The following is a 72,089-nucleotide window of genomic DNA, read 5'->3' on the forward strand; positions in this document are numbered from 1 at the left end:
AGGAGCCCCTCCAAACCTGGTGAAGAGATCTGAGGAAATAAATTGGAAAAGTTGAAAGTAGCTTTGTGTGTGTTGTCGCCTGTGTGCACAGGAACTTACAAAGATGTGATGGTGAGGAGGCGTTCCTAATCTTTCAATGTAAAGTTAAGAAGGGAAATCATTTCCCCCTATAAACATACAATGCGTTACTCCAGGAAATGAAAGTTCATCTTAAACGAGCCAAAGGTTTAAGCCAGTGATACAATTCACTCACCCCCTCGTTCTTTCTTCAACCCATATTCATGGAGCCCTGGTGGGTACCAGGTGCTGTGCTCTTAGAGTCCCCACCTCCCATCATTGGTACGTATTGAACAGTAAACATTCTTTTCGTTGATCTCGGTTTTTAAAATATTCTATTGGTCAGGGCTCTTTGATACACTTTTCTTGATGACCACCTCCCGCCCCCCCACCTCTCAAGACCTTCAGTATCAGGGTGAAGAGTCCAGCAGAATTTTCCCAGTTTTGGAGAAGTTCTGCATGTACTTCATAACCTCAGGAAATACTTTCTTAATCAGTCAAGATGGAGAATCCCAGCTGCTTGGTTGGACTTAGTTGGACTGCTTCATAACAACATTTGTATCCAAATATCCTCTTCAGTAAAATATATCAGACTTTTGATTTATTCTCTTTTCTATCTTTTATTCATCCATGTACTCATGTTTGTAAGTCCAACTGATTCTTGGCTGGCTTTCTACCAATAATAAAAGAAAAAAAACCAACAACCAGAAAGTCCTTAAATTTTTTTTTTTTTTTAGCATTCCTTTAACTCTACCAAGTGATTTATGAATTTCATCTGTCTTACCATCCTTTAGGACAACATTTTTCTCACAGACTTTTGTTTTTGGCCAAAATAAAGGGTTCCGTGGTCAGCTGGCATGGGAAAGACTACATTCTTATGCGTACTTACTCTGTGCCCCCCATACCCTACCCCCAAAGTAGGTTAGTGATTCATAATTCACAGTGGCATTTTGAAAGATTCTGAGATGTACTGCATAAAGAATCTAATAGATTAACTTTGACCTATTCACCCCCCCCCCCCCCATAAACACCTATCATCATCCCATGAGCTAATGTTGGATACGACACCTCTGTGACCTTTTGGTTTAGGAGTTTCCTTATTCTCTTTTGGTCAGTCTTTGTGTTTGTAGATGTACTTCTCTTTTCGTCTTTGCTTATTTATTTCATTGCTAGTTAGACTTGCTGGGTCTTTTTTCCTTTTGCATTCTCAATATTAATTGGAAAATTTTGTACTTGAACTTTCTGTAACACATCTTTGAAACGATTCCTCTCCTCTTTCTGTCATCTGGTCTCTGAGTGATTGTCTTTTTGTTTTCATGTTTCTTTAGAGTGTTAGCCCTGGATTGGGTCAGATAACTTATGGGGAGTACTTACAATGAGCTTTAGGTCATATACTTGTGAATATTTGTTTTTTCCATTTATGCTTTTCCCATACTTATTTTTTTGATAGGCTTCTGTGACCCAAGTTGAAATTATATAATAATTTACTTTGAACAACAGAATACTTTTTGTTATCTTTCTGTATTCTATATTGAAATGGTTATTTTCATACTTTTAACGAGAATGCTACTTTGGTACTACTGGTGGTTATAATGGTTTCAGCTGTTTTTTTAATTTACTTAATAGTTGATGTAAGATTTTTAAGCTTCATTGCTTGTGATAGGGAATCAGCAACTAAAATAGTATGTTAACATTTATATTTTCCAGTGAAACTACTCAGAAATTCACTTTTCCTTCACAGAATTTGTAACAGAACTTCATATTGCCTTTCAGTGCTTACTGCATACAAGCTATGCTCTTGTTTCTGCTTGCAGGCTCTTGCCAGATGTCATTTTCTCAGTGACACCCATTCCTACCACTGCATTTGAAGTTGCAGACCTCCTTCCCCACACTACCTGTTCCCCTCTCTACTTCATTTTTGTCTTTTGTGTTGATCAACATGTAACAAACTATGCATTTTATTTATTCATTGTGTTTGTTCTCCTTTAATACAAGGTGAACTCCCTGAGGGCAAGTGTTTTCATCTGTTTGGTCACTGCTTTACCTCTACTGTCTAGAACAGTGTGACACATTATGGGTGCAGAGTAAGTTTTTTATTTAAGTACAGTTGATTTACAATGTTAATTTCTGCTGTACAGCAAAGTGACTCAGTTACATATATATGCATTCTTTGTCATACTTTTCCATTATGGTTTATCACAGGATATTGAATTTAGTTCCCTGTGCTGTACAGTAGGACCTTGTCGTTTATCCATCCTATATATAATAGTTTGCATCTGCTAACCCCAAACTCTCAATCCATCTGTCCCCCAATGAATTCTTGATTAAAAAAAAAAGTTAATCTCAGGAGATGTAGAAAATGCATTCCATAACATTCAGTATCTATTCATGATACAAAATGAACAGACTATCATTAGAAGGTATAAATATTCAGCAGATGTGATATTTAATGGTGAAACATTGAAAACATTCTTTTTTAATATTGGAAACAAGATAAGACACCTTTCACCAACAAGATAAGATAATCCTTCTTTGCAGCATTATATAGGAAGTCTTACACAGGAAGAAAAAGAAGGGTTCTTAGCATTGGAGAAGAAGAAACTGCTATCACTAGTCATTGAGGATATCTTGTCCCTGTAGAAAAGCCAAAGGAATCTACAGATGAAGTATTCGAATGAATAAAAGTGGTTAGCAAGTATACTGCAAACAAAATCAAAATACAAAATCAGTTGCATTTCTGTACTCTGCTACAACTATTTAGAAAAGGCAATGAGATACCATTTATAATATTATCACAATTATAAAGTACCTAGGAATAACTCTAGCAAAAATAGGCAACAACTATATGGAGAACATTATAGAACAAAGACACTTAAGAAAAACTAAAGGAATGGAGAAATAAATCTTATTTCAATAGAAAATTTCAATCTACAGAAGATGTGATTCTCCCCAAATTGTTTTAGAGATTTTATGAAACTAAAATGAATTTCCTTCACCTCCCTCCCCCACATAGAACATGCGAGCTGATTCTGAACAGCAAATGGAAGAGTGAATTGGGGATTTTTGACCTACTAGATATTAAGACTCGCTATTATAAAACTCTACCAATTAAGACAGCATGGTACTGAGCAGAAATAAAAATAGATGATTGGAAGAGATTAGAGAAGCCAGGAGCACAGCCGTACATTTATGGTAAAGAGGACTATATAAATATATATGTATATGTTTTGGGGTCAACCTTTAAGTTCTCTTAGCAAATTATAATTATACATTGCAGTGTTATCAACTAGTCACCATGCTATACATTAGAACCTCAGAACTTATTCATCTTATAGCTTAAAGTCTGTAGACTTTATTTTTTTAGAGCAGTGTTATGTTCACAACAAAATTGTGTGAAAGGTACAGGGATTTCCCATGTACCCCCTGTTCCCACATATGTATAGCCTCCACCATGATCAACTACTCACCAGAGAAGTATATTTGTTACAATTGATGAATCTACATTTACACTTCATTAGCACCCAAAGTCCATAGTTTACATTAGGATTCACGCTTGGTGTTGTATGTTCTATGGGTTTTGACTAATGACATTATCCACCTAAATTATGGTATCACTTAGTTGGAATCAAAGAGTATGTAGCCTTTCTGATTGGCTTCTTTCACTTAGTAATAAGCACTTAAAGTTCTTGCATATCTTTTCATGGGTTGATGGCTTCTTTCTTTTCAGTGCTGAATAATATTCCATTATCTGGATGCACCAGTTTGTTTACCCATTCATCTACCAAAGGGTATCTTGGTGGCTTCCAAGTTTTGGCAATTATGAATAAAGCTGCTATGAAACATCTGTGTCCAGGTTTTTTATGTGGACATAATTTTTCAACTCCTTTGTGTAAATACCAAGGAGTCCGATTGCTGGATCGTATAGTAAGAGTATGTTTAGTTTTGTAAGACACTGCCAAACTGTCTTCCAGAATGGCTGTACTATTTTGCATTCCCACCAGCAATGAATGAGCGTTCCTATTACTTCACATTCTTGCAAGTATTTGGGGCTGTCAGTGTTTGGATTTTCATTTTTCTAATAGGTAGGAGCATTGTCTTTAATTGGCGGGGGTGGGGGGGGAACAAAGGAAGTAACTCAGATATTCATTAATATCAATAGAATGATGTTGATTAAGCATGGTCAGTCCCTGGAACTAGTGTCCTCCCGGACTGGGGAGTGCAGCGCGGGGCGGGGACTCGCAGAGACGGGGACAGCGCATCAACCCCAGCGGGAGGCGCGCAGGTCTCGGGGTGCAGGGCGGGCGGCGCGATGCGGAAGGCGGGCCGGCGCCGCGCTCCTCTCCGCCCCAGCGAGCGAAACGGTCACTTGCAGTGGAGGGGCTGACCCCCCGCTGGCGGGCCTGGGAGGGGCGCCGCGCCCTTGGTTCGGGGTTGCCCGAGGCTAGGCGCGAGGCGAGTGCCTGCGCAGCGCGGAGCGCGGTGCGAGCCGCGGCCTGGACCGCCGCGGGTGGGGAAGGGCGGGGAGGAGCCTGGGAGTGCGCCGGCCGCCGCAGGGGGCGGGGCGGGGCGGAGCCGCGGCGCGCGCGCCCGTCGGAGGGGGAGGGGCAGGGCAGCCACTGGTCGCGCACACGGCGGCCGCGGCGAGCGTGGGGCGAGCGTGGACCGCGGCGCGGCGGTGCGACTCCTTCCCCGGCCCTCCTCCCCGCCCCAGGCGAGGGCACCGTGTGGCGGCAGCGGGGCCAGCGAGGCCGGAGGAGGCGGCCGTGCCCGGGCATGGTGGTCTGGGGCTACGCGGAAGGTGAGCGACCCCCGGGCCCGCGGCGGGGGTGGGGGCGGGGTGGGACCGGCCTCGCGTCGCTGGGCTGCGGCCCGAGCGCGGGCGGCCTGAGGCGGGGCGGGGGCGGCGCGCCGGCCCGGCCCCCGCGGCCCTTGGTCTCACGGCCTGGGCGGCCCGCTTGGAAAAAAAAAAAAAAAAAAAGAATCATCTTAAAAATTGAGAGTTGCATATATAATAAAAAGGCATGAAACTGTACACAAGCATCGTCCGAAAACCAGTTTGCTGGTTTTGATGCTGTAGTGTAGTTAGGTAAGATGTAACCATTGCAGGAAACTGGATGAAGCATGCATAGGACTTCGCTGTACTATTTTTGCAACTTCTTTTTTACCTCTGATTTTTTCAAAATGAAAAAGGAAGTCAACAATTTTAGAGCTGTTTTCTTGCAGATGAAATACTGTCCCGCCATGAAAGCAATGAATTACTGATAAAAACCGAGGGCTGCATCTCAAAAACATCATATTGAATAAAAAAAAATTAGCATAAAAAGATATAGTATAAAGGTCAGAACATACAACCTAAACAATATATTATTTAGAGATACAGCTATGAGAAAATTAACAAGAAAAGCAAGTGAGTGATAAGACACAAACTTGAAGATAATGTTTATCTCAAAGGACTAACGGAGGGTATGTGACCAAGAAAAGGGATTCAGGGTCCTCAAAGGTGATTGTAATGTTCTTTTCCTTAAATTTTTATTAATCACTATTTTATAACAACTCTTAAGTCTTAAAAATGTATAAACCTGATCTTTAGTGTTTAATAATCACCTTTATTGAAAAGAGTAAAATTAAGTGAAAGGTGAATAAAATTCAGCAACATTAAACATGTTTGATAGAGCATACAATTATAAGAGCGTCTAAGAGAAGATTGGGTTCTAGTTTAAATTCTGGTCTGACTGTAATTTGGGGTTAGTAGGTTTTGGTCAGTGGTTTTTGAAGGGCGGTCCCTGGGCCAGCAGCATTAGTACCACTTGGATATTTGTTAGAAACGTAAATTCTCAGACCTTACCCCAGACCTACCCTGTTGGGGAAGAGCCCAGCACTGTCTATTTTAACACAAACCCCCCAGGAGATTCTGATGTGCACAGACTTTTGAGAGTCACCAGGAAGTTCAACTTTCTCACCCATAAAATTAGAAGCTAAAACTAGATCAGTGTTTCCCAAAGTGTGGTATATGTAGTACTGATCATGTGCAAGATGTTTTTAAGTGATAGACACATCACCATTTAAAATTTTATTTATTGTGATGTTTGTTAGACTAGTACAGATAGCTAACCAAACCCATAAGTTCACTGATGTTGTGTCATACATTGTTAAGTTAAAAAAAAAAAAAAAAGAAAGGAAAGGAAAGGAATCAACTTAATGTAAATATAAATAATAAGGCAAAAGAGTAAGGTATGTATAGCAGAAAGTAACACAACATTGTAAATCGATTATACTCCAATAAAAATTTAAAAAGTAAGGTGGTGTGAGAAGATCACAAAATTCCTGGGGTTAGTTCTTAGATATTAAAGTTTCAGTAGTCCTGAAAAGGATCAATCTTGAAAATATTTTCCATTCTAAAATTCTGAGCCTTCATATGCTTGCTTTTCTTACAGATCTGCCTCCTTAATTTTGCTTTTTAAAATTCAAGCTAATACGTTAAAAATTTAGTCCACACAGCTTGTGTTGGGAGAGGAATGGCCTGTTAATGTGCTTTTGTATTGGGGGATACTTATCTGAGATTCAAAATTTAACCATAGCTAATGGAAAGTGTGGATAATTCACATGTGAATCATTAAAGTTAAATATATTAAGGAGAAATCTGTTTTGAAAACATGATTTAATTTTAGAAGTACTTTCTTCCTTTCACTACTTGTAGTATTTATAGTGGAATAGGCAGATGGTTTTATGTAAGGAAATGAAATGAGGTTTGTGGACAGTAAGAAACATATTTTGATAATTAGGGATTTAGACTTTGAAAGGTCTATACAAGTTATAAACAGCTACAACATGACTGGCCTTTTGTTAAAAAGTAAATTTATTTATTTATTTATTTTTGGCTGCGTTGGGTCTTTGTTGCTGTGTGTGGGCTTTCTCTAGTTGCGGCGAGCGGGGACTACTCTTCATTGCGGTGCGTGGGCTCTAGGCGCGCGGGCTTCAGTAGTTGTGGCACATGGGCTCAGTAGTTGTGGCTCGTGGGCTTAGTTGCTCCGCAGCATGTGAGATCTTCCTGGACCAGGGCTCGAACCCGTGTCCCCTGCATTGGCAAGTGGATTCTATACCACTGCGCCACCAGGAAAGCCCGTGACTGGCCTTTTTAACTGGCATTTTAAATAGCTTTTTTGAGATGTAGTTCACATACAGTTCACCCACTTAAAGTGTACAATTCAGAGGTTGTGTATAGCCAGAGAGTTGTGCAGCCATCACCGTGCACAATTCTAGAGCATTTCATTACCCCAGAAAGCAACCCTATATCCATTAGCAATTATTCTCCATTCCCTCTACACTCTCAACCCTAGGCAACCACTTATCTACGTCTTATTTCTATGGATTTGCCTATTCTGGGCATTTCATATAAATAGAATTTATATTTCATATAAACATAATGATATGTAGCCTCTTGTGACTGGCTTCCTTAATATAATATTTTCAAGGTTCATCCATATTGTAGCATGTATCAGTACTTTATTCCTTCTTATTGCTGAATGATATTCTGTTCTATTGATATTATATGTCACTTGATGGACATTTGGGTTGTTTGCACTTCTTGTCTTTTATGAATAATGTTGCATGTATGAACATTCATGTACAAGTGTTTGTGTGAAAGTATGTTTTAATTTCTGTTTTATACCTCGGAGTGGGATTTCTGGGTCAGATGATGACTGTGTTTAACATTGTAAGGAACTGACTGGATCTAAAATGCATTCTCATTCGAAGCAAAATTACAAGTTTGCTGAAAACTTAAATACATTTCTGTTCTAATTTATAATAAGGTACCAATCTTGTTTGTCAATGGTTTTATTACAAAATATATCTCTAAAATGATATTTGGCAAAAATCATCATTAAAATACATGTTTTGGAAAACAGCAGCTTACAAACTGCTATTCTACATCACAATTTATCATCATTTATCAAAATTGTCACATCTTCTGTGACATGGTTCTTTCTCTGCATATTTTATCGCTGCCTGTGTCGTTTAGCATTTAGGGGGAAAAAATGTCATGGAATCTGCTTCCTGAGCTGATGATTGAATTCAGATTGTTTTGGTTGACTTTTACAAATAAATTATATGTTAAGAAACTGATGGTAGTTTTTTTCTAAAATTCTCGTTTCAGCAATAATAAAAAACATACTTCTAAAATAAAAACATAACATTTTGGAGTCTAGCTGCATCTGACACTTGATATTTTGCTGTGCTGCCCTATTAATATTTTGAAGTTATTAGAAGAGATACTTTTTTGTGTAATGAGAATTTATGTTCAGTAAATTGTTAATATTTGACTTTGTCTTACTTTCTTCTAATGCTTTCCTAAAGGCTTATGTACTAAATTACCTACCTTTAGATTTCTTTTTAGAAAAGGTGTTCAAGATATTTCTTTTTCATACCTACTTGTGAAATGAGGTTTTTAGCACCTCCTTGTTATAAAGGAATATTTCTGAAAAAAATAAGATAAACAACTAAATGCAGTGAATAACTGAAGTAATAGAGAAGTGATAGTATAGAAAAAAGATGCTCCTCAGGGAAGGGAAAGAAAAAATACCAGGTGGACTTGAATGGATAAGATTTATTTAAAGCCTTTCATTGCTGCATGAAGGATAAACAAAAAGAGTAGTAAGGCAGCATGAGGCATTCAGTGTCCTTGTAAAGAAGACAGGAAATATCCTTAATCTCTGAATCTATAGCTATATGATTCTACACATAGATCACCTAAAATCATCCTTTGTTTTATTTCTAGTAGGGATAAGCTATTCTATGCACAATATTGTAATGGATGTTTGTAGTGAAGACTTGAAGCATTTGGATCATTTGGGAAGTAGACTCAGACAGGGTTTAGTGTGTAGAATACTTGTAAGCATGTGCCCTTGGGAAAAACATAGTGGGAGGGAGGCAGAGGCGTCAGGATTGGGCAGAAGCTTACGTCAAAGTGTCTCCTTGGCCAGCCTTCCAAGAGAGGTTTGTTGATAGCTTGGATGTGGGGTATGACAGAAAGAGGTGTCAGGATGATTTCAAGGATTTCAGCCTAACTAGAAGGACGAAGTTGTCATCAACTTCATCCTTTGAAAGGAGGTTTGGTGGAGAAGATCTGGAGTTAGTTGGGCCTGTTAAACGTTCGACATCTGTAAAACATCTATTGGCAGAGGATGAGTTGGTGATTCCATATGTGAAACTGGAGCCCAGGAAAGAGGTCTGCAGTATATATAAATATGGGGGTGGTCAGCATAGGATAGGTGCTAATTAGACCAGGAGACTAGCTGAGACCACCAAGTGAGCATGTGTAGACTGACTTGAGGATGAGACAGGGCTGAGTCCTTCCTGGGACACTTCAGCGCTTAGAAATTGGGGCAAATAGGGGAAACCAGCGGAGGAGACTGGGATGGAGTCCCAGGACCCAGCACACTGCTTAACAGCAGTGGGTAGTAGATGTTTATTTAGTGGACAAATGTCCAAAGGGGAGGGAAAATAACATAGGACAATGATGAATTTTATTTCTCCAGGTAGAATAAATTAAAAGGTGAAAAATAGGATCAACTGTTATCTGTCTCATCGGTGAATGGGTGGGGAGTGAGTCATGGAAATTAGAATAAAAATAGATGTGTTCTTTTCTATAAAAATATATGTGTATACATATAAAATAGGAACCGTTCCTTTTAATAAACTGAAGTTTGTTTTTTTTTTAATTTATTTATTTATTTTTAGCTGTGTTGGGTCTTCGTTTCTGTGCGAGGGCTTTCTCTAGTTCCGGAGAGCGGGGGCCACTCTTCATCGCGGTGCACGGGGTTCTCACTATCGAGGCCTCTCTTTGTTGCGGAGCACAGGCTCCAGACGCGCAGGCTCAGTAGTTGTGGCTCACGGGCCCAGTTGCTCTGCGGCATGTGGGATCTTCCCAGACCAGGGCTCGAACCCGTGTCCCCTGCATTGGCAGGCAGACTCTCAACCACTGCGCCACCAGGGAAGCCCTAAACTGAAGTATTTTTAATGCAGTTACTTTCTTTTAATCTTTATGGTACCTATTGTGCTTGTGTGGCTAATTCTTGGAGAAACTGTATAAAAATATCCCTTGTGTATAGAGATGAATCCAGTTCTTCAGATTGATTATTTCTATTGTTTGTGAATATGCTTTAAAGTAGCAAATTAAGTAGTTGAAACTCATTTGAGAAATTATCCTATATTTGTATCTCTAGTCTTTGTACTAAATTACAGAAGAATTTCATTTATATATTTGCTTCCATATATTTGATAATTTACAGTAGAATTGTCAGTGTTCTTCATGGTTAAAATTGGTACTAAAGGTGATTAGGAAATTGTGTTGAGCATGTATCTTGCTAAACTATAGAAGACAGACATTTTCTTCAAGGATTTTATATTCTAGGTGAAAAAGTTAAAACATTTATGGAAAGGTACAGAAACAGTTTTCTTGGGAAAATATACAGTTATGTCATTGAAACTCTGAGTCCTGTCTTACACTGAGTGGGACATTTATTAAAGAATAGACTGAAAGTAGAAATATCTGTAAACTTTAATTTTGACAGAATGAAAGAAGAATACAGAAATCAAGCTCACAAACTCAGCTGCCTTGATGTGGATGAAGCTTCTGTGAACAGACAGCTACTGTCCTTGAATAATAGTTCACATATCTTTTAAAGTGAATTAAGCTTTGGTTGTATTGGACCTGACCTGTCGGTGAGGAGGAGATGGCTGAGTCCAGGGAGGCGTGTGAGCTTTCTCAAGACAGACTAGAGTCGCTGGTGACTGAGACAAGTAGTGAAACGTTATTTCAAGGGTTGAAATGTGAATAGGAACCAGTGATTTAACAATGCTCATCTCTAACGTTAAGCCTTTTCTTGAGCCAGAAACCTTGGTTTTTTATGAGAGTTTGAGATTCCCTGAAGATACAACCTAGGTTGGACAGTTACTCAGATCTATTACATATTTAAACTCAGGAAAGTTATGTGAACTGTGTTACTGCTTCTTGTTTTTGTGAATTTTTGATCCAGGCTTTCAGAAAGACCTGAGCTGAACTCTAGGACAAAGCTTGTGGTGACCACCTTTGCTGTTTCAAGCCACTGTCCTCTGTGTTTCTTTCTGTTATTCAGGAATTTTGTTGTCAAAGCTCCTCTATTACTGACTTGTGTGTGTGTGTGTGTGTGTGTGTGTGTGTGTGTGTGTGTGTAGGGGGTATCCTTCATTTGTAAATTCTGTAATCTTTAGACCCTGGATGGAGATGGTAAATACAGAAGTCTTAAAATAGAATTGGTCCCAAACTATTTTGAGAGAAAACACAAAGCATATTAAAATTTACATTTTCAATTAAAGCATAGGGAAACCATTCACAAAAAGGGTGCAGAAGTTGATGCTGTTGTTTATTGTGTTATATGCTGGTTATAGACCTTCATTTTACGGTTATTTCTCTGAAATGCAGTAAAAAAACCCAAAAAACAAAAAACAATGCCTAGCACCATAGCAGCCCCTATGAAATGAGGCATATGCTGTTTCCAAGACTCACAGCATGTTTTTCTGATGCTGTGTTTGCCCATAAACAGGTTTATGGTAGGTGCTGGCTGAGGCAGGGGCGGTTTTCCTATGGAAATCCTCTCTTGAACATACTGGTTTCTGATTCCCTTTGAGGAAGGATGAAGCTCCTTTTTGCTTCCTTAGCAAATTTGATACTTCAAGTATTAATAACATAGCCAGTGGTTGATATGTATCTGGATGACTTACAGGTCATCATGATGGCTGCTCTGTCATAAGTTGCTGTGGTTTCAGAGTACGTTAGAACTCTACGCAGCGTTTTGAGGTGGGAGGGAGCTGAGGTGTAATGAAAGAGAAATTCCCTGCACAGCAGTGGTGATGCCTTAATGATAAAATCATCTTGCTTGGTCTCAAAATCACTGGGTCTACCAGCAACAGCATTAGATGTGAAGTCTGACCTGGGCTTACATTTTGATTTTGCCATTGAAAGCGTTATGACTTTGCCCTCAACACTTCTGCGAGTCTAGAGGAATGTTAATTACTAAATTAAAACAAATTTATGAGATCCTTTTGATGGAGTAGAGTGTAATATCTGCTGAGTGCCCCAATAGACATTCAGCCCTTTAGAGGAGAAGACTTATAAGTGGTAAAGAGTAGGCTGCTTTTGGAGAAGGAAGCGTGAGGTGAGATGGCAAATTTGGGAATACGTTTTCTAAGGAAGGCCTTGGAGGATCCCATCATTCTGTAAAGCTGAATTTGAGATACAGCAGTGTCAGTTTTGGGGATAGGAGGTCTCGGGGGCATTTATGATTGGGAGTGTGTGAAAATACTGATTCAGAGCCACGAGACCCTGTGACATTGGCTGCATCTAACCCAGGTCTTTCTCATTTAGGGCCCCAGACTAGGGAAGCTACACTTACCTTCTGAAAGATAGTAAAAAAGATGATCTTGCTGCTCTTAAAGTGAAAGAATCCAAATTTTGGTGAAGAAATGTTTTAGGGACAGGATGGCCCCCGTGGTTTTAATATCACTCTTGACTGTTTATTTCGCTTCTTATTTGGGGAAAAGTATATGGAAGTTTAGGTTGGGAAAATTACTTGGAAGAGTTTCTTAAGAATAACCTCATTAGATAGTTTGTGTGTAGATGTGAGAATAAAGTTTTCTTAGAAACAAATGATTTTTTTTATAGTTCAAATATTTTATTTTCCTTAAAGATAGGAGTAGATTTTATAGTTTGAGACTCTTGCTATTATTTAAGCAATAACCAATAAATGTGAGTAACTAGCAGTTATTTAGGAAGAATGATATAATGATGAACTATTGGAAAATATAAAAACTATAGATAGCATTGTGGAATTGGAAGGGACTTATCACCTGATTTTATAGCCAGTTTATCTCATTATTCAGCCTCCTCACTGTAAAATGGTAAAAATATTAGTTGATCCAGAGTTATTTTAAGGAATAAAAGAGAATTTATTCATTCAACAATTATTTATTAAGTGCTTACTAGGTGCTGAGGCACATGCAGGTTCAGAGGATGTGTCTGTGTATTAGAAAGAAGAAAATCCTGGCCTTCGTGGATTTTACCGACTAAGAGGCAAGAGGCTTTACCCAGTGATGACAAACGTGATGAGGGCTTCCAGTGTGCTCCCTGCAATGGTGTTTTAGACTGAACACAGTGCCTGATAGTTGCGGTAGAAGAAGACTAGCACCAGTGTGTCTTGGATGCAAAGTACACCCATTATCTCATTTAAATCTCACACCAGTTCTATAAACTAGGTCTAGTTTCCCCCCTTTTACAGCTGAGCAATGTTGTGTTCTTTTAGGTCTGTGATCAAATCATGGTTATTAAATAAATTAATGAGTAAACTTAGACCTAAAGTGTGGCCCAAGGTCTTCAGCCGGATAGTGGCAGAGCTGGCACTAGAACTGGTTTTGACTCAAGCTCAGGGCTCCTTTCATTGTCCCACATTGCCCCTCAGAGCGTGCATGGGCAAATAATCGTATGTACCATGGTAGATAGGAAGAGTGCACCGTTTCAGAGATCCCATACTTGCCAATATGAAAATCATTTCAAATAATAACAGTGAAATCAGGGCTGCTAGCATCCTCAGTTTTAATTCCCATCGCTAGTTATATTCAGTTATCCAGTGAGATGGACTTTGAGCTGTGGATTTAGTGTATTAAGTAATAGGATCCAACTCTAAGTTTTCTCTGGCAAGCTATTGGCTGTGAAGTAAATTCAAGGCTATTCATCCAAAACGTAAGGTGTCCTGAAGTAGATGTATATGTCATCTTGTCTAATGGGTGGGTTGTGTGAGAGATTTTTCTTTCCAAATTGAGTCATTGGAGACCATTGCTCCTATTACTGCCTTTGAAATCCTGCAGCTGGTGAACCTTTGGTAGTTGAGATTTCTTTCTCAAAAAACAAAAACCAAAAACATGTATTATAAGTATTTGTAGTCTAGTTGTGTGTGGGTTACGTGTCTTAATTAGTAAAGTTCTAGTGAATGTCTTGGGATTTTATAAAAACTTCAGTAATAACTAAAAATGGACATTTCTGATCCTTTCTCGTGACCCCATAATCAAATCCAAGTCAGTTTCTCCTCTCTGCCTTCTATCCTCCAACTCTGAACCATCTTGAAAATACTTGTTTTTTCTAAACATTGTTAGTTAGGGAGTTACTTGGAGTGAGAGAGTCTCTTTCCTTTGGCTTCCTTTGGGTCAGCAAAGCAGAGGAGTTAGTTTTGGAGGGTTCTCCTTCTAGGCATCATCAGTTTTAGTCCTTGGCAACGTCTCTAGTCCCAAAGAAATGATGTGGGACTCCCCACGTCTTCCAGAATTTTTAGAAGGCATGTGATGTATTAACAGTACCTGTGTCTCTTCTGTAATTCATTTGGGCTCTGCAAAATGCCAAAGTGTATCTAATAGAGCAGTACAAGACATGTGCCTATTTTCTTAAAAGTCAACCTTAATTTCGTATCACTCCAGTCTGCCGCTGGTCTACCCAATAATTAGGATTTTAAGGCTTATGAATAGTTAGGGGCGCTCCTAGTCCAGAAAAGAGATGCAACTGAAAATATGACAGATATTGGCACTACCACTGCAGTGCTTTGGGTTTAAATATTCATCAGACAAAACTAAACTCTATGAAATGAATGCCAGGATAGACCAGTCTCATCCTGATTTCCTGTCTGGAGTCTATTGCTATAAAAGGTGTATATGTTTATAATTCCTGCCCCTAATATTCCCTTGCTTCTGTAAAGCAGTGTTTCTTTCCCAAGCACTTAAATATGTTTGATTTTACCCTTGCACCTGTCTTTTAAGGCAGACAAACTCAAGTTGACACACAGTTTTTCTCATGACAAGGACCAGTTGTGATTTATGGCCATTTACAGGATGTCAGTGATGTGGAGAGGGTACATTTTGAGCGAACAAGGCTATATATGTATATCCTTTCACTTGGCAATAAAGAACATGGTAAAAAGCTGTTTTCTTCTCAGTGAAGAGCCCTTAGACTAACTTCCTATAATGTTCACCTAATGTGTTACTATGTTCAAGTCACCTGAACAAATATTTCTTGAGTGCCTGCCTCCTGCAAGGTATTCCACTGGCTGAAGTGAAAGTTTCTGTGAGAAGCCTGATGTCTAGAATTTGGAAGTAAAAAAATGCAGTGTTAGTGTGGGTCTTTACTGCTTTAGTTGAAAAGAAAGTGTTATGAGGTAACCTGTCTTTTCCTTTATGAATTTGGCTTGTTTAGCAAGAAACATATTAACCAAAGATGAAAGGTAGATTCAGAAACATTTATTCACTTTTAATATGAGTGTAAACTTTTATTTTCACCAGAAATTCCTAAACACCTTGATTATAATAAAGTACAACCCTGATTTTGGCTTTTAGGGCCAAGAATAAAAGATTTGTAGACTTACTGAAGAGTAGATTCTATGAAAGCACAGACTCCTGATAAACGCTGAGTGCCCTGTAGTCCTCTAGATCAGCGGTCCCTAACCTTTTTGGCACCAGGGACCAGTTTCGTGGAAGACAGTTTTTCCACGGACGGGGGGTTGGGGGTATGGTTCAGGTGGTAATGTGAGTGATGGGAAGCGGCAGATGAAGCTTCGCTCGCTCCCCGCCACTCACCTCTTGGTGTGCGGCCAGGTTCCTGGGGGGTTGGGGACCCCTGCTCTAAATAGCTGTCCTAAAAGTGGAAGAACCAGTCTTTTTGTTGGTGAGGACCCAGTGGCCTCCATCATTGTAACTACTGTGATATAACCTGTAGTGTGTGATTGATAAATAATTGAATACTGTCGACAGGGGTATTTGTTGCTTATTTTGTACATTTGCAAGCAGTTCTTTCTTCCTCATGATACTCCTTGCATTAATAGTTGACCGAAATGACATGATGAGTCAATAAGACTGCTTTCCCTGTGACCAGAGTTGTCAGGACAAGTCAAGGTCTAATCAGACATTTTCATTTCATTAAGTTGGACTTTTTCCAGAGCCTTTTGGAAGCCAGCATAGCACTTGTTCTTGCAGGTCACTGGCCCAGACACAGTCACATGATTACACCTCCATGCGAGAATGTCTGGGAAATGTTGTTTTATAGTCTCGTTTCGGAATAAAAATCAGGGTTCTGACATTAAGAAAAAGGCTACTGCTGAGCTACACCAATTCTTTTCCCTACCTCCGATTTCTTCCTGATACTTAGATGGAAGATCTGGCTGTATTCCTTTTCTTGAACTCTGTGTGGCATACTTGGGTACTTCATGTCCTAGTCTTTCAACCTGAGAGGAGGATCCTTCAAGTTTTTGCAGCTTTCAGCTCCATGAGCTCAGTAGGAGTATCCTTGAAGCAAAATAAGAACAGGGTGTTGCATGCTCTTTTTTTTTTTTTAAATTTCAGATTTTAATGATCAATTTTAGTTATCTATGCAAAGTGATTCATGCAGATCATAAAATTCTTAGAGGAAAAGGAACCCTGGGACAGAAGACATGGGTCCACTGAGGGCGGTAGTCATGGTTTGCAAATAAAAATTGTGACTGCAGCCAGAAGAAGGAACAGTGGGTGCTGAGAAAGGAAATGACAGATAACCATTCCTAGAGGGTTTATTTGGCTTCTTAGAAATAAGTAAATGAAAAGTTCCCTCTAGTTTGCTGCTTTGAGTCTTCCCTTTGAACACATCATCTAGACAAAGTTGACATAGATGGTTCTTTTAATTTAAAATCTCTGTAGTCTTCAAACAAGGAGGCCCCATGCAGGCAGTCTCATAGATGGTTGTACATGAATTACCCGTCTGTCTTCAAAAAAGGGAGTTTGTGATTTCCTTCTAAGAAAAGGATTTGCAGGATGTGGTGGGAATGAGGTGAGTGAGGCCTTCAACTTCCATGCAGTTGTAGACACTTTGGAGGCAACTTGAACTCTTTGGATCATACTCTAATCCCTGATACCTAAGGATGGCGATCCTCATTTCAGCATCTGGGTGGTATTCATGAAAGACTTCTGGTTGAATAAGTTAGGAAGGATGCCCATATGAATAAACCTTATTATATGCCCCAGTTTCTGGGCAGCCTGCAGTACCGAGTTCTGACCTGGGATTAGGATGCCTTGTGCGGAGCTAGTGCCACTGCAGCTCTTAAGTCTCATCCAAGATGGTTATTTTCCATGTGCTTCTGAGTAGCTGTTTCTTTGGCTTTCTAATAGCATGGGTACCCAGCATAATCACAGACTCCTAGATATGGAAGTATCGGAGTGATAATGTAGTCTAATTTCGAGAGAAGTGAAATGAAAGAGGCCAAGTGACTTGCTTCAAGGTATCTGGTAGAAAAACTGGTGTTAGAACCTTGGTTCCGTGTTCTCAGTCCAGTGCTGTCTTGCAGTGCACTGGATTTCTCAGAGAAAATGAGACTAAATGCGGTGTTTTTCTGTGTCCTCCTTTGCTCCTGGTACTTAACAGACCTGGAATCTACTCATGTATGTGTCAGGTTTTAGATCACCAATAGGCTCACTGATTATGGAAATAATTGGGGAGATGTGGTATGTGTGAAAGTTTCAGGTAAGCGAGGCAAGGGGTTATTGTGGTGGATTGGGAGATGTTTGCCAGTTCAAATCACATTTCTGCAGTGCGTGATGGGACTTGGGGCTCTTCTTTCTGTAGCTTATTAACAGATAAGCTGTTTTGCTGCTGGAGCTGCTGAATCTACAATAGCATGAATCAGCAAGAAGGAGGTGTAATTAGTCACGTGGACTTAGGCCTTTCCCATTACCAAGGCTTGATATATTCACATCTTCCACTTTTTTTTTTCTTTCTGGTTTTACTGAGATATAATTGACATACAGCACTGTAAAAGTTTAAGGTATATAGCGTAGTGCTTTGACTTACATATATCATGAAATGATTATCACAGTAAGTTTAGTGACCATTCATCATCTCATATAGGTACAAAATTAAAGTAGAAAAAAAGTGTTTTTTTTCACATCTTCTGTTTTTTCCTCTTTGTAGAGGCTCATCACATGGAATGATAGCATGTTTAGTCTTCTGTGTTACACTTGGTTTAGCCCACGTAATTACATGTAATGTAAAATTACATACAGCGCAAATCAGTCAAGAGGCTATCTTTCCTTCCTCCATCTCTGAGACATGGGTGACCACAGGAGGCCACTCTGTTGACATTTCTTGCTGTTGTCGTGGCCCTGTTGCCAATCAGTCTAAAAAAATATTTTTCTGTGGATTTGTTGTCAAGTTATTTACCTGAAAAGTTTTCTAAACGTATGTAATTCAAACTTGATTCTTTGTTTAATGCCAGTGTAATTTTTATTGACTAGAAAAAAAATTATATGAATTCTAGATTTTCCCGGGAAATCTATAACATGCAGATCTGAAGTTCATATGGGCCCTCTGTCTCCTCGTGAGCCCTAGGTAAGGTACAGTGAGGATGGAGAGGTGGATAAAGGAAGGAGTGAGTGATGCTTCATTGAGGAAGGTGAGCAAGGTGGCCAGATAGGTTTGTTTCATGACAAAGAGTGTGATTTAAGCACTTACTTTCTTTTGAAAACATCTCTTTTCACCATCTCCCTATCCTGATATCACAGGAGGAAGGAAAAAACCAAACAAACCTGTTGCCTCATTTCCTAAAGCAGTGATTCTCAAACTTGAATGGACATGCAAATCACCTTGCATTTTCCAAGACTGCCGACTCTGATTTAATAGTGGTGGGGCAGTGGTTCTCAAAGTGTGTTCCTCAGAGCAGCAGCTCTGGTTCCGCCAGCCGTGTTAGAACTATAAATTCATGGACCTCGCCTGACCTGCTGAATTAAAATCTCAGAGGATCGGCCTCAGAAACTGTTTTTACACATTCACCAGGTGATTCTTGTGTACCTTGAACATTTGAGAATTGCTGCCATTGAAGCTATTCTCTTGGGATTTTCCCAGGCCTCTGGTATTTGCTACTCTGTGATTGGGCCTTGGTATTATTCCCTTGATATTTAGCAATTGAAACTTTTGGGCAGAGATGTTACTTGAGGCTCCTGACTGGATGTTGGTGTCCAGCAAGTTAACTGGCTCTATTAAAGTATGTTTCTTAGTCCTTCACCACTCTCTCTGTTATAACCCTGATACTTTGTAAAGCAAAGATGCCACTTCATGGGATCATGAACATCAGTACCATGGCTAGACACCATACATAACATGGCGATTGGGTAATACCTTAAAAGGTAGACTGAAAAAGAAACCGACGAAATAAAACACCCCAGAAGAAAATGCTCTTGTAGATTTTCAGGGGTTTTACATCTTAATATCAACTGAGTCCCAATTCACAGATAGTTTCAATCATATTAATAGCCAGTGGGCTTTGTTACCTAGATTCTATGCCTGCCTGGTTCAGATGGGTGCAAACATGCTTAGCAGTGCCTTTACCAGTGTTGCCATTACTGGTGAAGGAAGAATATTTTATAATAGGGATTGGATTCTCTCAGAAGTCAGTTTTCTTAAGGTATTTGCAAAGGATGAATGTTACCTCCTACAGTGTTTCAAGAGCTCTAACTTTAATTTTCTGAAAGTTTTATTGATTTCCTCCAAAGGCTATAGCTGGAGAAATACGCACTGTATGTTATTATTTGTCAGATTGTTTACAGGGTCTCCAATATAGGTGGGCTGAGGCTGTGTTTGTGCTTTTCCTCTGGGAGGTTTTTCATCTTAGAGAAAGGATCCATGTGTTTTGTGAATCTCTATAAAGCAATGAGAGGAGTTCAAAATTTATTAGAGTACTCGACAGGTGCTCCAAAGAGGGATATTTGGGCACAAGGTCTAGATGCTCATGTATTATGTTCTTTGAAAACAGCTTAAATATAAGTACATATAAGAACCCTAGTTAAGATTTAAGGGTAATGCTATAAGATCTCTCATAAAGGAGTCACAAAAAGTGCTGCAAGTTTGTAACCTTTCCAGAAGCAATACAGTGTATGTTCACCCCTCATTTGCAACTTGAAGAAATTTACCCAGTTTATGCGGACAATTGAAAAGAAGCAGATGCTTATTCCTAAGCTAGAGTTTTGAAGGCCAACAATTAAAATAAACATGTCTCTGCCAAAACTTGAACTAAATTAAAATATTTAGCATATAAATTAAAGCTTACTTAAAACTAAATTTATCAAGGAAATACATTTGTTTTGCATTACTGGTTTCAATTATTGTGAAAAGGCTTCCATTTTTATGGAACACTGAAGATTTTTTAAAGTTTCAAACAACTTATTAGACAATTGCACCACTGAAAATGAGTTACGAGTGTCTGGCTTAAATGTATGAACTATTAGCACATCGTTGATGAGCTTAGAGAGAGATGTTAAAGCAGCCATTATCCTCCTGCAGGTTCATGTTCCTATTCCCAGGGGACTGTAAGAAACTGGTTTGTAGACTGCAAACAGATAAAGCTATGGGCTGAGGATATACGTAGCATCTCTTCTCTCCTATTCGTTTGTTCTTTCTCTTGGGAAACTGAAATTTGGGACATTGCTGATGAATTGCTGTCAGGCTTGGGTACTCTTAGTTTATTGCCATAGAAGAAGAGAGAGATTACTTCCTTGTTTGCAGTACCTATCTGCTCTAGTCCTGTCTGTACAGTGTTTCCTAATTAATATTTCCTAAACACCTACCTCATAACTTTTTTTCATTTACTAAATATTTATTTAGTTCTTATTTTCCCAGCTTTCTTGAGGTATAATTGACAAATAAAATTGTATATATTTAAAGTGTACAAACTGATTTGATACACCTAGACATTGGGAAATACTGGTCCTGATGAAGTTAATTAACATTTTCATCACCTCACATAGTTCCCCTCTACCCCCATACCCTTGTTTTTGTTTTTGTTTTTTTTGGTGGTGAGAATGCTTAAAGTCTATTTCAGCAAATTTCAAGTATACAAGACAGTATTATTAACTACTGTAAACATGTTGTCCATTGGATTCTCAGAACTTATTCATATTCTTCTTAAAACTGAAAGTTTGTACGTTTGACCAACGTTTTCCTGTTTCCCTCATCTCCCAGACCCTGGCAAGGACCCTTCTATTCTGTTTCTATTAGTTCAATTTTTTTTTTTTTTAAGATTGCACATGTAAGTGATACCATGTAGCATTTGTCTTTCCCAGTCTGACTTTTTCCATTTAACATAATGCCCTCCGAGTTCATTCATGTTGTCACAAATGACAGGATTTCCTTCTTTTTTATAGCTAAATAATATTCCATTGAATATATATACCACATATTCTTTCTTCATTCATTGATGGACACAGGTTTCCTTATCTTGGCTCTTGTCATAATGCTGCAATGAACATGGGAATGCAGGTATCTCTTTGGGATACTGATTTCATTTCCTTTGGATATGTATCCAGAAGTGGGATTGCCGGATCATTCGGTAGTTCTATGTTTAACTTTTTGAGTAACCGCCGTACTGTTTTCCATAGTGACTGCACCAATTCACATTCTCACCAACAGTGTACAAGGGTTCCCTTTATTCATATCCTCACCAAGATTTGTTATCTCTTGTCTTTTTTCATAATAAACATTATAATAGGTAGTGAGGTCATATCTCATTGTGGATTTGATTTGCATTTCCCTGATGATTAGTGATGTTGAGCACCTTTTCATATATCCGTTGGTCATTTGTATGTCTTCTTTGGGGAACTGTCTATTCAGGTCCTCTGCCCACTTTTTAATTGGATTTTTAAAAAAATTTTGCTATTGAGGCATATGAGTTCTTTGCATGCTTTGGATATTAATCCCTTATCTGATAGGTAGTTTGCAAATGTTTTCTCACATTCTATAGGTTACCTTTTCATTTTGTTGGTTGTTTCCTTTGCTGTGCAGAAACTTTTTAGTTTGATGTAGTTCTACTTGTTTATTTTTGCTTTTATTGCCTGTGCTTTTGGTGTCAAATCCAGAAAGATATGGCGAAGACCTATGTCAAATAGCTTACCACCTATGTTTTCTTGTAGAAGTTTTATGGTTTCAGGTCTTACATTTAAGTCCTTAATCCATTTCAAGTTAAGTTTTGTCTATGGTATTCTTTCGCATGTGGGTATCAATTTTCCTAACACCAGTTATTGAATAGACTGTCCTTTCCCCATTTTGTGTTTTGGGCACCATTGTCAAAGGGTAGTTGACTGCATATGCATCCCACATAACTATTTTCCTGAAAACTTTCATTTACTCCTGTTTGCTGTGCCAGGATTCATGGCCCTCAGTTTACTGTTCTATTTTCATGGATCCCTAATCATCACTCCTCTGCTTCAGTCAGTCCAGTGATTTTCCTTCTTCCACCACATCTCAGGTTCATGCAAAGTAGCTTCTTGGGCAAAGTTGCCTTTTCTTTCTAAACAGGTCCAGTCAGATCATCACATATGAGTGCTTGTACATATAGAGGAAGGCAGACTATCCGGAGAAAACTATTTTAGGATTCTATGTTATAAACATTTTAACTAAAAAACTTTTAAATTTAACGAGTTCACGCTTCTTAAAAAGAAAATGCTGAACACAATTTAATCCTTTCCAGGTAAATTAGAGTGACATTATAAACAGTAAAAATAAGTTGCATTGTAGTGATTTCTACTAGACAGGTAAGGTATTAAGGACTAGTTGTCTGATCCTACGTTGAATAATAACGTCTTGCAGCTGATATTTGTTTTTATAATGAATGCACACGTGTGTTGGTTTAAATTGCTGTGTTGAGATTAATGTTCTCAGAAATTATTTCTACATTACCAGGAAGTGGTACATTTGAAGCCTCTCCTGTACCATCTTGAGATTAAAAAAAAAAAAAAAGAACTTTCTTTTATTTCCATTACTTAAGTTTATTTAAACTTGTGTTTAAAATACAAAATATCTTCTCAAATCCCCAGTCATATTTCCATGCAGCTTGGTTCTAAGAGTCCTGGAAACAAAGAACAGTATCAGTCCAGGACCTTTGCAGGAAATGTCCTCAAGATCACTCGTGCATCTTAGGATGTTAGCCCAAGGGCCAACTGTGATATCAGGCCACATTGAAGAGATACTTTAATTTGTAAGATTTGTTGTGACTGTCAGACAACATATGTCTTTTGACTCCAATAAAGAATGTGTGAAGGCACAGCACTACTAATGCTACATTAGCTATCTGTCTTTAACTTTCAAAAATAATTTGAAAGCATTTTTAATGCCATTTTTCAGACGGCGAAAAGAAGTGCAAAGAAGTTAACTTGGCCAAATATAAGTGAAGGAGACGTGATTTTAGCTCGAGAACAAATGCTTTGTCTCATTACTGTACTGCTTCACTATAACAATCAAGATGTGGAGATTTCTAACATTTTCACCATGAATGTTAAGAAAACACTAGATTGCATGATGTGTTACAGAGACACCCACTAAAATCCACTGAAGTAAGAAGTTGTGAATTCTCTCTGTACTTTGATAAATTCCCCTTGGGAGCACACCGGTTTGGAATCAAGAATGCTTGGTTCTAGTCCTAACATTTCCATTCTGTGAGTCTCAGTTTTTAATATTAAAACTCTCCAAGGTGCCTTCTTAGTGCAGTGATACATGCCTATGGAATTGGGGCTTTTTGCATGCTTTATGAAGTATTTTAGAGCCAGCTGGCCTGGCACTTTACACTGGAGGAAAAAGTAGCCATTAAGGTCTTAAATTTGTCCCGTGTAGTAAAGACTGAAGGTGAAGATGAGAAGTTTTGTTTTCTCAGGTGTTGTTGAAGCAGGCTGCTACTGACTGCTGCCCTGGGAAGCTTGGGATTCGTCATAGGGCCAGAGGCTGTGCCTGCCGGTCTGGCGGTGGGCCATCCTGGCGAAGCACAGCACAGTGGCTGGTGTACGCTGCCACGTGAAGTATTAGATAACTGCCCAGAAGAGCTGCCATACATGCAGAGGAGGGGTGTTCGGGGCTGCCCATGGTAGTCATAAAATGATAGATATGAATCTAATCTTAGAAAAGCGAGTTGAACTCCCTCACTTTTGGTTGGGGCTCAAGGAAGTGAGGAAAGTTGTGCAAGTTTGTACCTTCAGTGTGAAAGTTGAGGATGGAATTCGGGTCTCCTGACTACTTATCTAACTCACCACTTACACTCATTTATGCTAAATACCATGCCTCCTTTTGCTCCCACAGGAATATGGTCATTTGGTGAATTTATGTTCATTTATTTCATGTACAACCTGAAATGCGTCTTCTTGCTTATCAAATCAACATAAAGCACTGGAAAATTGGATTCAAGCTTAGACAACAGACACAGTGACGTATTAAGATCATTTTATGCCGTATCATGATGATTTTTAGGGAGTTAATTAATTTCCGCTCAAGGAAGCATAAACAGCAACTACATGCAGGTAAAAGACAATAGACAAAAAGGTAGCAGTAAATGGTTGCCCTTTGGGTTCCACAGGGCTTGTGTTAGGTAAGGTCTTACTTTGCATAGTTATGATGCGGTGAAGAAGTATACTCCCCACTAGTAAATATTTCAGAGATGCTAAATTGGGAAACTGGCAAATTGCAGGTATGAATGGATGAGTACAATGTGCTCAATGAATAAGGAATCAAAAGGAATCAGAAGGAATCGGAAAGAATGTAGGCACCTTAAATGTATTCAGGTACAAAGAAATCACCACAAACGAGACCATGATGGAGGAAAGGTACTGGCTTGTCAATAGATTTGGGTTTGCAGTTTGGAAACCACTCTGTAAACTCCACAAAAACTAATAATTGTGCTAATAACCTTGGTGTTGATAATCATAATCTGGGTATTCAGATTTACTGGCATGACATTATGCAAATCAGTTAACCTTTCTGAAAATCTAATTCCTCATCTGTGAAGGAGTTGGATTAGAATATATTTCCTGGCTTAAATAACCACTGTTGGACAAAGAATCTTATAATTAGTATCTGCAGCTCTTCAGGAGGAAAAAAAATAACGATAATTGATAACTTCAATGAGTAACTTTATTTCTTTGAGTTATGGGATAGTCATGCTTTTTTCAGTCGTCATAGATACTCCCCATCGCTTAAGATTATAAATATATGAGGCTTGAACACACAAAGGAAACTTAGAGATAGTCCACCCCTACTCGAAATTTCATTCTTAAGGGTGGAGAGGCCTTGAATTACAAAGTGACTTGTCTAACTGATTAATGGTGAAGCCCAAAGGACTAACAAGGCTTCACAGTTCTCCACACACAGGGCTCTTTTCTCCTATAGGAAAAGGGGTAAATAGGTTTTCTTTCTCATGCCAATTCAGGTTGATTAGTAAGGCCTGGCTGTTGAGAAAGACTGTGGAACTGAGAGCCAGGTACTATAGAAAAGACTAATGTTACTGATTAGGACTGTTTGCTATATAAACAGAACGGGGAAGTCACCTATATGTTTGCCACCTCCTCTCAAAGCTATGCTTTACACATGTTCCTTGAGATTAAACTTTGAATATTTCTTCTGCCTTGCTTTTTAACAACCATCACTCCCAATATTAATTAATGTTGTCTAAGGTATTTCACTCTAAGAGACGGCCTATGTCTCAGTGGACCAAACTTGGATTTGGTCATCAGGAAATACGTCATTCTCAGTGCTTGGATCCTCATTGGGTTTTCTTGAGCTGTTTTTCATTTCTGACGCTGCTAAATGTTTTAGACTTCTCCATTAGCATCATGTGGCCTGTCTGACTAGGATTTCAAGCTGCCAGGGCAGGACCACAGCTCTGAGTACAGGCTGGCTGTAGTTTTGTCCCTCATTATAAGACCATGGAATACAGTAGGAGAGGAGCAGCAGATACCTTGTCCTTTGTGGTTCCGACAACTTAAGTGCAATTCTTGGCAGCCTGGTTTTAGACTCTGATATGGGCCTTTTCTCGTATGATGTTGCAGGAAGCTTTCTCTTGCTGCTGACATGTTCTGACTCCTTGGTTTACTCAGAGGAGTGGCGAAGGAGACATACCTCAAGCCAGGAGCCGCTATGTTGGCCCTTATGCTCTACTTTCTATAACTTTGCAGGATTTTGGAAGAAAATGAGAATATACTCTGGAACTGGAGATACATATACCCACACATAGATTCATATATATATATATTTTTTCACTTCTTCAGGTCTTTGTCCTCATTCCTATCATCTGGAATTGTTTTGAAAGAAAAACGCATATTACCCTCATAAGGAACTAGAGTTTAACTTGGGAAACTTATAACACATTTATAAAAGACACAAAGTGTTCTCTCTTTTTAGAACTGTTCAAGTGCAAGTCAGATTTGAGTTCAAATGGAATGAAATGCCTGTTTATTTCTGGAAGCAAGTTTAGTTATTTTCTAGTCCAGATTCTTTGTTTTACAGATGAAAAAATGGAAATCCAGGGTCTAGGAGGGTTAAGTGATATGCTCGGTGGTACATTTCAGAAGAAACAGAATAGGAAAAAGAATCCAGAACTTGCCAATTTTTGGTCTCACGCATTTTATCTCACACCGCACTACTGCCTCTGGGTTTAGAATTACAACAGTTTGGTTTCCTTTTAAACTGATGACTTAGGTTTTTGTTAAGGTTTGATTTACAGTTTAGTAAAAATTTAATACTTATGTTCATTTTGGGTTTTAGCAAGTCAATACTATTCTAGAGTTTTATTTTTATTTTCTTTAAGCCTGTAATGGGCATTGAGGTCTCCCTGTGGTCTCTGGACTTCTCTCTCGGCTTTGAAGATTCTGCTGTTCCCTGCTCCATCTCCACTTATGCATATTCTCAACCACAGGGGAGTCTGGAACATGCCAAACATTATGGTGAGGCTGTTACAACGCTCACCCCGGTCTAAAACCTAAGCCACAGGAGACACAGACTTCTGGTTCCGCAGAAAGCAGGTGTTACAGGTAAGGAAGGGAGCATAACCTACAACAGCCAGATTTTAAACAGCTCTGCTCAGATCTCATATTCCCACACTCCTTCTAATTTACAGGCTTCTGTTCACAGGTAGTTTGAAAACCTATCTGTACCAAATTTAAATATTCAGTGACTTGCCTATAACTAATCATACTTGAAATTAAAAAAGCATGTGTGAACAAGCAATAGCACTAACTAGTACTCACAGGGGAATATTCCAGCTATATATTGTAATATAGACTTTTGGCAGTAAAAGCACTCAAGTACTGTTTCTTAAAATGTAAGGATTAGGTGTTCTTGAGGTAGAAAAGAAAAATCTATTCTTTGCAGATGGAGGGGACAATGAAATGGATTCACTAGCAGAGTCACTTTTATGGAAATTTGGATCTGTACTGTGAAATTTTAGTGTTTAAACAAGATCAGAGGCCTTGTAGGATGATTTTTTAACATGCTGGATTAGAAACACCAGACAGAATTGATTCCCAGTAAAATGGAAAACGTCCTAAATTAAAAAGGGGCCTCAAAAAAAAAAAAAAAAAGGAGCCTCACTTGGTAACACTTAATTTTCTAACATGAGTGCTCCAGACTCTTAATAACTATTTTAAAACACTTGATAATTTCATGTAAGATAAATTTTACGTAAGAATAAAAATGGACAGCGTATATGAATTTGGTGAGACTGAGCATACAATGTGGATTTGCCTTGGAAAACTTGGGCAGTTTTTGAGATTATTGAAGTTGAGCGTCTGTTGCAAGATATCTAAGTGAACTCTCCCAAAGCATTTCCTGGAAGCATTTGCCCAACAAGTAATCTTCAAACAAACGAACAAACATACATACCCACCATTCCTCTATTCCGTGTAATATAATCCATGGACCAACAAGAATAAGCTTATTTTCTACTTGTACAGTTTTTGGGTGGTGTTGCTTTTCCTAACCTTCTCACCATCTGTCAAGACGTAACTTTCATTACTCTCCAGCATCACTTTTAACAGCGTCATCTTTCTTTTCGTCCTTTCTCCTTCCCTCCCTCCCTCCTCCTCTCCCCCTTTGTTTTTCTTCCCTGCCTCCTTTTTCTTTCTTTAAAAGGAATCTCTTTTGACCTGTGTTTTCCTCAAGGGTTCAATTGTTTTTATATTTCTCTCCCTCATAATACAGTCTTTGGGGATTTAAAAATACAACATAAATAGAATCTTCTGTGATTTCTCAGCAGAAAGGAAGGTATGGTTTGTATTACTTTCTCTCATAGGATTCTTTATGGGGTGAATATTTCCAGATGCCCCAAATCTCTTTGTTACGTTTACTATAAGAACCAACAGCTCTTCCTTTTTCTCTACGGTGACATGATTGTGTCCTGGGATAGCTCCCACTCGTATCGCTATGAAAACAGAAGTTTCATAAACCAGAGATTAGTTACTTCAACTCAGTTTAATTCAATAAACAGTTATTGAACATTTACTGTGTCCAGGATACCATTGGCCATGGTGAATGATACATGATCCCTCCTACCAAGAAATGGGAGAAACTATGCAAATAAATGTCCAACCGTAAGATGACTGCTACGGTATAGTAACAAGCAAAGATTTAGGAACTCAGTAGGTAAGCAAAATAAGTAGAATAGTAAAGATGAGTCTCTTTTGTTTGTCAGTATTTTACTTTAGCTCTGTATAGTTTTGAGATATGAAATGGTGTCATTTTACTTTACAGTTCTTGTTACTTTATAATCATTACCACGACTTTGTAGTCATAGCTCATGTGTAAGTTGCTTCACTTATGTGAATGTTATGGAAAGGTACTATGCTTCCGGTAGAGTCTTCTTCAGAAAGAGATTTATTGATTTGAGTTTATAACACTGAATTATGGTTTGGTAATACGTTTTATTTCAACTAGAAGATAGCTACTTTATCGATCCCGTGGGCAAACCCTTACTCTAGATCTGGGCGGTGAGCCCTCTCAGGATCAGCTGTCACACAGCAAGAGGTAAGACTTCCTGGATCAGTTTTCTAAAGTGACAGGTTTATTCCCTGGTCAGGACAGAAGATACTCTCTTTTTAACGAACAGGCTAGACTTCTCTGTGTGCGGATTTGTTCCATGTGTTTCGGGGTGAGGATGGGGTTGAGGAGTCTACTCTGTTTTTATGGGGCATGAATCTGGCTTAAAAATGACAGAGCCCTTTAACAGGGAAATTGCAGCTGGAAGACACCAGCAACTAAGTAGATCTGGGACTTGAGAAACTGTGCCTCCCTGGAGCTATCCAGGGCACTGAACCACTTCTCCTTATGTTGCCTTCTAACCCCGCGAAACAAACGTTCAGACATTTAAAAATATCTAGCTTTTTTTTTTTTTCTGACTAGAGAAATTCTTTAACCTGTATATTTCTGATAATTGTTCTTGCTCTAGTCTTGGCCAGCTGTAGCAGTTCATCTCTTGTGTCTTTTATTCACTAAACAAATATTTAGGTATAACCTTCTCTGCGTTGGGCACTTTTCTCATGGTTAAATTACTCAGATTGAATATGATTATTTTTGCCTTTTTGTGAAATTTGGGTTAAAGAAACAAATTTTATGGAATACCTAAAGGATCTCAGGTTTTCAAGTGTCATTTGAAGAACCTGGTTTCTGGTCCAAAGGTTGTGTTTGTTTACCTTTGTTTACAGTACTTAGAATAGCCCTTGGCATAAAATAGGCAGCATAGAAATTTTATTCCACTGATGATCAGATTTATTTTGTGGAATTTTTTTTAAAATAAATTTATTTTATGTATTTATTTTTGGCTGCGTTGGGTCTTTGTTGCTGTGCGCAGGCTTTCTCTAGTTGTGGCGAGCGGGGGCTACTCTTCTTGTGATGCGCAGACTTCTCACTGCGGTGGCTTCTCTTGTTGTGGAGCACAGGCTCTAGGCGCATGGGCTTCAGTAGTTGTGGCACCTGGGCTCAGTAGTTGTGGCTCGTGGGCTCTAGAACGCAGGCTCAGTAGTTGTGGTGCACGACCTTAGTTGCTCTGGAACATGTGGGATCTTCCTGGACCAGGGCTTGAACCCGTGTCCCCTGCATTGGCAGGTGGATTCTTAACCACTGCACCACCAGGGAAGTCCCATTCGTGGAATATTTTTCTATACCATGTTACAAGGAACATATTTCTTTTCAACCTAAAGGTAAAATTCTTTGAAGAAAAATTTTGCTCTAAGTGCTCTAGATGCAACATGCACATAATCCTGATGAATGTAGACTAAGCATTTTGGGACACTGTCATATACATTAGGACCAAAGTACAAGCTGACCGGAAAGAAAGGGACCAGAAACTTCCAGCTCAGACTTTTCTATTTATGTATTTTCTCAACCATCTTTTCATTCTATTTCATTCATACTAGTCTATTCTGTATTCAGGTAAACAACCACCACCTGTTCACCCCCTCTCCTCCAAAAGAGGAAAAAAAGAATTTTTCCTTTGATGACAGCAACACATGACCCAGGAAGGTGGAGTATATTCTAAACTGTCCTTTTGTAATTCCTTGTTCTAAGCATTGGGCAAGACAAATTGGTCTTGACTTCCCTGGAAATGTTGGTTTCTTTCAGTGAGTATAAGGGGTACAGAATCAACAGTGTTCCTAGTGTTCTCAAGACCAGTTATTGTATGGGTCAGTAAGGCTAAACCCTTCGCCCCCAACCTGGTGTTAATTTAATGTTATTCTCAGTAAATATCTGAGACAGACTGAATTTGAGCAGAATATAAAGTATCTGGCTGAAATGGAATCAGGCTCAGTGTTCTAACATAGCGATTTGCCACAACCCACATCTATTTCTGTGGTATGCCTTTTTTTTTTTTTTTTTTTACAACATGTACATTTAGAAACTTGGTAAGGTCCAAACTGTATCATAATTGACATGAAAATGTCAGTTTCTTGGGATTGCCAAACTCAAACACTTTTCTTGGTATCTCAGTGAGAAATCAAATTTGAGGTTGAAGAGTATTGACCAGTAAGCTTCTTTTCTAGAGATTGTTACTCTACCTTTGGTCATGGACCAAGTTTAATTATTCCTATTGCTTTTATTTCCCATTCCTTAGGGAAGTGATAGGCAGTTGTTTAGTCACCGGAAGTTGTGAGAATTTGTGGATCTCAGCAAAGACCCAAGAGACCTATGCAACAGTATTGTTTTCCTACTTATTACCCAGACCCAGTTTGTTTTAAAATCTATTTACTGATTCCACCTGAGTTGCATGACTTAGTTGTAATATAATCTCTTGATTTCTTGAATTATCTCCAGACTGGACTTCATGATTGATTTCTTTTTCGCCTTTGACTTATTCAGATGGAAATAGGTTAAACAAACAGAAAAACTTGACTATTATTCAAAGGCTGAAGGATTCCTTCATTACTTCCCTCCATTTCCTTGGGAATCAATACCATTGGCTGTTTTCTTTTAGTTAGCATAGTTTTGCTTGCTTAATATAATTGATATAGTAATTTAAGAGTTATATATACGTGGTCTGACTTAACCTTCCAATTCTGTGGTGTAATATTACTACTGTCATTTTATGTGTGAGAAAGGTAATGTTCAGGGGGAGTTAAGGAATTTCTAATGACCATAAAATTAGGAGTCAGGACTGAAGATTCAGACCCAGCTCTCTCCGACATTAGTCACTGCTTTTAATCAATCCTCTGCTTGCTTTAATATTTCTTTACTGCCCACATAAAGTGCCATGTCAGAATATAGAAATGGTTATTAACTGAGGAAATAGGAAATATTTTGATGTTTTTAGGGAAATTCAAAACATTGTAGAATAAAAAGCTGGACATGATTTTATTGGCAGTTTTATCACGATGGCTTAAAAGAAATGAAGTTGTTCCTGAAGGTACCTAGTTTATTGTCGTGAAATATATTTGCTTTGCCTCATGCTGTATTTTGTAACACTTGGTCCTGGTAGGGTTTATTTGTGCGTGTAGTTTGATATAAAGATCTCAATTTTAACAAATACTGGGAACTATTCGGAGAAAAAGCCAAAACAGATGTGTTTTTTACTCAGTAGTTTTTGTTTAGGTCTGAACCTTTGATAGGAATTTGTTCCAAAACTGTGGTTATTACAGAAAATGAAGAAAGCCAAGCTGAACACAAAGTTAGGTGACTTGTCTATTTAATTTTAGGTGATACTTGCCGAATGTCTTGAGAAAATATTTTTTCAACTTGTTTCAGAATTAGAATAGACTCTGTTGACAGTTTATGCAAGCATATATCTGTTATACCTTTTTAGAAATTCGAAGTAAATTCTTCTTATAAAAATAATACACAATAATACACGACCATTTTCTATGAGGAAATTTTCAAATGAAAAAACATTAATCTCTAAACATCCATAACCCCAACCAGTTAATATGTTAGTATGTTTCATTCGGTTTTTGACACACACAAATGCACACAAAACTTAACATATAATTATATAATTTTATATGTAATTTTGTGTTCCAGTTTTCTACTTAATTAATAACATTGTCTTATTTTGCATTTCTGTGACTTCCAGGGAGATATTATCTACTTTATTGGCCAGTTCTATCTAATTTGGGGTTCTCTGCTTGTGTGTATGGTGTATGTGTGTGTATAATTTAATATATATATGTGGGTGTGTATATATACACATATGTATAATTAGTTTTCTTGTTTTAGAAAAAGATGCATTGTATTCCTTTTAATACATCACAACTTACCCATTTTATTGGGAAGACTTTGCACATATTAAAATCTGATATATTAGGACTAATCAAGAAGAGGTCAGTGTGACTAAGATGTTTTTTAAATGTTTTTTTGTATTGTATATAGCAACTGGAGCTGCTTTCCCAACAGAAATTTGAAGTAATGCCGAACCTGTGCTAATGAATAGATATAATTAATTGGAAAACTTCATCGGTTTTCCTACAGTGTCTTAAAAACTTTAAAATAATCCCTCAGTAATTTAATCATATCTCCTAGTTTTCTCCTTTAATTTACCTAGCAATATTTTTTCTTTATTTTAAGATCATCTTCAGCCTAATCCATGTAGCCCTATTAAATTATCGTATCAAAAACCAACGATAATTTTCTATACCTTTTATTTTCATAGGGAAATATTTTGAGATCCACCAGTGTGATTAAAAACTAGAGCAGGTGGAAGTGGGGCAAGGGTGGGAATTGACATCTGATGCAAGAGCCAAGGAGGAAACCATTGCTTTTACTCGGGTCAGGTGATATCATGCTAGCCTTACATTTCTAAAATTTGAGTATCTTTGGAATTATATTCAACTGCAGCAGTTTAAGTTGTAAATGCTTTAATGTTTTCAAGGCATGTCTTCTAGTGACTAAACTTTTCTAGTGCATTTATTCCAGTAAGGTTGAGGGGATTTCTATTGGATGATCTTCTCCAAATGAGATAAATATTCTAATGGTAACTGTCCTCCTGGAACACATATCTCTTGTTATTGAAAGTTTTCTAAGAGTACTGATGAATTTAAATGACTCACAGTAGCACAATAGGCATTTTAGTTAACCTGATTTTTAGCAACAACTTTTTTTTTCACTGTGAAACTTCTTATTGCAAGATGTTTGAAAAAAGGGGAAAACTACAAAGAAAAACATAAAATTTAAATGAACTGCCACTACTTAGATAAATCAGGGTCAACATTTTTTTTAAAACATCTTTATTGAAGTATAATTGCTTTACAAAGGTGTGTTAGTTTCTGCTTTATAACAAAGTAAATCAGTTATACATATACATATGTTCCCATATCTCTTCCCTCTTGCATCTCCCTCCCTCCCACCCTCCCTATCCCACCCCTCTAGGTGGTCACAAAGCACTGAGCTGATCTCCCTGTGCTATGCGGCTGTTTCCCCCTAGCTATCTATTTTACATTTGGTAGTGTATATATGTCCATGCCACTCTCTCACCCTGTCACATCTCACCTCTCCCCCTCCCCATATCCTCAGGTCCATTCTCTAGTAGGTCTGTGTCTTTATTCCCGTCTTGCCACTAGGTTCTTCATGGCCTTTTTTCTTTTTTCCTTAGATTCCATATATATGTGTTAGTATACTGTATTTGTTTTTCTCTTTCTGACTTACTTCACTCTGTATGACAGACTCTAACTCCATCCACCTCATTACAAATACCTCCATTTCATTTCTTTTTATGGCTAAGTAATATTCCATTGTATATATGTGCCACATCTTCTTTATCCATTCATCCGATGATGGACACTTAGGTTGCATCCATGTCCTGGCTATTGTAAATAGAGCTGCAATGAACATTTTGGTACATGACTCTTTTTGAATTCTGGTTTTCTCAGGGTATGTGCCCAGTAGTGGGATTGCTGGGTCGTATGGTAGTCCTATTTTTAGTTTTTTAAGGAACCTCCATACTGTTCTCCATAGTGGCTGTATCAATTTACGTTCCCACCAACAGTGCAAGAATGTCCCCTTTTCTCCACACCCTCTCCAGCATTTATTCTTTCTAGATTTTTTGATGATGGCCATTCTGACCGGTATGAGATGATATCTCATTGTAGTTTTGATTTGCATTTCTCTAATGGTTAATGATGTTGAGCTTTCTTTCATGTGTCTGTTGGCAATCTGTATATCTTCTTTGGAGAACTGTCTATTTAGGTCTTCTGCCCATTTTTAGATTGGGTTTGTTTTTTTGTTATTGAGCTGCATGAGCTGCTTGTAAATCTTGGAGATTAATCCTTTGTCAGTTGCTTCATTTGCAAATATTTTCTCCCATTCTGAGGGTTGTCTTTTGGTCTTGTTTATGGTTTCCTTTGCTGTGCAAAAGCTTTTAAGTTTCATTAGGTCCCATGTGTTTATTTGTGTTTTTATTTCCATTTCTCTAGGAGGTGGGTCAAAAAGGATCTTGCTGTGATTTATGTCATAGAGTGTTCTGCCTATGTTTTCCTCTAAGAGTTTGATAGTGTCTGGCCTTACACTTAGGTCTTTAATCCATTTTGAATTTAGTTTTGTGTATGGTGTGAGGGAGTGTTCTAATTTCATACTTCTACATGTACCTATCCAATTTTCCCAGCACCACTTATTGAAGAGGCTGTCTTTTCTCCACTGTGTATGCTAGCCTCCTTTATCAAAGAGAAGGTGACCATATGTGCGTGGGTTTATCTCTGGGCTTTCTATCCTGTTCCATTGACCTATATTTCTGTTTTTGTGCCAGTACCATACTGTCTTGATTACTGTAGATTTGTGGTATAGTCTGAAGTCAGGGAGCCTGATTCCTCCAGCTCCATTTTTCGTTCTCAAGATTGCTTTGGCTATTCGGGGTCTTTTGTGTTTCCATACAAATTGTGAAATTTTTTGTTCTAGTTCTGTGAAAAATTCCAGTGGTAGTTTGATAGGGATTGCATTGAATCTGTAGATTGCTTTGGGTAGTAGAGTCATTTTCACAATGTTGATTCTTCCAATCCAAGAACATGGTATATCTCTCCATCTATTTGTATCATCTTTAATCTCTTTCATCAGTGTCCTATAATTTTCTGCATACAGGTCTTTTGTCTCCTTAGGTAGCTTTATTCCTAGATATTTTATTCTATTTGTTGCAGTGGTAAACCGGAGTGTTTTCTTAATTTCACTTTCAGATTTTTCATCATTAGTATATAGGAATGCAAGAGATTTCTGTGCATTACTTTTGTATCCTGCTACTTTACCAAATTCATTGATTAGCTCTAGTAGTTTTCTGGTAGCATCTTTAGGATTCTCTATGTATAGTATCTTGTCATCTGCAAACAATGACAGCTTTACTTCTTCTTTTCCGATTTGGATTCCTTTTATTTCTTTTTCTTCTCTGATTGCTGTGGCTAACACTTCCAAAGCTATGTTGAATAACAGTGGTGAGAATGGGCAACCTTGTCTTGTTCCTGATCTTAGTGGAAATGGTTCCAGTTTTTCACCATTGAGGACAATGTTGGCTGTGGGTTTGTCATATATGGCCTTTATTATGTTGAGGAAAGTTCCCTCTATGCCTACTTTCTCCAGGGCTTTTATCATAAATGGGTGTTGAATTTTGTCAAAAGCTTTCTCTGCATCTATTGAGATGATCATATGGTTTTTCTCCTTCAAGTTGTTAATATGATGTATCACGTTGATTGATTTAAGTATATTGAAGAATCCTTGCATTCCTGGAATAAACCCCACTTGATCATGGTGTATGATTCTTTTAATGTGCGGTTGGATTCTGTTTGCTAGTATTTTGTTGAGGATTTTTGCATCTATGTTCATCAGTGATATTGGCCTGTAGTTTTCTTTCTTTGTGACATCTTTGTCTGGTTTTGGTATCAGGGTGATGGTGGCCTCATAGAATGAGTTGGGGAGTGTTCCTCCCTCTGCAATATTTTGGAAGAGTTTGAGAAGGATAGGTGTTAGCTCTTCTCTAAATGTTTGATAGAATTTGCCTGTGAAGCCATCTGGTCCTGGGCTTTTGTTTGTTGGAAGATTTTTAATCACACTTTCAATTTCAGTGCTTGTGATTGGTCTGTTCATATTTTCTGTTTCTTCCTGGTTCAGTCTCGGTAGGTTGTGCATTTCTAAGAATCTGTCCATTTCTTCCAGGTTGTCCATTTTATTGGCATAGAGTTGCTTGTAGTAATCTCTCATGATCGTTTGTATTTCTGCAGTGTCAGTGGTTACTTCTCCTTTTTCGTTTCTAATTCTATTGATTTGAGTCCTCTCCCTTTTTCTCTTGATGAGTCTGGCTAATGGTTTATCAATTTTGTTTATCTTCTCAAAGAACCAGCTTTTAGTTTTATTGATCTTTGCTATTGTTTCCTTCATTTCTTTTTCATTTATTTCTGATCTGATCTTTATGATTTCTTTCCTTCTGCTAGCTTTGGGGTTTTTTTGTTCTTCTTTCTCTAATTGCTTTAGGTGCAAGATTAGGTTGTTTATTCAAGATGTTTCCTGTTTCTTTATGTAGGCTTGTATTGCTATAAACTTCCCTCTTAGAACTGCTTTTGCTGCATCCCATAGGATTTGGGTCGTCGTGTCTCCATTGTCATTTGTTTCTAGGTATTTTTTGATTTCCCCTTTGTTTTCTTCAGTGATCACTTCGTTATTAAGTAGTGTATTGTGTAGCCTCCATGTGTATTTCTTACAGATCTTTTCCTGTAATTGATATCTAGTCTCATAGCGTTGTGGTCGGAAAAGATACTTGATACAATTTCAATTTTCTTAAATTTACCAAGGCTTGATTTGTGACCCAAGATATGATCTATCCTGGAGAATGTTCCATGAGCACTTGAGAAAAATGTGTATTCTGTTGTTTTTGGGTGGAATGTCCTATAAATATGCATTAAGTCCATCTTGTTTAATGTATCATTTAAAGCTTGTGTTTCCTTATTTATTTTCATTTTGGATGATCTGTCCATTGGTGAAAGTGGGGTGTTAAAGTCCCCTACTATGATTGTGTTACTGTCGATTTCCCCTCTTATGGCTGTTAGTATTTGCCTTACGTATTGAGGTGCTCCTATGTTGGGTGCATAAATATTTACAATTGTTATACCTTCCTCTTGGATCGATCCCTTGATGATTATATAGTGTCCTTCTTTGTCTCTTGTAATAGTCTTTATTTTAAAGTCTATTTTGTCTGATATGAGAATTGCTACTCCAGCTTTCTTTTGATTTCCATTTGCATGGAATATCTTTTTCCATCCCCTCACTTTCAGTCTGTATGTGTCTCTAGGTCTGAAGTGGGTCTCTTGTAGACAGCATATATATGGGTTTTGTTTCTGTATCCATTCAGCCAGTCTGTGTCTTTTGGTGGGAGCATTTAATCCATTTACATTTAAGGTAATTATCGATATGTATGTTCCTATTCCCATTTTCTTAAATGTTTTGGGTTTGTTATTGTAGGTGTTTTCCTTCTCTTGTGTTTCTTGCCTAGAGAAGTTCCTTTAGCATTTGTTGTAAAGCTGGTTTGGTGGTGCTGAACTCTCTCAGCTTTTGCTTGTCTGTAAAGGTTTTAATTTCTCCATCAAATCTGAATGAGATCCTTGCTGGGTAGATTAATCTTGGTTGTAGGTTTTTCTCCTTCATCCCTTTAAGTATATCCTGCCACTCCCTTCTGGCTTGCAGAGTTTCTGCTGAAAGATCAGCTGTTAACCTTATGGGGATTCCCTTGTGTGTTATTTGTTGTTTTTCCCTTGCTGCTTTTAATATGTTTTCTTTATATTTAATTTTTGATAGTTTGATTAATATGTGTCTTGGCGTGTTTCTCCTTGGATTTATCCTGTATGGAACTCTCTGTGCTTCCAGGACTTGATTAACTATTTCCTTTCCCATATTAGGGAAGTTTTCAACTATAATCTCCTCAAATATTTTCTCAGTCCCTTTCTTTTTCTCTTCTTCTTCTAGGACCCAAAATTTAGAAATCTCTTGAATTCCTATATACTAATGATGAAAAATCTGAAAGTGAAATTAAGAAAACACTCCCGTTTACCATGGCAACAAAAAGAATAAAATATCTAGGAATAAACCTACCTAAGGAGACAAAAGACCTGTATGCAGAAAATTATAGGACACTGATGAAAGAAATTAAAGATAATACAAATAGATGGAGAGATATACCATGTTTTTGGATTGGAAGAATCAACATTGTGAAAATGACTCTACTACCCAAAGCAATCTACAGATTCAATGCAATCCCTATCAAACTACCACTGGCATTTTTCACAGAACTAGAACAAAAAATTTCACAATTTGTATGGAAACACAAAAGACCCCGAATAGCCAAAGCAATCTTGAGAATGAAAAATGGAGCTGGAGGAATCAGGCTCCCTGACTTCAGACTATACCACAAATCTACAGTAATCAAGACAGTATGGTACTGGCACAAAAACAGAAATATAGGTCAATGGAACAGGATAGAAAGCCCAGAGATAAACCCACACGCATATGGTCACCTTCTCTTTGATAAAGGAGGCAAGCATATACAGTGGAGAAAGGACAGTCTCTTCAATAAGTGGTGCTGGGAAAATTGGACAGGTACATGTAGAAGTATGAAATTAGAACACTCCCTGACACCATACACAAAAATAAACTCAAAATGGATTAAACACCTAAGTGTAAGGCCAGACACTATCAAACTCTTAGAGGAAAACATAGGCAGAACACTCTATGACATAAATCACAGCAAGATCCTTTTTGACCCACCTCCTAGAGAAATGGAAATAAAAACACAAATAAACACATGGAACCTAATGAAACTTAAAAGCTTTTGCACAGCAAAGGAAACCATAAACAAGACCAAAAGACAACCCTCAGAATGGGAGAAAATATTTGCAAATGAAGCAACTGACAAAGGATTAATCTCCAAGATTTACAAGCAGCTCATGCAGCTCAATAACAAAAAAACAACCCAATCTAAAAATGGGCAGAAGACCTAAATAGACAGTTCTCCAAAGAAGATATACAGATTGCCAACAGACACATGAAAGAAAGCTCAACATCATTAATCATTAGAGAAATGCAAATCAAAACTACAATGAGATATCATCTCACACCAGTCAGAATGGCCATCATCAAAAAATCTAGAAAGAATAAATGCTGGAGAGGGTGTGGAGAAAAGGGAACACTCTTTCACTGTTGGTGGGAATGTAAATTGATACAGCCACTATGGAGAACAGTATGGAGGTTCCTTAAAAAACTAAAAATAGGACTACCATACGACCCAGCAATCCCACTACTGGGCATATACCCTGAGAAAAACCAGAATTCAAAAAGAGTCATGTACCAAAATGTTCACTGCAGCTCTGTTTACAATAGCGAGGACATGGAAGCAACCTAAGTGTCCATCATCGGATGAATGGATAAAGAAGATGTGGCACATATATACAATGGAATATTACTCAGCCATAAAAAGAAATGAAATGGAGGTATTTATAGTGAGGTGGATGGAGTTAGAGTCTGTCATACAGAGTGAAGTAAGTCAGAAAGAGAAAAACAAATACAGTATGCTAACACATATATATGGAATCTAAGGGAAAAAAAATAAGGTCATGAAGAACCTAGTGGCAAGATGGGAATAAAGACACAGACCTACTAGAGAATGGACTTGAGGATATGGGGAGGGGGAGGGGTGAGATGTGACAAAGTGAGAGAGTGGCATGGACATATATACACTACCAAATGTAAAATAGCTAGTGGGAAGCAGCCGCATAGCACAGGGAGATCAGCTCGGTGCTTTGTGACCACCTAGGGGGGTGGGATAGGGAGGGTGGGAGGGAGGGAGATGCAAGAGGGAAGACATATGGGAACATATGTATATGTATAACTGATTCACTTTGTTATAAAGCAGAAACTAACACACCATTGTAAAGCAATTATACTCCAATAAAGATGTTTAAAATATATATATTTATAGCAAGGATTACAATAAGTTATTTTACAAAATAGAATCCAAGCATTTAATGGGACTGAGAAAATATGCTCATCATAAACTTTTACGTGTTGACTAGTAGAGCAGCACAATGTGTAAACTGACAAAAGCTTAATAGAAGTGTGACTGTTTCATAAACCTCTGAATATTTGACAGACCAAATAGATGAGAAATAGGAAGGGTAGGGAGCAGGGGGTGGCAAACTTTTTCTGTAAAGGGGCACATAATAAATATTTTAGGTATTGTTGGCCACATGCTGTCTCTGTCACAGTTTCTACTTTTTTTTTTTTTTTTTTAACAACCCTTTAAAAATGTAAAAATCCTTCTTAGTTTGTAGGCTATTCAAAAACAAGCCACAGGCTGGATTTAACTTGTAGACCATAGTGGGCCAACCCCTGAAATGGAAAATTCAAATAATATATTTAATAAGGCAATTTATAATGAATTTTTAAAGTATGCATCAAACTTTGTACCTTAGAGATGTTTTCTATGCTTGTACAACGAGAGCTGCTTTGGTTGCAAGTTTAGAAACTCTCTCGAATGAGCTTAACGTGGTGAAGGAGCCATGATGAGCATCTAAGGAGCCATAATCCAGCTGGCTTCAGGCTCCAGCCCTAGTCTGAGTGGCCATGACCAAGGGAACAGGTCTCACCCCCATGATGGAAAAAGGCATTATCCGAGAGGGGATTGTGAGTTGAGCAGATACTCAAAACATATCTGTGACACGACAGCCTTCGGAGAACAAGTGTGTGTCACACACACACAAACACAGGCACGCACGTACACAAATGCTCATTCCTCCAAGGATGGCACTTCCTAAGGGGATCCCAGTTTCTCAGGTGTTTTGCAAATTGTGGGTTGTCACCTATTAATGGTAGAAGATTAATTTAGTATGTTGTTTGGCACTTGAAAAAATGAAATAGAATAACAGAAAATATCAGCATACTTTACCTGTAAGGTTAGGTGTTGTTTTGAGATTTTCAGCTTCTGTTTTATATAAAAATATATATTTGTCTAAAAAGTTTACAAAACACTAAATTCTTGGTACAACCACAACTGTAGTCAGCCCCCGTCCTGAAGGAGGGAACCAACCCCATGTGGACTAAATTCTCAATTCACCCACCTCCCAGCACACATGCCAAAAAAGGGGGCTGTCTCGAAGTGTGAAACACTCACCCTGGGCTTCATTGTCTAACTGTATGAAGTTGAACATGGTCCCAGTGAATGGGAGATCATTCATCTTTTTCTGTGTTCTCCATGATTTTAAGTAATATTTACGCTATCTACTCCTAGAAAGTTTGAAGAGACTCAGCTGTTGGGCTGGCTGGAATATGTACCTGTTTCACTGACAGTTTTTAAATTTTTACTTGTTTTTTTATTTATTTGGTTGCACCGGGTCTTAGTTGCGGCGTGCATGTGGGATCTAGTTCCCTGACCAGAGGTCGAACCTGGGCCCCCTGCGTTGGGAGCATGGAGTCTTATCCACTGCGCCCCCAGGGAAGTCCCTGTCAGTTTTTTAAATAAATTTATTTATTTTACTTTTGACTGTGTTGGGTCTTCGTTGCTACGCGCGGGCTTTCTCTAGTTGCAGCGAGCGGGGGTTACTCTTTGTTGCGGTGCGCGAGCTTCTCATTGTGGTGGCTTCTTTTGCTGTGGAGCACAGGCTCTAGGCATGCGGGCTTCAGTAGTTGTGGCACACGGGCTCAGTAGTTGTGGCTCGCGGGCTCTAGAGCACAGGCTCAGTAGTTGTGGTGCATGGGCTCTGTTGCTCTGCGGCATGTGGGATCTTCCCGGACCAGGGCTCGAATCCATGTCCCTTGCACTGGCAGGCAGATTCTTAATCCCTGGCAGTTTTTTTAAATGACAATTTCATCTCTTTCAAAGTTACTGCTCTGTTCAGTTCTGCTACTCCTTTTTGCATTAATTTTGGTCATTTATGTAAAAATCATTTATTTTCTTCAACTTTTCAAATATATTAATGTTAATTTGTAGAAGGCCTTCTCTTATACTTATCAAATCTCTTCTACATGTCTCCTTTCTAATATTTAATGTTATATGTTTATTTTTCAGAACTGTACTTGCTAGAGGTATGTCTATTGTTGTTTGTTGTTTTCAGAGAAATGGCTCTTTTATTTTTTTTAATTATTTATTTATTTATCTATCTATGGCTGTGTTGGGTCTTCGTTTCTGTGCGAGGGCTTTCTCCAGCTGCGGCAAGCGGGGGCCACTCTTCATCGCGGTGCGCGGGCCTCTCACCGTCGCGGCTTCTCCTGTTGGGGAGCACAGGCTCCAGACGCGCAGGCCCAGCAATTGTGGCTCCGCGGCATGTGGGATCCTCCCAGACCATGGCTCGAACCCGTGTCCCCCGCACCGGCAGGCAGACTCTCAACCACTGCGCCACCAGGGAAGCCCGAGAAATGGCTCTTGAATTTAATTCTATCATTTTTGCATTTTTAAATTCATTATTTTAGCTCTTATCTTTCTCAATTTCTTCCTTCTGCTTTCCTCAGATTTAAAAAATACATATTTTTTTGCTATTTCTGTACTAATTTCTTGAGGAGAATTCTTGATGTATTTATTTTAACTTTTTCCTAATTAATAACGAAGTCATTTCAAGTAATGAATTTTCTTAAATATTGTTTTGGCCTGATTCCATAATTGGAGTGTTTTAAATGATTTTTGACTGTTTTTCACTGAATCTTCTATTTTAATTTTTAAAATGATTGTATTGTGACAACAGAAAGTGGCCTATATGATTCTGGCTTTTGAAAATTAATGGAGTTTTCATATGTGGAATCTAATTTTTAAAAAAATAATATAAATGAGGGCTTCCCTGGTGGCGCAGTGGTTAAGAATCTGGTGCCAATGGAGGGGCCACAGGTTCGAGCCCTGGTCCGGGAAGATCCCACATGTGGGATCTAAGCAACTAAGCCCATGCACTGCAGCTACTGAGCCTGCACCCTAGAGCCCATGAGCCACAACTAGTGACCCCGCGTGCTACAACTACTGAAGCCCGCGCCCCTAGAGCCCATGCTCCACAGCAAAAGAAGCCGTGGTGATGAGAAGCCCGCGCACCGCAACGAAGAGTAGCCCCTGCTCACCCCAACTAGAGAAAGCCCCCGTGCAGCAATGAAGACCCAACACAGCCAAAAATAAATAAATAAATTTATATTAAAAACATATATAAATGAACTTACTTACAAAACAGAAACAGACTCACAGATTTCGGAAACAAACTTATGGTTACCAAAGGGAAAACGTGAGAGGGAGGGATAAATTAGGAGTTTGGGATTGACATATACAAACTACTATATGTAAAATAGATAACCGACAAGGACTTACTGTATAGCACAGGGAACCCTACTCCATATTCTGTAACAACCTATATGGGAAGAGAATCTGAAAAGGACTGAATATATGTATATGCATAACTGAATCACTTTTCTGTACACCTGAAACTAACACAATATTGAAAAGCAACTAGGCTCCAATAAAATTTTTTTTTAAATTAAATGGAGTTTTTATTTCTGATTAATACATGATAGATTTTTGTAAACATTTCAGTAGACTCCTTCTGGAGCTGTCTGGCCAACTTGAACCCCTTCTTTGAGAATTGTCATCTCCCCCCCAGGGTGGGTTTTTGTAGTATGTGACTTTGCTTTCCACTCCCATGCCACACCTGCTCCCACCTCCCCAAGAGCTGAATGAACACATCCAAGTTGGGCCAAACAAGTTTTTTCTCCCAGGAACTCGGTATTGAGGCTCAGTGACATATGGAGCTCTGCTCTCCTCTGGTTGTTCCAACTGTGGGGAAACCTATATCCTACCTTGTGCATGAAAAAGTAAAGTGGGGAGAAAGAGAGGGAAGGAGGGGGGATGGAGAGGTATGGGGGAAGGGCAGAAGACTGAATCCTTGGCTCCTGGCAACTCTCCAGCTTCCTGTTTTATTTTCTTCTTGAAGTGTGACTACATTTCAACCTCTGAGTTCCAAGAGATGCTCCTGTACACTAGAGTAAACTCCTTTTCTTGGCCTAGGGCAGTTTGAGTGGATCTCTATTCCGTGCGTAAGCAGGTATGAAGGATGTTTGGATGGAGAACTGAACTCAGTGTCTCTGTTCCCTTGGAAACGGTTTGTCCCACGAAGAAGTAAACATTCGCTTCCCTTCCAGGCAAGGGAGAGCAGAGAATTATGATATCTCAATGCTGAGTCACTCCTCTTTGTCCACGAGGAAGGAAAACTGCTCAATGTTTCTTGACAATCAGGGCTTTTCCTAATCTAGAATCAAGAGCTCTTATGAAAGAAAAGGAGAGACCAGGCTTTTTTGGTGTGGAAAGGAGCTTGGCCTCAACACTGGAGAAGGCTGGGAAAGAAGTGGATGTGCATTCTGAAGACGAGCTGTTTTCCAGGAGGTGCCGGGTGAGTGGGCAAGAGGAGGCCCTCTGTGGAGGCTGGCCTTGGGGTCCCCCAGCTGTGCTGGGCCAGAGTCCTCACTGACCCACCACCCGGCTTTTTAACCATTGACTGCACAAAGCTTTGTTCTTTTTAAAAAAAATTTTTTTAAATATTCATTTTATTTTTTAATTGTCCTTATTCCTTTGGCTGCGTCGGGTCTTAGTTGCGGCACGCGGGATCTTCGTGGAGGCGCGTGGCATCTTTTTGTTATAACGCACGGTCTCTGTTGCAGTGCTTGGGCTTCTCTCTAGTTTCGGCCTTCAAGTTTTCTCTCTCTAGTTGTGGCGTACGGGCTCTCTCATTGGGGCGCGCGAGCTCAATAGTTGTGGCGCGCAGGCTTAGTTGCCCTGTGGCATGTGGGGTCTCAATTTCCCGAACGGGGCTGGAACCCGGGTCCCCTGCATTGGCAGGCAGATTCTTTACCACTGGACCACCAGGGAAGCCGCAAGCTTTACTCTTTTATTCACTTTTGCCCCCGTTTTTACTCCCTCTTTCCTAACCTGCATAGGCAAGCATCCTGATGTGTTTGAGATGCTAAGTATTTTTTTTATTTGCTCGTATGAAAACATTTACTGTTGTTTTATGTGCATGTGTATTTTGAGATATAATTCACGTGTCATATAATTCACCATTTTAGCATGTACAGTTCAGTGGTTTTTGGCATAGTCACTGTGTTGTGTAAGCATTAGCACTACTGTGCATGTATAATTAATTTACATAAGGGTATTCTGTATTGTCATTCTGTTTCTTACTATTTTTGTAAGGCATCCACGCTGCTGCATGCACATCTGGTTCATTGCTTCTCACTGCTGCAGAGAAGTCCCTAGTGTAATCTACCACATTTTTCTTATCCACTCCCTCTGCTATGGACACCTAGGTTAACTCCAAATCCCCCTCCAACCAATGCTTCAGTGAACATCCTCGTACCTGCCCCCTTGTGGGCGGGCGTGAGAATTGCTCTTCTGGAGGGGACTGGGTACAGGCTGAGCGACCACCTGATTCCACCAAGTACCACCGCATGGTTCTCTAGAATCACTGCAGCAAGCCACACTTCCATTGCTGTTCCCATAACCCCACGGGCTCCCAGCATCGTCAGCTTTCTGCTTTCTGCCCTTCTAGCCAGTATAAAGGGGTATATTCTTGTTTTGCCTCACTTCTCAATACCACTGACATCGTATGTATCTTCATATGCTGATTAGCCTTCTGGGTTCTTCTTCTTGAATTGCCTGTTTTTTGTTGTTACTGTTGTTTGGATTTGCTTCTCTCTTTTTTCCCAATTGGACTTCCTTTATTTTTCCTTTCCCTGTATCCTCTAGATAAGAGACCATGTTTGGTTTATATTCTGCAAATATCTTCTCCCAGTCTGATCCTGCTGTTATTTTTTTCCCCGTGGTCTCTCATTTTCCATGTGGTTAGAAAATTCAAGCTGCCTACACCCAGAGCCAGTGCCAGTGAAGTGAAGTCCACACCAGTTCATACCAGTTCACACCAGTGGAAACCTGACTCTGCCACAGACGCCCTCACCTGCAACCACAGGGGTAGAGGGGCCCGGCCCCTGCCACAGGTGTGCTCTGCTGTCCCCTGGCTCCACTGTGACAGCTTCTGGAATATTCCCTCACCCGCCTCCCAGCAACCGTAAAACCAAAGGTGACTTGGGCACCCTGTGAGGCAGTGAGGGTGGGGACCCCTCCCAAGGAGGGCGGGGGAGTGGGATGGAGAAGGGGCAGAGGGCTAAGCCCGAGGGGAATTTTGGGGAGGAACAGTAGGTTTTCTTTTTTTAAGTGCTTTTAAAATTTATTTACATTTATATTTATATTTATATTTATTTTTTGGCCGCATGGCATGCAGGATCTTAGTTCCCCCGACCAGGGATCGAACCTGTGCCCCCTGCAGTGTAAGTTCCAAATCTTAACAGCTGGACCACCAGGGAAGTCCTGGAACAGTAGGTTTTCAAATACAAAAAGGCTTTATCAGGGTAGAAATTGGTTTAGAGAGTTGGTCTGTAAGTAAAAGACCCTCAGGGAAAATGTGAAGTTGGGGCTCCTGAGTGTTACCCCATCCCAGGCAGGGAAGCTGGTCATCTACGTAGTCAGGGAAGGATGCCCTTGGGTCTCAGGCTCCCTGAAGTTAAGGCTTAAATCAGACTCAAAGTCTTGCATAAATTGTACCAGAAAAGTGACAAATTCCAGACCAATGTGGCTTGGCTGGAAACAAAACAAAGAAAGCCAAACATTTGAAAATACTGAAATCCAGTCTAGTAATCACGCCGAATTGCAACAACTGAGTTCTGTACTTTGCTCTCACCTCTAGTGCTGAGGGTTAAGCCCGTTGAGTTGGAGTCTGGTGATTGCAGTGGGGTGTGTGGGAGGATCCTGAACTGGGAGGAAACCCAAACTCCTGGGCTGCGCTGGGCGCTTCCCTCCAGGCACCGCTGCTGCGCCAGGGCGGACAGGTCTCCCTTCGCAGCCATTCTGGATGACAGGCTTGAAATGCAGCATCAGTGGATGCTGATGCCATGGAAACCTCCCCAGTCCATTTTTCCTCTCCATAAGCCGAGACTAAGACGTTTAAAATGAGACAAGAAGGTGTGGTCCAGCTCCAGCTGTTTAGCTAACTGGTAGTTATTCATAGAACTGCCTGGCCCAGCAGGACAAGATGCTAACCTCTGTATTGGGTTTTGGCAAGTCAAGCAATTAAAAATAACATTAAAAAAAAAAAAAAAGGTCATGAAGAACCTAGTGGCAAGACGGGAATAAAAACACAGACCTACTAGAGAATGGACTTGAGGATACGGGGCGGGGGAAGGGTAAGATGTGACAAAGTGAGAGAGTGGCATGGACATATATACAGTACCAAATGTAAAATAGATAGCTAGTGGGAAGCAGCCGCATAGCACAGGGAGATCAGCTCTGTGCTTTGTGACCACCTAGAGGGGTGGGAGGGAGGGAGACGCAAGAGGGAAGAGATATGGGAACATATGTGTATGTATAACTGATTCACTTTGTTATAAAGCAGAAACTAACACACCATTGTAAATCAATTATACTCCAATAAAGATGTTAAAAAAAAAATTGTCAGGCAGCCTACTAAGGCTCCGTGTAGTTATGTCACCAGGCCAAGAAAAGTGTGTTAAGTGAGGGCCCATGGGTGACTCAGCACCCTGCCCCTGCTCTAGTGCACCCATCTGAAGATGAGAACCACACAGAAAGAAGAAGAGCGGAGGGCCAGAGAGACAAATTAAGACATCATACGTATCCCCAAATTCAACCATGACGGAAGCAACTTCTGTCCATTCTGGTACTTTCATTTCTTGCTTAAGAAAGTTTCAGGAGGATTTCTCTTGTGGGTCACCAAAATATTCTGACTAATACAGGTGGTGTAAATGTAAGAAAGGAGAGAAAAATTTTCACTCATTACATTAACTACCTGGAAAACCCCAGAGAATCAGCTGAAAACTTATTCAAGCAAATAAGAGTAAGGATGAATTTTTTAATTCAGTAAGTGGTGTTGGGATGTTAGATCCCTACTTCACACCAAAATACATTTCAGAAAGAAAAAAAAGATGTAATTAACCCATAAAAGAAATAGAAGAAAATATGGATACATTTTTATCTGATTTGGGAATAGGAAAAGCCTTTCTTAACCATTCAAACCAAAGCAGAAGACGAAAAAGACAAACTTGTAAAAATTAACTCTTCTGTTTTAATAACAATAAAGGACAGAATGAAAAATCAATTAAGATAGGGAATTTGGGAGGAGGATCAGGGTTAGGGCTTCCAGGGGCCGTCTTTGGGGGAGGGGAAGATGATTGATTTGATTTGGGGAGTGTTGGTATTTGTGGGAACCGCTCTGTCAAAATGAACTAGAAATAGACACACGCGTCTAAAACTGAGGGTGACCCCAAGGTTAGAGACATGTGTTTGGGACAATTCAGCATACAGATGATAGTTAAATCTACTAGAGTGGCTGGGATTACCCCAGAGTGAGAAAAGAAGTGGTCCCCAGAACCTGGCAGGACACTGACATTTAAAACCCAGGAGGATTCTTAGGTCCTTCAGGGCAGGAGATGCTCCAGGTCTGAGTTATCCTTGTGGCCCGGATGTTACCTAGCACCGTGCCAGGTACGTACTGGATATTCTATACACACCCTTTTTTTTCTTTTAAACAAACATCTTTATTGGAGTACAATTGCTTTATAATTGTGTGTTAGTTTCTGTTTTATAACAAAGTGAATCAGCTATACATATACATATATCCCCATATATATCTCCTCCCACTTGCGTCTCCCTCCCATCCTCCCTATCCCACCCCTCTAGGTGGTCACAAAGCACTGAGCTGATCTCCCTGTGCTATGCGGCTGCTTCCCACTAGCTATCTATTTTACATTTGGTAGTGTATATATGTCCATGCCGCTCTCACACTTCTATACACACCCTTTTGATTGTTTCCGTTAGTTTCTTAAATTTAATTCATTTAAAAATAGGTCAATTCATATGATTCAAAATTCAATGAGTGTGAAAGGATATCTTCCTGGTATCCCTGTCCCTCAGCCACTATTTTTCCTCCCTGGAATCAATGAAAATCAACACTTTCTTGCATATCATGTCAGAGATAGTTTATGTGTATGCGAGCAAAAAAAATATATATATATATATATGCACACACACACATATGTATATAAATTCTCTGGTTTCAACTCCTTTTTTCAATTGACACAATATTTCAGAGATTGTGTCATGTCAATAAATCAAGAGTTTTTTCATTCTTTTTATGACTGTACAGTATTTCCATCTCTAGATTACCATAATTTGTTTAACCAGACCCTTTGTGATAGCTATAAACGTTATTTACAATATTTTGCTTTCACTAACAATGCCGGAATAGAGAATTTTGATTGCGTGTCATCCGACGGTTGAAATGTGTCACCTTGATTAGGCTGAACCGCGGGCTTCACAATTCCCTGTCATGTATGTTTCCTGCAGGGTGGATCACAGAAGACATTTTGTTCACATGAGATTGGAGGACAGATGTAAAGATGCAACTGCTTGTTTTGACCTTGGAAGGTGAGGGCAGGACCACTGTGTGCTTTTGTAGCTCACAAGACTTGTGGCTCATCTGTGGGCTGACCTCCTCGGAGTGAAGAGGTGGGCTGTAGCCACTCTCAGCTTAGAAAAAATTCTGTCATGTTTTCCCATCTGCTTTTACAGCTTGCTTTTCTGTATTTAAATATGTAGCCCCTTTGGAATTTGTCCATTTGTTTACCCAGTAATTCCAAGGCCATTTATTGAATACTCTGTATTTTCCCCATTGATTTTAATGCCATCTTCACCATATTATACATATTATATTATACTATACATTCCTATATGTATTTGGGTCTGTTTCTAAACTTTCTCATCCTTTTTACAGATTTGTGTATAACAATTTATTTATTGAAATTTACAACATTAAAAAATATCTAATTGGTCCAATCCCCCTTAATTACTTGTTTTTCAAAATGTTAGTGGCAAATCTTGTTTTTTCCTTCCCGTTTTATTGGGATGTAATTGACATGCAGCTGTATATTTATGTACAGCATAATGATTCGACTCATATACATCATGCAATGATGACCACAGTAAGTTTAGTGAACATCTATCATCTCATATAGATACAAAATAAAAGAAAAAGAAAAAACTTTTTTCCTTGTGATGAGAACTCTCTTAGGATTTACTTTCCTAATGACTTTCATATATAACATACAGCAGTGCTAATTATATTTATCATGTGTTTCATTACACCCCTAGTACTTATTTATCTTATAACTGGAAGTCTGTACTTTGGACTGCCTTCATCCAATTTCCCCTCCCCCAACTAGTAGCCAGAAATCTGATCTCTTTTTCTATGAGTCTGTTTGTTTTGATGTGTAATTGACCTATGACACTATGTTAGTTCCTGTTGTACAACATAGTGATTCAATATTTCTATACATTTCAAATGATCACCATAAGTCTAGTTACCATCTGTCACCACACAAAGATATCACATAGTTGTTGGCTATATTCCCCACACTGTACACTTCATACCCTTCACTCCTTTACTTTGTAACTGAAGTTTGAACCCTCATCGATTTCTTTCCTCCCCCTTCCCCTCTGGCAACCACCTGTTTGCTCTCTGTATCTATTACTCTGCTTCTGTTTGTTCATTTGTTTTGCTTTTTAGATGCCACATATAGGTGAAATCATAATGGTATTTGTTTTTCTCTGTCTTTTATACAAGGTTTAGACTCAACTTCTCGAATTTAAAAATTCATTTAAAAATTTTATTGGAATTATGTTGAATTTATAGAGACTTGATATCTGTATGATATTAAGTCTTCCCAGCTAAGAACAGTACACTTTTCACTTGGTCAGCTTTTCGTTTGTGTCCAAAAGTAAATTTAAAAATTTTCTTTGTAGAAACTGCACATTTATTGGTAAGTTTATTTCTAGCTATTTTATCTTTTTGTGGGACAATTGAAATGTCTGTCTTTTCTTTCATTATATTTTCCTCCAATTGGCTATAATTTATACATTTTTTTTCCCCAGTTGGGCTCTTAGGCGGGACCCACCTGAAGTGTTCCAGCCTAGTAATCGTTGCTTTTTTTTTTTTTTTCTTGGTAAGTTTCCTAGGCAGCCTTGAGAACAGTAAGTTAATACTACATACAGCTCTCTTGCAAATTTCTCTCTTAGCCACTCAGTTTCAAAATTCCTCAGCAAGGTCACAGATGGTGTCCCTCTTTGCTGGTATTTTAGTCAAATCAAGGTTTTTGTTTATGCTTTTTTTCTTCAAGCCAAATAGTGGAGATATTTTTGGTAAAACTGGAGATTGATCTCATCAAGTCTCCAGGCCAAGCACTCAGGAAGCAGGCCAGCAGCGCTGTTATCTGTTCCGAGGACCCCACTGGTGTGGATGATTGTATGTCTGTAGAAATTGCTAAGGCCATATTCTCATGCCCTCTTGTGAACTGATACAACTCTGCAGTGCTGGGAGTATAAAAATCACTATGCTTTCAGCATATTAATTCATTAGAAATGGTTAGAACAGCAAGGGACTTTTGAGATCAGGCATGTAGTCTAAAGCTTTCATTTTATAGATGAAGAAGGCCAAGGTAGCTGAAAAGTGATGAATTAAAATTGCAGACTTTGGATGCCAGAGTGGGTGCCGTCTCTTCCAACTTACACTGTCTTTTCTCCTTTAACTTAAAATGTCTCAACACTTCAGAGGAGCACCTACAATAGTCACTGTTTCCACCATAAGCACCAGAGTGAAAACAGCTGGTCAAGACATGCCACCTTCACTGATATTCAGGCCAGGAGCTGTGTTTGACCCTGTTTGTCCATCTCCAGACCTTTGTGCTAATCCAGCAGTTCTCAGAATGTGGTCTGGGGACCCCTGTGAGATTGCAAGACCCTTTCAGGAAGTTTTCAAGGTTGAAACTATTCTTATAATAATATTACAACATTATTTGCCTTTTGCTCTCATTTGCTCAGGAACGTTTTCCAGAATTTTCCAAGAAAGTATACTTAGGATATAAATATGTGCATTTTCAGACATTAACTAAGTTTGTTCTCATTACTTTTGCTGAGCTCTTACTACTTCAGTTGTTATACTTGCTATAATGTCTTTAATCTCATTATTGTCAAAACAATTATTATTTTGAAATCCTGAAGTTTGGCTCCAGCCTATGTGGAAACTAAGTAAGCACATTTTGTTGTCTTGATTTGCAATCATTTTTTTTTGAGATTTTTAAATATCAAAGTATAATTAATGTACAATATTACAAAAGTTACAGGTGAACAATGTAGTGATTCATAACTTTTAAAGGTTAGACTCCATTTATAGTTACTGTAAAATATTGGCTCTATTGCAATCATATTTTTAAATATTAAAAACTTTTCTAAAATTTTAAACATTCTGTAAAACTATTTTGAAATTTAATAAAATTTTATTCTAAAATAAAAGAAAATTTATTTATAATATATCTTTCTTATTTTTAAAGGTGAATGGTTACTTTCTCAGCCCACAGCTTCACGATGTGCATATAGTCATTTCTCTGGCTCAGAAGGCAGGAACTTTCAAAGAAAAAGGGTGAAATTGTGAATAAGAAATAAAAATATGGTGAATATTACCTTTTCCTTGGTTGTATACATGTTAATAATTCATTATTATTTCTGAAAGTATTACGGTGAGTGACTTCTGGTTTCCGGTCCAGCAGGATCTTAGAAGTGATCACGCCACCCTAACAACAACAACAAAGCTGAACAAACTGAAAAATCAGCAACTCTTCTTAGATCTGTCGTCAGAGCAGTGAAGTCACAGGGCAAACAGCTGTCCAGAAATTTAAAGAGACAAACAGGTAAATGGAGAGAATCACGATTTACCAGATCTGAAACCCCCTGGCAGAAAACTCCATGGGAACCAGTGCCCAGGTAGGGAAACCTGAACTGTAATTGATGAATTGCTGGAGACTCAGAGGGGACAGTCTGAGAGTTAAAAACTGCAGGAGGATCTAGTCATTGGGGGTCCCCACGATTTTGTGAGTTTTACCTCTAGGAGCTCACAGGGAATGTCAGAAAAAATTCCCTTGTGCTTCCACCAGGGGGAAGGGAAAAGTAACCATTTTGACAAACCCAGAGAATTCTGTTCTTCTTAACATGGTCTTCCCTTGGGAGAAACTATTTATCCAGAGCCTGACCTGCTAGGGCTTTATCAGAGCCTAGCTGACCGTGGGGAAGGGAAATACCCAACTGCAGCCCCCTCTTGCTTTCCACATGGGGAAGAAAAACTTCCAACTCCAGCCCCCTCTACCCGTCCTCTCCCACCAAAGACAAGGAGAGGAACTGAGAAGCACCGGGGTTGTTCACAGAGGCTCAAAAGACTGAGACCTAATCATAGGGCTATAGAATGCTACCCTGCCGCCACACTTACCGCTCCTTTACTAAAGCCCTGTTTACCGCGATACCTTTTATTCAGTACATCATGTCCACCTTTCAACAAAAAATTACAATGTGTACTAAAAGGCAAAAAACACAGTTTGAAGGGACCAGAACCAGAGTCAGATATGGGAGGAATGTTGGAATTACCAAGAATTTTTTTAAACAGTGATTAAAATGCTAGGCACTTTAATGGAAAAAGCAGACAACATGCAAGACATGGTGGATAATGTAAAAAGAGAGATGAAAATTCTAAAAAAAAAGCCCAAGATCAAAACCGCTGTAATAGACGTGCAGGATGCCATTGATAGGCTCTTTAGTAGACTAGACACGGCTAGGAAAGAATCTCTACACTTGAGGATATTACAATAGAAACTTCCAAAAATGAACAACAAAGAGAAAAAAGACTGAAAAATACAGAATATCCAAAAACTGTGAGACAACTACAAAAGGCATAACATATGTATGTATCGTGGGAATGCCAGAAGGAGAAGAAAGAAAGGAACAGAACCAATATTTGAAGTAATAATGACTGAGAATTACTTCAAATTAACGTCAGACACCAAAACACAAACCAGGAAGCTCAGAGAACACCAAGCGGAATAAATGCCCCCAAACTACACATAGGCATATCATATTCAAACTGCAGAAAACCAAAGATAAAGAAAAAATCTTGAAAGAAGGTAGAAGATAAAAAAGCTTACCTATAGAGGAACAAAAATAAGAATTACATCTGGCTTCACCTCAGGAACCATGCAAACAAGAAGAGAGTGGAGTAAAATATTAAAGTGTTGAGAGAAAAGAAAACCCACCAACCAAGAATACTGTACCCTGTGAAATTATCCTTCAAAAGTAAGAGAGAAATAAAGACTTTCTCAGATAAAAATTGGGGAAATTTGTTTCCAGTAGACCTGCCTTGCAAGAAATGTTAAAAGAAGTTCTTAATGTAGAAGGAAATTGATATAGATCAAAAACTCAGATCTAGATAAAGAAGAGCATTGGAGAAGGAATAAGTGAAAGCACAATTGAAACTTTACTTTTCTTAATTGATCTAACAGATGACAGTTTGTTCAAAATAACAGTACCAAAATGTATTCAGTTATGTATGCTTATATGCATAATATAACACTCCTTTGTCAGAAATGGACTCCAGCTGGGAGAAAATCACTAAGGATACAGTTGAACTCAGCACCATCAATCAACTGGATATAACTGACATCTATAGACTGCTTCACCCAACAACAGCAAGTTACACATTTTTCTCAAGTTCACATGAAACATTCAGCAAGATAAACCACATTCTGGGCCATAAAACACACCTTAACAAATTGAAAAGAACAGAAATCATACAAAGTGTACTCTCAGACCACAGTGGAATTAAGCTAGAAATCAGTAGCAGGAAGATAGATGAAAAAATCCCCAAACTCTTGGAGATTAAACAACACACGGGTCAAAGAAGAAATCTCAAGAGAAAATTTTAAATTTTGAACTAAATAAAAAATAAAACATTACAATTTTAATATACTGTGAAAGCAGTGCTTAAAGGGAACATTATAGCATTGAACACATATATTAGAAAAGAAGAGATTTCTAAAACCAGTCATTTAAGCTTCTCTTTTAGGAAACTAGAAAAAGAAGAGCAAATTAAATCCAAGGTAAACAGAAGAAAAGAAATAATAAAAATTAGAACAGAAATTAATGAAATTCAAAACAGGAAATCAAGAGAGAAAATCAAAAAAACCTAAAGCTGGTTCTTTGGAAAGATCAATAAAGTGGATAAACTTCTTGCCAGGCTAACTAAGAAAAAAAGTGAGGACACAAATTATTAATAACTGAAAGAAAAGAGACATTACTAAAGATTTCATGGACATTAAAAAGAATAATAAAGGAATATGATGAATAACTCTGTGCCTACAAATTTGATAATCTAGATGAAATGGACCAATTCCTTGAAAGACACAATCTGCCAAAACTCATGCAGAAGAAATAGGCCACCTGATAGGCCTATGTCTATTAAGGAAATCAAATCAATAATTAATGATCTTCCAAAACAGAAAGCACCAGGTCCAGATGGGTTCACTGGTGAATTCTACCACACATTTAAGGAATAAATTATACTAATTGCTTACAATCTCTTTCAGAGGACAGAAGCAGAGGAAATATTTCCTTATGTATTCTATGAAGCCAGAATTACCCTAATACCAAAACCATCACATGGCTAAAAAAGAAAAATCACAAGATCATATCAATAAATGCAAAAAGCATTTAACAAAATCCATTCCCATTCATGATAAAAGAAAAACTCTCAGTAAACTAGGAATAGAGGGGAACTGCCTTGGCTTGATGAAAAAATATCTACAAAGAACCTACAGCTAACATACTTGATGGTGAGAAACTCAAAGCTTTCCCACTAAGATCAGGAATAAGGCAAAGACATCGCCTCTTATCACTGCTTTTTAAACATCATACTGGAAATCCTAGCTAAGCAATAAGACAAGAAATGGAAAATAAAAGGTATGCAGATTGAGAAGGACGAAATTAAAGTGTCTTTGTTCACAGATGACATGATCGTCTACATAAACAATGTGAAAGAATCAACAAAAAACTCCTGGAACTAATAAGTGATTATAGTAAGGTTGCAGGATACAGGGTAACTGTACAAAAGCCAAGTGCTTTCCTACATACCAACAACGAACAAGTGGAATTTGAAATTAAAGCACATTACCATTTACATTAGCACCCCAAAAATAAAATTTTAGGTATAAATCTAACAGAATATATTCAAGATCTATTTGAGGAAAACTACAAAACTCTGATGAAAGATATCAAAAAAAAACTAGAAAAAAACAGAGATAGTTTGTGTTCATGGATAGGAAAACTCATTGTTGTCAAGATATCTTCCCAATTTGATCTACAGATTCAGTGCAACCCCAATCAAAGTTCCAGCAAGTTATTTTGTGGATATTGACAAACTGATTCTAAAGTTTATATAGAGAGACAAAAGTCCCAGAAGAGCCAACTCAATATTGAAGAAGAACAAGAAAGTCAGACTGACGTTACATTATTTTAAGTTTTACTATAAAGCTTCAGTATTCAAGACAGTGTGATTATTGGTGAAAGAATAAGCAAATAAATCAATAGCATAGAACAGCAGCCCAGAAGCAGACTCGCATAAATATGGTCAACTGGTCTGGTGAAGAAGCAAGGCATTACAATGAAGCAAATATAGTCTCTTCAACAAATGGTGCTGGAACAAATGGACACCCACATGCAAAAAAAAAAAAAAAAAAAAAAATCTAGATACAGACCTCACACCCTTCACAAAAATTAACTCATAATGGAGCATAGTCCTAAATGTATCATACAAAACTGTGAAACTTGTAGACATACCATAGGAGAAAACCCAATGACCTTGGGTATGGTGATGACTTTTTAGAGACAACACCAAAGACATGATTTATGAAAGAAGTAATTGATAAGCTGGACTTCATTAAAGTTAAAAACTTCTGCTCTGTGAAAGACACTGTTAAGAGAATAAGACAAGCCACAAACTAAAAGAAAATATATACAAATGACACATCTGATAAAGGACTGTTCTCCAAAATATACAAAGAACTCTTAACACTCAACAATAAGAAAACAAACAACCCGATTTAAAAATGGGCAAAAGACCTGAACAGACACCTCCACTAAAGAAGATATACAGATGACAAGTAAGCACATAAAAAGATGTTCAACATTGTATGTTATTAGGGAATTACAAATTAAAACAACAGTGAGTTACCACTATAAACCTGTTATAATGGCCAAAATCCAAAAGACACCAAATGCTGGCAAAGATGTTGAGCAACAGGAACTCCCATTCACTGCTGGTGGAAATGCAGCATGGTACAGCCACTTTGGAGGACAGTTTGGCAGTTTCTTATAAAACTAAACATACTCTTACCACATAATCCAACAATGGCACCCCTTGGTATTTATCCTAATGGATTGAAAACTTATGTCCACATGAAAACCTTCACATGGATGTTTATAGCAGCTTTATTCATAAGTGCCAAAACTTGGAAGCAAGCAAGATGTCCTTCAGTAGGGGACTGGATAAACAAACTGTGGTACACCCAGACAATGGAGTATTATTCAGGGCTAAAAAGAAATGAGCTGTCAAGTCCTGAAAAGACATGCAGGAAACTTAAATGCATATTACTAAGTGAAAGAAGCCAATCTGAAAAGTCTACAAACTGTATGATTCCAACTATATGACATTCTGGAAAAGGCAAAACTATGGAGACAGTAAAAAGATCACTGGTTGCCAGGAGTGAAGGGGAGCAGAGGAATGAATTAGCAGAGCACAGAGGATTTTTAGGACAGAGAAACTATTCTGTATGTTACTACAGTGGTGGATGCATGTCATTTACATTTATCAAGATCCATACGATGTACAGCACCAAGAGTAAACCCTAATGTAAATTATGGACCTTGGGTGATAATGATGTGTCTACATAGGTTCATTGGTTGTAACGCACATCCACTCTAGTTCAAGATGTAGATAGTGGAGGAGGTTGAGTGTGTGTGGATGTGGTGTATATAGGAACTCTCTATAATTTCTGCTCAAGTTTGCTGTGGACCTAAAATCGCTCTAAAACATAAAGCTTATTAATTAAAGGAAAGAGTATTATGATGCCAATTAAGTTGTAGTATCACTTGGAGACCAGTCACTCAACATTTACAGAAAAAGGAATTGAACATTTTAAATGGAGGTGTGATGAGCTCTTTCAAAGTGAAAAGTTATTTGTTACAGATTTTCACATTAGAAATTAGAAAACCTCTAAAACAACCTACAAGGTAAGTTATCTTACTCTGTTGGCTGAAGAAGTGCACACCATAGCTGAAAGGCTTACAAAAGGTTTACAGTTGACAATGCTGAATGCCTGCAGAATGAAGTCCATAGAGAAATCATGGTAGTGCCACTTTCCAATGACACAGTAACTAGTTATATGAAAGTTTGGGCTACCGATGTGATAAATGAATTCTCATGTGCAGAAATTGTACTTTTGCTTTATCAATGGGACAAATCTATAGATGTGGCTGGGTTTGCTGTTTTGCATGTTTTAATCCATTATCAGCCCCAGCTAATAAACACTGAAGATCTTTCATGGGAACACGTGGCAACAAACACAAAGAGCTGAAGAACTTTTCTGACAACAAACTTGTTGCTTGGCAGGAAACACGAAACGTTGAATACCTTTTTTGAGGCTCATGGTTTATCTTGGAACAAGTCTGTTGACATTTGCACAGATGACGCAAAAGCCAAGGTGAGTAAAACTACTGGCACCTTAGCACGAATCGAGGCAGTGGCATTAAATTGTACTGTCTTTGTATTCTTCACCACGCAGTTACAAAACAAAACAGTTTCACTTAGGAAAGTCCTTGATAAACCTGTAAAACTTGTTAATCTCATCAGACCTCAACTCCTTGAATACTCATCGTTTTCGTATTTCTCCCCAACAAAATGGGGAGCACTTGTGTTGCAAAGTGAAGTATGGCGTTTGTCTCAAAGAAAAGCTCCTGTCAGCTGCTTCATTTGTGATCTGAGCAAGCTACTTTTGTCATGGAACACCATTTTTACTTGAAAGAACAGCAGGAGGACAAATCATGATTATTCAGACTTGGGTATTTGGCTGACATTGTGTTGGAAATAAAGAGTGAGCCCTTTATTTCAAGGAAAACATTGACACTTCTTTTCTTGCCAATGATAAGACTGAACGTTTAGGGGAAAATTAGAATACTGTAAAACTTGAATTCACCACCATATGTTTGACAGCTTCTGGATACTTTCTTTATATGTTATGTGATGACATTAATGAATTATTTTGTATTGTTTGAAGTATGTCAACATTGAGAAGATCTGCATAACTCAGTAAACCAATATTTCCCAAATGAAAAAAATGTGTGAAGTTACAAAGATATTCATGAGTAAAATATCCATTCAAAGTGTCAAATAGACTGATGGATTTTAATGTAACCATTAAGATGGTATGGTGTGATGAATTGGGAGACTGGGATTGACATATATACACTAATATGTATAAAATGGATAACTAATAAGAACCTGCTGTATAAAAAAATAAAATTCAAAAATTAAAAAAAAGATGTTATAAAAGTTTCATTAGTTTAGTTTCTGATTCCACATTGTAAGTAACCTTTAAATGCTATCACTTGTCGAGTTTTGGTGTAGCATCAAAGAATATCCATAATTATCTGAAAAAACTATTAAAATACTCCTCCCTTTCTTGTTTATCTGTATGAAGCTAGATTTTCTTCATATACTTCAACCAACACAACACAACAGATTGAATGCAGAAGCAGATATGAGAGCTGTCTTTTATTAACTCAGACATTAAAGAGATTTGTAAAAAATGTAAAACAACTAAATTTTCTTTTGTTTTGGAAAATATAGTTTAAAGTATAGCTTAAGAAATGTCCTTGTCTTATAATATAATGGGATTATTATTTTATTAAGGAATAAATACATACCAAACATGGGAGAATTACTGTGCTACTCTATTCCTCTGCACAGCACTTATCACATACCTACCAATCCAATAAAATTGATCATGAATACTCAAGGCTGTTTGAATTGCCTAAGCTTTCCTCATTTACTCACACTAGTCCTTATTCTGGCTCCACCTCTAGCCGATTCCAAACTTTTGGCCCCATTTTCTACCGCCCAACTCTGAACACACCTGTGGCAGCCACCCCCCACCTCCCTCCATCTAACAGAACCCAGTTTTGTTTCCCCTTCCTCTGAGTGGCCTTGACCTTCAGAGCAGTCCAGGGCCCTCTCCAGCCCCAAGGGGGCACCTTAGTTTCGTCTAACCCAATATGGCTGTCTCATTCCCTTTGCAAAATCATTGGTTTAAGTGTGGCTGTGAGATCATGAGATGTGAGAAATCTTCTGAGGACCCTGGGAAGGTTTCCTCAGTCTTAAAATGGGACATAAGACAGGGTTGATTCCCTCCTTCTGCCTGGATATTGTTGTTGATATATGAAGCCCAGAACCACTGCAGCCATTTGGGGCCCATGAAGAGAATCAGCCTAGCAAACAAGCCCGTGTGTGGAGGATGACTGAACATAAAGATAGAGGCGATTTGGCCCCTGATGACGTTGCTGTTCTATAAACGAGCCCTGCCGCTGCCCAGTCTCTAGAGCTCTAACTAGGAGCTCTTATATTTCCTATTGAGAATTTACCTTTTCTTTAGCTGAAAATATCCACACCCCTCTGGACATTCATGCAAGTTATTTCTCCTTGCCTCTGCCCACTCCCATCAGCTCTCCACTCTCCGGTTTCCTTCGGTGAGAAGACATTCTAGAAGAGCAAAAGGCACAAGCTGTAGACCCAGACTGCCCAGGCCCAAAGCTGGCTTGGTCACATCCTAACTGATGAGAGAAGGCAATTTATTGAATCTGCTGGGCCTTGGTTTCCTCATTTGTGAAAGGTGGCTAATAAGAGGGCTACATTCCATGAGTTTAAGCAGGGGGGACTAAAAGAGCTAATACTTTTAAAGCATCTGGAACAGTTTTCACTTTCTTGAAATCCATCAAAGGAGGATTCAAACAAGGTGAAATTTTAGTGAATGGCATGCATTTTTGCTCACAGATTTCATTTAGACCAAAATATTAGGTTGGACGATATGAAGTTACCAGTAACCCACTGTTTCTGACTTACAAAAATGGCAATTTCACATGGTTCAATCTACTACCCCTGGAAACTATGCTTCAGAGCTGTGAAAGAAAGCTCTCTTCTCTTTTGGAAAAGAAGAGCAGCTCCAGAAGCAGGTCCACAAAGGACAGGACATTGGAGATTAAACTAGGGGCTGCCAGGGAGTTCCCTTCTATTATAAGCAGGCAGCAGAGGCCGAAAATCAAAACAAGTAAACGGATTACGTGTATTTAATTTGAAAACAGTACAGTGCTATCTAAAATTATTATAAAAATATTGTTTATCATATAAGCAATCTTAAGTGCCTCATCCATGAAAAAGATACATTTTAATAGTAATATATTTTACATTTAAGTTTTTCACTTGAAAAGACCAAAATGTAAAGGAATTCATTGGCTGCTCCATAGACATTGTGACTTTTATTCATCTCATGATCCTGGGCAAGTCACATGGTTTGGAGTAAAATATGGGTTCTTAAGCTTTGGAGAGTCTGAGACTTCAGGTGTCTTTCTCACTAAACTGGTTTAAATTTTAATTAGAGGATAATTCCATACTAAGAAATGTGGCCTTTTGACACCCTCCCCAGGGGATAATAACATACCAGCTGCCAGCTACAAGGAACTTGATTTTTTTCAAAACACCGGGCATTTGGCAAAGGCAGTGCTGAGCCACTCACCACGGCGCTCCGCGGAGGCCGAGTGCGGGGGCTGCTCTGCCCTATTTCATAAGTGGAAGCTTCACAAATTGGAGCCGGACAAGACGGCCCAGAAAAAGAATGCGGTGGCCCCATGGTCCCTCACAGTCTGTTTCCTCTAAGAAGGAGCGGGCGCCACCAGGTTTCCAGGCAACGCCCCTCCCCTCTGATGCCTGCAGGAGAGACCAGGCTCCCAGGTGCGCCCCCCATCAGGGAGCAAGGTGATGAGTCAGGGAGGAGCGTCCATGCGGCAGGGGATGGGGGAAGACATGGGAACGCCCACACAGAATTGGACACGCTCCGTTCAGAAGGTCACTTTCTGCTCGGGGGATCGCGTCTCTGCTCTGGAATTCTGATGTGGGCCTATTGAGGCCCATGGAAACCACCCCACAGAGACCTGGCATGGGTCCTGGATGTGAGCTACCCTTGAACCAGGAGCAGAGCCAGCTCGGGAGCTCCCTGGTGGTCCGAGCCCTGACCCAAATCTCCCTTTTGTTCCCCAAATGGTTTGTATCCCAAGCTCTGGGAGACAAACGTAAGCACTGCTAAATGGGAAATGGAACTCCACACTTTGACTCAAGGCCTGGCCTTCAGGACGGACACCCTGAGCCCCGTGTCAAGGTACCTGGGCTCCTTTTGGAGCAGACTTGGCTGAGCGGGCTGCCAAGAGGCTGCCCAAAGCTTGGCTTCCTCGTTGGCTGTCTGTGTAGGACTCCTGTGCTTACCTTTCTCCTTCTGTCCTCCCTCCCCACCCCTCCCCTGGCCCCATGAGAGTAGTTACCTCTGGGGAGGGCCGGGAACATGACCTGGTAAGGAAAAAAGCCACCTCAACTTTATTTGCCATCTTCCATTTCTTCTATAAAATTAAAGGTCCCTGCAAACTTTTTTATGACAAAATATTGACGTGATATTTTAGGGAGTGACTTAATTACTCCATATTTTTCTGAATCTTTAAACTTAATACAGTATTTCAACTGTTAACAGTGGTGAAATGAATAGTGATACCCTTTTTCTCCTTTTATGTATTTCTCACATTTCTTCTAATGAGCATGTTTTTCTTTTCTGATTGAAAAAATCTTTTTTAACTGTGTTGAGCAGTTGTTTACATAGGCGCTGTGAGATTGGTGCTCTGTGGAGAATTACTGGGACATGGGCTTGTGCTTTATTAGGAGAGGATGCTGTAGGACACAGCCTTTGCACAGTGTCATTGGGGAGCAGAATAAAGACATTTAACCATAGAACGAGACTATAGTGTGTTGGACTCCGACCAGGTCAAAGGTAAGTACATAGGGGGCATGAGGGCAGGGCACTACTTTCAGCTTGCATTTCACTCAGTAAGTTAGTCCATCATCCAAAAGAAGGTTGCAATAGTCCCTCCTCTGGGGAGGAACAGAGCTATGGTCCTGCACAGAGGGAGGAGCCCTTCCCAGGACAGGCAATAAGCAGCCACATTAGCAGCAGATGGACAGTGTGGGAAGCTGAGAATCAGGTCAAAGTGGAACCAGGGCTCTTTGCTTAAGGACTAAGGCTCTCATCATTCGCTCAGTGAGGAGGCCTGGAAGGTCACAGCAAAGCTTCGTGGCATACTCATTTTATCTCGTATATGAGAATACCTGAGTGTGTTCAGGGAAATCCACACGGTGCATTCGATAGCAGAGTGTGTGGAAGTTCACTTTCAGCAATACTTTTGTTACTTTAAGGCAGTTTCAAAGAATCTGGCCAGGTTCTGTTGAAGCTTTGACTTCCCCCGTCAGAATGCAGCTTCTGAAGGGAGGATTCTGGGAAGATGGTGGAGGAGGAAGCACCAGGAATCTGTCTCTCCACCCAGACAACAACTACAATGGTAGAATCAACCTGATGTAGCTATTTTGGAACTCTGGAGTCTGTTGAAGGCTTGCAACTTCTGGCAGAAGGCTTGGAGGCAAATTGCAGTCAATTGCAGCCAACTTCAGCTCCTGACTCATTAGCAGTTACCCATCCCCACTCCCAGACATATGGCAAGAGGCTGTGCAGCTCGCACACAACTTGTGGGAGCTAGAGTGGGCAAAAGGACCCTGTCCCCCAAATACTGGGGACCTGTGCTCTGACTGCTGACCACAGAGGTGCAGACAAAGAGGGTGAAGCCATTGCTGTTGCACCTCCCCTCATTGGTTCATATCCCTCCTCCTTCAGGTTGAAGTGAATGCCAGAAGATTTAAAGGGCCAGTGCGCTTTCCCCCTCCCATCATTTTTTGCTTTTCCTCTTTTGGGAGCCTGAACTTAAAGACTAGGACATTCAAAAACAGCTGAATACACAGAGAAAATTTAAAAGTGACTGTGCATGCTCAGGGAAAGGCTCAGAAAAGACCTGAGAAGACATTAAGTTTACAACTCAGGCTGATCCTTGGCACAAAGACAGCTTATAACAGTCAAAAAACGACAACAAAAAACATCAAACCCTGGGGGAGGGGGAGAATCTGAGAGTTTCCAGAGTTACCACATCATTAGATTAAAATGTCCAGTGTTTAATACAAAATCACAAGGCCCATTCAAACAAAGGGGAAAAAAATCAACAGAAACTGTCCTTGAAAAAGACCTAATGACAGATATACTAGACAAAGACTTTAAAACAACCATCTTAAAGATGCTCAAAGAACTAAAGGAAGATGTGGAGAAAGTCAAGAAAATAATGTGTGAACAAAATGAAAACATCAATAAAGAGATAGGAAACACAAAAAGAAACCAAAGAGAAATTCTGGAGCTGAAAAGTACAATAACTGAAGTGAAAAATTCACTAGAGAGGATCAAAGGCAGATCTGAGCAGGCAGAAGGAAGAATCAGTGAACTTGAAGATAAGACAATGGAAATTATCAAGGCTGAAGAACAGAAAGAAAGAAGATTAAAGAAAAGTGTGACACGACACCATCAAGAGGACCAACATACACATTGTGGGAATCCCAGTAAAAGAAGAGAAAGAGAGGGGCAGAGAGAATATCTGAAGAAATAATGACTTAAAATTTCCCAAATTTGATAAAAGACATGAATATAAACATCCAAAAAGCTCAATGAATTCCAAGTAAGATGAAGTCAAAGAGACCCACACAGTCTCATTATAATCAAACTTTCAAAAGACAAAGGGGAAATCTGGAAAGCAGCAAGGTAAGTGAATAGTCACATACAAGGGGATCCTCAATAAGATTATCTGCAGATTTCTCATCAAAAAGTTTGGAGGCCAGAAGACTGTGGGCAGATTTATTCAAAGTGCTCAAAAAAAAAAAACCTGTAAACCAAGAATCTTATATCTGGCAAAACTGTCCTTTAGAGTGAAGGAGAAATCAAGGCATTCCCAGATTAAAAAAAGCTGAAGGAGTTCATGACCACTAGACCTTCCCTACAAGAAATGCTCAAGAGAGTCCTGTGGAGTGAAATGAAAGAACACTAGACAGTAAACTGAAGCCATATGGAGAAATAGAGATCTCATTAAAGGCAACTACATGGGCAATTGTAGAAGCTAGTATCATTGTAACAATGGTTTGTAACTGTACTTTTTGTCTTCTACATGATTTAAGAGACTAATACATTTAAAGAAAACAACAATTATTAGTGTAATAGCTAGTATTACTGTAACTTTGGTTTGTAACTCCAGATTTTGTTTTCTGCATAATTTAGGAGGCCAGTACATTTAAAAGAATTATTAGTTTATGTTTTTCGGCATACAATGTATACAGATGTAATTTTGTGATAACAATAACCAAAAGGGGTGGGGACAGAGCTGTAAAAGAACAGTTTTTGTATGTTATTGGAATTAAGCTGTAATAAATTCAAATTAGAATGTTATAACTTTAGGATGTTAAATGTAATCTCCATGATAACCACAAATAAAATAGTTTATAGAGTATACACAAAAGGAAATTAAGAAGGAATTTGAACATTTCACTACAAAAATCAACAGAGCACAAAAGAAGACAGTAATGCAGGAAATGAGGGGAAAAATGGCTACAGGGCATATAGAAAACAAACAGCACAATGACAGAAGTAAGTCCCTTATTATCAACAAAGACAGAGATTGGTAGAATGGATAAAAACACATGACCCAGCTATATGCTGTCTACAAGAGTCTCATCTGAAACCCCAAAACACAAATAGGTTGAAATGGGAAGGATGGACAAACATATTCCATGCAAATAGTAACCAAAAGAGAGCAGGACTGGCTATACTAATATCAGACAAAGTAGACATTAAATCATATAAGGTTACAAAAGACAAAGAAGGACATTATATATTAATAAAAGGCTCAGTAGAGCAAGAAGATACAACAGTTATAAACATTTGCAAACCCAACGACAGACTATCAAAATACATGAAGCAAAAATGGGCAGAATTTGAAGGGAGAAATAGAGTTCTACAGTAATAGAGACTTCAATGCCTCACTCCCAATAAACCAACTAGATCTAACAAGAATATACTGAACATTCCACCCAATGACAACAGCATATACATTTTTCTCAAGTGCACATGGAACATTTTCCAGGTAGACCATATGTTAGGACACAAACTAAGTCTCAATAGACTTAAAAAATGATACCATACACAGTTACGACAGATATCTTCTCTGACCACAACAGGATGAAGTTAGAAAAAAAAAAAAACACATAGAGAAAGCTGAGAAATTCACAACACTGTGGAAACTAAACAACACACTTTTAAACAATCAACAGATCAAAGAAGAAATCACAAGGAAAGTTAGAAACTACTTAGAGATGTGTAAAAGTGAAAATATAACATACCAAAACTTACATGACACAGCAAACATGATGCGAAGGTGGAAATTTATAGCTAGAACAAGAAAGAACTCAAATCAACAACCTAACTATACAACTTAAGGAATGAGAAAAAGAAGAACAAACTAAACCCAAAGCTAGCAGAAGGAAGAAAATAACAAACATTAGAGTAGAGGTAGATAAAATAGAGAGTAGAAAAACAGTTGAGGGGCTCAATTCGGCAGCATATATACTAAAATTGGAACGATACAGAGAAGATTAGCATGGCCCCTGCGTGAGGATGACATACACATTCGTGAAGCGTTCCATAGTTTTGAAATTAGAACACTTCCTAACACTATACACAAAAATAAGCTAAAAATGGACTAAAGACCTAAATGTAAGGCCAGACACTATAAAACTCTTAGAGAAAAACATAGGCAGAACACTCTGACATAAATCACAGCAAGATCCTTTTTGACCCACCTCCTAGAGAAAGGGAAATAAAAACAAACATAAACAAATGGAACCTAATGAAACTTAAAAGCTTTTGCACAGCAAAGGAAACCATAAACAAGACCAAAAGACAACCCTCAGAATGGGAGAAAATATTTGCAAACGAAGCAACTGACAAGGGATTAATCTCCAAAATACACAAGCACCTCATGCAGCTCAATATGAAAAAAAACAAACAACCCAACCCAAAAATGGGCAGAAGACCTAAATAGACATTTCTCCAAAGAAGATATACAGATTGCCAACAAACACATGAAAGGATGCTCAACATAACTAATCATTAGAGAAATGCAAATCAAAACTACAATGAGGTATCACCTCACACTGGTCAGAATGGCCATCATCAAAAAATCTACAAACAATAAATGCTGGAGAGGGTGTGGAGAAAAGAGAACCCTCTTGCACTGTTGGTGGGAATGTAAATTGATACAGCCACTATGGAGAACAGTATGGAGGTTCCTTAAAAAACTAAAAACAGAACTACCATACGACCCAGCAATCCCACTACTGGGCATATACCCTGAGAAAACCATAATTCAAAAAGAGTCATGTACCACAATGTTCATTGCAGCTCTATTTACAATAGCCAGGACATGGAAGCAACCTAAATGTCCATCGACAGATGAATGGATAAAGAAGATGTGGCACATATATACAATGGAATATTACTCAGCCATAAAAAGAAATGAAATGGAGGTATTTGTAATGAGGTGGATGGAGTTAGAGTCTGTCATACAGAGTGAAGTAAGTCAGAAAGAGAAAAACAAATACAGTATGCTAACACATATATACGGAATCTAAGGGAAAAAAAAAAAAAAAGGCCATGAAGAACCTAGTGGCAAGAAGGGAATAAAGACACAGACCTACTAGAGAATGGACTTGAGGATATGGGGAGGGGGTGGGGTGAGATGTGACAGGGTAAGAGAGTGTCATGGACATATATACACTACCAAATGTAAAATAGATAACTAGTGGGAAGAAGCCGCATAGCACAGGGAGATCAGCTCGGTGCTTTGTGACCACCTAGAGGGGTGGGATGGGGAGGGTGGGAGGGAGGGAGATGAATGAGGGAAGAGAAATGGGAACATATTGTATATGTATAACTGATTCACTTTGTTATAAACCAGAAGCTAACACACCATTGTAAGGCAATTATACTTCAATAAGATGTTAAAAAAAAAAAAAAGGGAAAAAAAAAAAAAAGAAGATGGGGCACATATATGCAATGGAATATTACTCAGCCATAAAAAGAGACGAAATTGAGTTATTTGTAGTGAGGTGGATGGACCTAGAGTCTGTCATACAGAGTGAAGTCAGAAAGAGAAAAACAAATACCGTATGCTTACATATATATGGAATCAAAAAAAAAAAATGGTTCTGATGAACCCAGGGGCAGGACAGGAGTAAAGATGCAGACGTAGAGAATGGAGTTGAGGACACGGGGAGGGGGAAGGGGAAGCTGGGACAAAGTGAGAGAGTGGCGTGGACATATATACACTACCAAATGTAAAATAGATAGCTAGTGGGAAGCAGCCACATAGCACAGGGAGATCAACTTGGTGCTTTGTGACCACCTAGAGGGGTGGGATAGGGAGGGTGGGAAGGATATGCAAGGCAAGGGGGATATGGGGATATATTTATACATATAGCTGATTCACTTTCTTATACAGCAGAAACTAACACAACATTGTAGAGCAATTATACTCCAATAAAGATGTTTAAAAAAAAAAGAAAAACAATAGAGAAAAATCAATGAAACCAAAATTTGGTTCTTTGAAAAGATCAACAAAATTGACAAACCTTTAGCTAGATGGACTAAGAGAAAAAGAGAGAAGACTCAAAGGACTAAAATAAGAAATGGAAGTGGGGACATTACTACTGATCCCACAGAAATAAAAAGGACTATGAGACAGTACCATAAAAAATTGTTTGCCAACACATTTGATAACTTAGATGAAATGAACAAATTTCTAGAAACAGAAAACCTACCAAGACTAAATCTGAGACTAAGAAATAGACAATCTGAGTAGACTTATATTTAGTAATGAGATTGAATCAGTAATAAAAAAATCTCCCAACCAAAAAAAGCCCTGGACCTGATGGCTTCACTTGTGAATTCTACCAAAACATTCAAATAAACAACTAATACCAATCCTTCTCAAATGTTTCCAAAAAATTACAGAGGAAGGAATACTTCCTAACTCATTCTTATGAGGCCAGCATAACCCTCATACCAAAGCCAGACAAAGACAATAGAAGAAAAGAAAACTACAGACCAATATCCCTAATGAATATTGATGCAAAAATCCTCAATAAAATACTAGCAAACAAATTTCAGCAGCATATTAGGAGTATTATAATTCCATCATGACTAAGTGGGATTTCTTCCTTGAATTTAAGGATCATTCAACATATGAAAATCAATCAATGTAATATACTACATCAACAAAAGGAGGGAAAAACCCTACATGATCATTCAGTTGATGCAGAAAAATCATTTGACAAAACTTAACACCCTTTAATGATAAAAACATTCAAGAAAATAGGAATAGAAAAAACTACCTCCACATAATAAAAGTCGTATATGAAAAACCCACAGCAAACATAATGTTCAATGGTGAAAGACTGAAAGCTTTTCCTCTAAGATCAGGAGCAAGGCAAGGATGCCTGATTTCACCACTTCTATTCAACATAGTACTGAAAGTTCTAGCCAGAGCAATTAGGCAAGAAATGAAAATAAATAAAAGGCATTCAAGTTGGAAAGGAAGAAGTAAAATTATCTGTTTGCAGATGATATAATCTTATACATAGAAAATCCTAAAGACTCCACACACAAAAAAAGCTGTTAGAACTAATAAATGAATTCAGCAAAATAGCAGAATACAAAGTCAACACACAAAAATTGGTTGCATTTCTATACACAAACAATGAATAATCTGTAAAGTAAATTACAAAAATAATTACATTTACAATAGCATTAAAAAGAATAAAATACTTACGAATTAACTAAGAAGGTGGAAAACTTGTACAATGAAAACTACAAAATATTGCTGAAAGAAATTTTTTAAAAACATAAATAAGTGGAAACACATCCCATGTTCATGAACTGAAAGACTTTAAATTGTTAAAACGTCAATATTACCCAAAGTAAGCTACAGATTCACTGCAATCCCTACTGAAATCCTAATGACTTTGTTTTTCAAAAATAGAAAAACCCATCCTAAAATTGATATGGACTCTCAAGGAACCTTGAATAGCCAAAATAATCCTGAAAAAGGACAAAACTGAAGGACTCACATTTCCTGATTTCAAACCTTACTACAAAATCAACTTTACTTCAATTAAAAAAAAAAACTTACTATGAAGCTACAGTAATCGAAACAGTGTGATATTGGCATAAAGACAGACATATAGACCAGTGGAATAGAATACAGCACAGAAATAAACTCTTGCATCTACAGTCAAATGATGTTTGACAGGGGGGCCAAGATCATTCAATGGGGGAAGGGCAGTCTTTTCAACAAATGGTGCTGGGAAAATTGGATATCCACATGCAAAAGAATGAAATTGGACCCTTACCTAACACCATATACAAAAATTAACTCAAAATGGATCAAGGACCTAAATGTAAGTTCTAAAACAAACTGCTGGAATAAAACATAGACAAAAGTTTGGCAAAACTGGTAATGATTTCTTGCATATGACATCAAAAGCGTGGATAACAAATGAAACAATAGACCAATGGGATTCATGAAAACAAAACAATTTTGTGCATCAAAAGACACTATCCACAGAGTAAAAAAGACAACCCACAGAATGGGAGAAAATATTTGCAAATCATATATTTGATAAGGGATTAATATCCAGAATATATAGAGAACTACTAAAACTCAACAACAACAACAAGAAAAAACCCGATTCAAAAATGAGCAAAGGACTTAAATAGATATTTCTTCAAAGAAGATATACCAATGGCCAATAAGCACATGAAAAGATGCTCAAAGTCACTAATCATTAGGAGAATGCAAATCAAAACTCCAATGAGATACCACCTCACACTCATTAGGATGACTACTATTAAAGTATAGAAAACAACAAGTATTGGTGAGGGAGTGGAGAACTGGAACCCTTGGACATTGTTGGTGGGAGTGTAAAATGGTGCAGCAATTATGGAAAACAGTGTGGCGGTTCCTCAAAAAATTAAAAACAGAATTACCATATGACCCAGCAATTCCACTTCTGGGTACATACCAAAAAGAATTGAAAGCAGGGTCTTGAAGAGATATTTGTACACCCATGTTCATAGCAGCATTATTCACAGTTGCTAAAATATGGGAGCAACCAGTGTCCATCAACTGATGGGTGGATTACTAAAATGTGGTATATTTATGCAACAGAACATTTTTCAGCCTTAAAAAGGAAGGAAATTCTGATAAATGCCACAGCATGTATGAAACTTGAGGACATTATGCTGTGAAATGTCAGTCACAAAAAAAGACAAATACTATACTATTCCATTTAAAGAAGGGTCTTAGACTAGCCAAAATCATAAGGACAGAAAGTATAATTATGGTTGCCAGGGGCTGTGGGGAGGGGAGATGGGGAGTTATTTTTTAATAGGTACAAGCTTCAGATTTACAAGATGAAGAGTGTTCTGGGATGGATGGTGGTAATGG

General features: G+C 38.6%; 1 long non-coding RNA gene across 3 annotated transcripts; it reads left to right on the plus strand.

The window, feature by feature from the left end:
• The first annotated feature begins 4,654 nt into the window (after positions 1-4,654).
• On the plus strand, positions 4,655-59,873 carry LOC309619597. 3 transcript variants are annotated; one of them, XR_014239070.1, is made up of 8 exons: positions 4,655-4,855; positions 26,820-26,934; positions 30,329-30,418; positions 46,207-46,437; positions 49,773-49,853; positions 52,811-52,929; positions 53,027-53,240; positions 58,868-59,873. It is a non-coding gene; the product is annotated as an uncharacterized lncRNA (long non-coding RNA). The 3 variants fall into 3 exon arrangements; XR_014239071.1 differs by lacking the exon at positions 26,820-26,934; XR_014239072.1 differs by lacking the exons at positions 26,820-26,934; positions 30,329-30,418.
• The last annotated feature ends 12,216 nt before the right edge of the window (positions 59,874-72,089 follow it).

This window comes from Balaenoptera borealis (assembly GCF_965194805.1).
Source record: "Balaenoptera borealis genome assembly, chromosome: 21".
NCBI lineage: Eukaryota > Metazoa > Chordata > Mammalia > Artiodactyla > Balaenopteridae > Balaenoptera > Balaenoptera borealis.